The sequence below is a fragment of the Vitis riparia genome, chromosome 14 (genome assembly GCF_004353265.1).
Source record: "Vitis riparia cultivar Riparia Gloire de Montpellier isolate 1030 chromosome 14, EGFV_Vit.rip_1.0, whole genome shotgun sequence".
Lineage (NCBI taxonomy): Eukaryota > Viridiplantae > Streptophyta > Magnoliopsida > Vitales > Vitaceae > Vitis > Vitis riparia.
Window position 1 is genome coordinate 29,569,356 of NC_048444.1, and position 69,637 is coordinate 29,638,992.

General features: G+C 36.5%; 7 protein-coding genes and 1 pseudogene across 13 annotated transcripts; 5 read left to right on the forward strand and 3 right to left on the reverse strand.

Moving 5' to 3' along the window:
- Nucleotides 1–2,082: 2,082 nt before the first annotated feature.
- Nucleotides 2,083–4,146, forward strand: LOC117929759 (transcription factor MYB61-like). The gene is made up of 3 exons (XM_034850155.1): nt 2,083–2,354; nt 2,470–2,599; nt 2,694–4,146. The coding sequence occupies exons 1-3, from the start codon at nt 2,222–2,224 to the stop codon at nt 3,748–3,750; spliced, it is 1,320 nt and encodes a 439-aa protein (XP_034706046.1). The 5' UTR covers nt 2,083–2,221; the 3' UTR covers nt 3,751–4,146.
- Nucleotides 4,147–6,393: 2,247 nt separating this feature from the next.
- On the reverse strand, nt 6,394–13,688 carry LOC117930729 (pectin acetylesterase 12-like). Its single transcript, XM_034851391.1, has 12 exons — nt 13,138–13,688; nt 12,291–12,373; nt 11,422–11,551; nt 11,236–11,309; nt 9,882–9,968; nt 9,668–9,792; nt 9,488–9,548; nt 8,636–8,689; nt 8,428–8,505; nt 8,172–8,277; nt 7,622–7,767; nt 6,394–6,886 (listed from the first exon to the last, which is right to left on the reverse strand). The coding sequence occupies exons 1-12, from the start codon at nt 13,355–13,357 to the stop codon at nt 6,779–6,781; spliced, it is 1,272 nt and encodes a 423-aa protein (XP_034707282.1). The 5' UTR covers nt 13,358–13,688; the 3' UTR covers nt 6,394–6,778.
- Nucleotides 13,689–16,798: 3,110 nt separating this feature from the next.
- Nucleotides 16,799–19,177, reverse strand: LOC117929544 (protein NRT1/ PTR FAMILY 4.5-like). The gene is made up of 5 exons (XM_034849856.1): nt 19,096–19,177; nt 18,775–18,992; nt 18,250–18,672; nt 18,014–18,138; nt 16,799–17,909 (listed from the first exon to the last, which is right to left on the reverse strand). Exons 1-5 carry the CDS (start codon nt 19,142–19,144, stop codon nt 16,916–16,918), a joined length of 1,809 nt encoding a protein of 602 aa, XP_034705747.1. The 5' UTR covers nt 19,145–19,177; the 3' UTR covers nt 16,799–16,915.
- Nucleotides 19,178–40,293: 21,116 nt separating this feature from the next.
- LOC117930367 (flap endonuclease 1) lies at nt 40,294–47,519 on the forward strand. 3 transcript variants are annotated; one of them, XM_034850987.1, is made up of 19 exons: nt 40,294–40,308; nt 40,557–40,719; nt 40,814–40,930; nt 41,013–41,071; nt 41,165–41,224; nt 41,338–41,391; nt 41,500–41,548; nt 41,618–41,665; nt 41,986–42,051; nt 42,143–42,193; nt 42,577–42,696; nt 42,769–42,853; nt 43,969–44,050; nt 44,476–44,590; nt 44,681–44,737; nt 44,851–44,897; nt 44,993–45,047; nt 46,045–46,232; nt 47,163–47,250. In XM_034850987.1, the coding sequence occupies exons 2-18, from the start codon at nt 40,708–40,710 to the stop codon at nt 46,216–46,218; spliced, it is 1,251 nt and encodes a 416-aa protein (XP_034706878.1). In that variant the 5' UTR covers nt 40,294–40,308; nt 40,557–40,707; the 3' UTR covers nt 46,219–46,232; nt 47,163–47,250. The 3 variants fall into 3 exon arrangements, with proteins under 3 accessions (XP_034706878.1, XP_034706877.1, XP_034706879.1); XM_034850986.1 differs by lacking the exon at nt 40,294–40,308 and having other exon boundaries at nt 40,538–40,719; XM_034850988.1 differs by lacking the exons at nt 40,294–40,308; nt 46,045–46,232 and having other exon boundaries at nt 40,540–40,719; nt 47,163–47,519.
- Nucleotides 47,520–47,636: 117 nt separating this feature from the next.
- LOC117930366 (pentatricopeptide repeat-containing protein At3g56550-like) lies at nt 47,637–49,751 on the forward strand. The gene has a single exon (XM_034850985.1). It carries the CDS (start codon nt 47,813–47,815, stop codon nt 49,610–49,612), a length of 1,800 nt encoding a protein of 599 aa, XP_034706876.1. The 5' UTR covers nt 47,637–47,812; the 3' UTR covers nt 49,613–49,751.
- Nucleotides 49,752–49,848: 97 nt separating this feature from the next.
- Nucleotides 49,849–54,430, forward strand: LOC117930369 (nuclear pore complex protein NUP98A-like). Of its 4 annotated transcripts, none has more exons than XR_004653912.1 (8): nt 49,849–50,195; nt 50,356–50,469; nt 52,126–52,356; nt 52,456–52,704; nt 52,833–53,060; nt 53,160–53,384; nt 53,539–53,766; nt 53,861–54,430. XR_004653912.1 is itself a non-coding variant. In XM_034850989.1 (7 exons), the coding sequence occupies exons 4-7, from the start codon at nt 52,542–52,544 to the stop codon at nt 53,544–53,546; spliced, it is 624 nt and encodes a 207-aa protein (XP_034706880.1). In that variant the 5' UTR covers nt 49,849–50,195; nt 50,356–50,469; nt 52,126–52,356; nt 52,456–52,541; the 3' UTR covers nt 53,547–54,430. The 4 variants fall into 4 exon arrangements, 1 of the variants encoding a protein (XP_034706880.1); XR_004653914.1 differs by having other exon boundaries at nt 53,199–53,384; XM_034850989.1 differs by having other exon boundaries at nt 53,539–54,430.
- An 80-nt stretch (nt 54,431–54,510) lies between these two features.
- Nucleotides 54,511–57,396, forward strand: LOC117930650 (annotated as a pseudogene).
- Nucleotides 57,397–57,536: 140 nt separating this feature from the next.
- LOC117930370 (heavy metal-associated isoprenylated plant protein 2-like) lies at nt 57,537–58,604 on the reverse strand. 2 transcript variants are annotated; one of them, XM_034850992.1, is made up of 3 exons: nt 58,232–58,604; nt 58,051–58,126; nt 57,537–57,893 (listed from the first exon to the last, which is right to left on the reverse strand). In XM_034850992.1, exons 1-3 carry the CDS (start codon nt 58,235–58,237, stop codon nt 57,646–57,648), a joined length of 330 nt encoding a protein of 109 aa, XP_034706883.1. In that variant the 5' UTR covers nt 58,238–58,604; the 3' UTR covers nt 57,537–57,645. The 2 variants fall into 2 exon arrangements, with proteins under 2 accessions (XP_034706883.1, XP_034706882.1); XM_034850991.1 differs by having other exon boundaries at nt 58,051–58,604.
- Between the last annotated feature and the right edge of the window lie 11,033 nt (nt 58,605–69,637).

The window sequence follows — 69,637 nt, forward strand, 5'->3', positions numbered from 1 at the left end:
ACATTGCTAAGGTCAAGGAAGCTTCATATGTTAGAACAAGTGGACATGCTAAAACACAAGGAAAATATATTATTAATCGTTACTATTATTTATTGTGGTGGAGGAGGAGGTGGTGGTGAAGGCGGTGAAGGTTCTCTGATTCAAAAGCTCCAAAACAAGTTTAAGGAAAGTAATAAAAATAAAAAATTTGGAGAAACTCATTAGTTTGGATGTTTGTATGCCCATGCACAGCTTTTGGAATATTTTGTCATCCAGTGACAGAAACAATACTACTTTGATGAAAATTAATATTCCTTTTAACTGCTACTCTGTTTTAATAACAGAAGTCAGCAGACTCAGCACACTGTTCCTTCAGTCATAATTTTCATCAGATATTTCTTCTATCATACACTCATTTCCTAGTTGTGACCTTTGGCTTCCCATGTTTGTATTACAATGTCTAACATGATTATATTCCAAAAACATCAATTATCCCATATAACCAATATGCTACCCCACACAGTTCTATCACTAGCTTGGCCTATGATGTGTAATTGAAGGCAACCCGGGTCATCAAGGATTATCAAGAAGTCCTCAGCACTGGTTTTATGGAAGCTTCACCCAGCTAACATCTTTATAATGTAGAGTGTACATGTTTGTAAAGAAATAAAACATATGCTTGAATCATCAAATACTAATGTCACATAATTGTAACAATGCATGCCTCATCAACAGAGTTTTACATACTTGTTGCACACGTTAATTTCCATCTAAACAAATAGAAAATGATGAAGAGAAATTAAAGGCATTCTGCAATTAATATATTAGTCATATTGAGTATGTCAGTAATCTGTAATAATGTATCAGAATTTGTCTGCATTCAAGTTTCAGGAATACATAGGGCTGCAATCCATTAGAGGACAACCGCATTATTGTGGTTCTCCTATTTAATTATAGGATTATACCAGTTTACTTCTTTTGATATATTGGTTCAAGTCTTGCAGACAAGCATACACTTGCATGATCAAATCAGAAAAATAAAATGATGAAGAGATAAACAAAAGAAATGATGGGTAATTTTTAAATTGGAAAACATGAATGATTTGAGGAGTTGGTGGAGTTTTGAGTAGTTTTCTAAGGGGAAAAGGAAGATACCATTTATTTTTTAAAAAGAGGTTCAAAACATTTTGTTCTTTCCACCCAATTATGAAACTTTTCAAAGTGATCATGATTTTGGAAAATAAGTTGGAAAGCCAAAAGGAGAGAGAGGGTCAGTTTTATTGGAAAGGCATCTGGCACAAAAGTTAGTCAAGAAAAAGAGAGGAGTACTCAGAATTTCACACAAATTCTTGATAGAAAAAGAAAAATGGAAAACAAAGGAAAACCAAGATAAGAAACAAAGCTTCTGTTATCATCCATTTATTGCAGTATTCTATGTTTGCCAACCTTAACTAATCATGGGTATTTCTTGTCTGCAAGAAAATTTATCCTTTTTCAAATCTTTTGGCTGATTTTGTAATAGGAATCTTGTGATAGACTTGGTTGAAATGGGGGATTACTTGAAACCAGATACAAACTACAAATCTCCCATATCTCAATTCAAAAGTCCACCAAATTTTGCTTGTTTTATTTGTGAGGACCTGGTTGATTCCCACACCATCTAAATCTACATTTTTACTGACATGGACTTGTCTGAGCATGGATTCTACCAAAATCCAGTTCTACACTGGTTAATTATCTGTCAAAATGACCCACCACTGCTGTCCAAGTCATTAAATCTCATACCTTGATGAGACATATGCTAGTTAGGTTATTGGAAGCCCCATCCCTCTCACAGCCTCCTCCTCCATATGCTGTACACACTGGGTTTGAATCTGGACCATCCACTTCAGCATCTGGCTCCACCCTCCAGTGGGTCCTATAGGATGTAGACGGTCCAGATCAAACTGGGATGGAAAGGACTGAGGAACCCAATTTTAAAATCAAACAAAATATACATACATTTTAAAAAAAAAAAAAAAAAAAACCACCATCTCCAATCACCCTCTTGGATGTGACTTCTGTCTTCAAGGCTCTTCCTATTAATTCCATTCCCTACCAGGCTGCCACTTCATTTTCTCAACCTCCAAGTCCACCCCCACCTCCTATATCCATTTCAAAGCTTCTCCTGTTGCTGACAACTCAAAGTTTTCTATACAAACTTTGAGCTTTTCCCCAGTATTGTAAGTGGCCTGCGCTCCACATGGGGAGGCACTCTTGCTGCTACAAGCAGAAGCTGAGGAAAGGCCTGTGGTCTCCCGAGGAAGATGAGAAACTTCTGATGCATATTACCAAGTATGGACATGGGTGTTGGAGCTCCGTCCCTAAACTGGCAGGTACCCATGTATGTTCATCTTTTGGTGTGTCACTGTAAATGCAGAACAGCAACCGTTATTGAGACCAAGTCTCCTGTGTTTTTTTTCCTTTTTCTCTTTCTATCATAATTGGCAGGTTTGCAGAGGTGTGGGAAGAGCTGCAGGCTAAGATGGATTAACTACCTGAGGCCTGATTTGAAGAGGGGAGCATTCTCACAACAGGAAGAGAGCCTGATAATTGAACTCCATGCAGTTCTAGGCAACAGGTACTTTAAATCCTGTCAGCAACCTCCTACAAGAACCCACTTTTAATATAGTAGTTTTCCTGTTGGATTCTGAAGTTTTCTGCTGTTTCATCAGATGGTCGCAGATTGCAGCTCAATTACCGGGAAGAACGGATAATGAAATAAAAAATTTGTGGAACTCCTGCATTAAGAAGAAGCTTAGACAAAAAGGCATCGACCCCAACACTCACAAACCGCTTGTGGAGGCTGAGAACGGACAAGACAAGCTGCCTAATTCCGATAAAAGCAATGAAAAAGCCAATGAACTGAACCTTGTTGAGGCCGAGAATTTAAAGCCACTTTCAACTGCTGCGGAGCAGTATCCAGTTGAAGTTTCTCCCAGTTCCAAGATCAACAGCAGCAGCAATGGAAACAATTTGACACCACCCCAACCCACCCAGGAATTCTTCCTAGATAGATTCGTTACCTCCCATGAAAGCTCCACCACCAGCTGCAGGCCTTCTGGCTTGGTGGGGCATTTCTCTTTTCAGCAGTTGAATTATGGGCCCAATATTGGGCTCTCAGTGAACCCTAATGCCACTCTCTCCTTCAATCCAAACTCCAGGTCTCCTGAGATCATTTCTGAATTCAGTTCTAGTATGACACCCACCATTCTCCCATCCATGTTGAGCACAATTCTCCCCACCCCAACAAGAATTAAGCCTTCCATTAGTCTTCCCTCCAGTAATCCTTCAATAGGCTCTTTTGATGTGAACGGAGTCCAGAACTGGGAAGTCGGCACCTTCAGTAATAATGCCAGCAGCAGCAATGGGAGCAGGAACAGTATTGAACTGCAAAGTAATAGTGCTTTCTTTGAGAACAACTTCTTCTCATTGGGACTGGCAGATTGCGGAAAATCTGATAAAGAAAACCAAATCCATATGTTGGAAGGTGATCCTGAAGACATCAAATGGTCTGAGTATCTCCATACCCCATTTCTATTGGGAACCACACTACAGAACCAAAGCCCTCAACCTATCTATAGTGAGACTAAGCCAGGAATACATTTCACAACAGATGGGTCAAGTACTGGCTGGCATCAGAACCAGCAGGAACAACCCATACAAGCTTCAGCTGACATATATACCAAGGATCTCCAGAGACTTGGTGTGGCTTTTGGACAGATTTGTTAACTTGTATTTAACATGTGGAGCCTCTAATTCAAGGGACGAGAGAATCACGGGGGGTTTTCAGTCCAAGAAGGATTTGGAAAAAACATCTTCTGGTCAGGTGTGTGCTATAGAATTTTCTTATGATTTTGTAAATAGGTCTGATACAAAAGGGCTGAGCTATTTCTTAATGAATATTTGTAATGGAAACAAGCTTCTGTTCATCTTTTTTCATGGGAGTATGGTATGGAATAAGGTTTCTTTTGATGTCTATTCCTCTTCTATGCTTCATTTGTTTCGGATTCATAGGTTGTGATTCTGTCCCTGTAAGCAATCAAAAGGCTTTTGTCTAGAGCTTCTGAGTTTTTTTGCCAGTATCATGGCTTTTGCCTACACAGTAAGAAATTCAAAATCCATGGAGACTGTGACTCTCTGTTGACATATCCAAATCTCTTGGTTTTCTGGAATTCTATTATTTCTTTATCCCTATCTATCTCTTTCTGTATGGATCCTTTTCATAATGAAAAATACATGAAAAATTCCATAAATGCTTTTCTAATGAAAGATTCAAGGAACCATTTTTTCTTAAATGGGTGTCTATCACTGTCTCCTAGGGATGAGATGTTTTTCACTTTTGACAGTCTTTAAGTCACTTCCCCTCCATCCTTAAGACAATAAACTAAAGTTGTCATCAACTCCTGTTTACCTCATCCAAGGGGCCTTGGAATAATGTAGCTTAGCTTATGGGTCCTTCCTCTACGCCCAAACAAGAAAAGTTCTCTCTGAAAAAGAAGAAAAGATCGCAGAGGGCAACAACCCCACAACAAATTGAAGAGAAATTCGCCTGCTAGTCAAGAAGGAATGAAAATGACCCTCTAGCTGAAGGCCATAAATTCCCCCTCGTCTTATAGTTTTCTTGAGGCACTAACATTATCTTAGGTAGGACATGGTAAAGCAAGAAACTTCCAATTCAGTTCATGGAAATTATTAATTAGGAGGTGACAAAAATCATCCATGGATACCCTGTGCCACGTCTCTAGTATTTCTACCACTTCTATGCAGAATGAGGGGGGGTCCTAGCCATGGCGGGCGCTCCATCATAAAGAGAAATGCCTTGGATAAAAGTCACATAAGGGGTGGTCCCCTAACTCATTAAGGTAGTTCATTTCAAAGAAGCGTCACGCCCATTAGTCACCAGTGAGTCTCCTGAGCTGGCGTATTAACAATTTAACATTATCATCAGCTTGGTTACTCTCTCCCTGATTCAACCCTTCAGTCTGATCAGCTGCAGGCTTTCTTCTGCAGATTTCACCAAGTGGGTCTCTCTTATTACCCATACAAAAACCCCATGACATGAAGGTTAGGAATCAATTAGGAAAGAAAACATAAATTTTTTCATACTAGGATGGAGCGGCCGCTGAGGCACACATGGTGGGTCATAACTCACAAAGGGGTCTCTCTCACACGCAGCGGCGGGCATATTCGTGTGAATCCATGTGCACACATATTAAAGAAACAGGAAAAAAGTAATATCCTGCCTCCATGGAATATGTACAAGTGTCTTCTTTCCTCGCCGGCATGGGGTGTGCATATTAAATACACATATAGCCATGAACACATGTGAAGCAAATAATTGGGTCTTTTTTTGTTCAGGCCCTACAATCTTTAGTGAAGAAGAAAACAAAAGACAATTGAATTGCAATGACACATTCAGGATGGATGATGAGATGTCAACAATTAATGTTAGATTCAAAATTTCGATGGCAGGGGGGGAAGAGAAATTATTGAAGATTCATTGATGGTTATCTGATGGGATCCATGATCATGAAGGTGGGAACACAGGCGGAGGAGCAAGGGTTGATTTGAGCTTGAGGTGTCAAAAACAATATGCCTTCCCATCAAAACACTGTAGGAGACAAATGGGAAAAAGTGGGGCTTGCCAAAATTTTAAGTTCTGGTCACAACTCACAAGCATGAATTGATAGGATTTAAGTAATGGGAAAGAGTAACATGACTTTAAAAGTATGGCGGTTAATGAAAATTATAAGATTCCGCCATGCCTCCTACCTAACCTACGCCAATAATTTAACATAGTTTTCTCAACTTCATGTACAGCTACTAATATAGTCTTCAAATCTCATAATTAATGTGATTTTCAGACAAAGAAATCAAAAGGAGAAGCGGATGAGATCTTATGAAATGGATAGAAAAATGATGGTCTCAACTTTCATCACCCTTGCAACTCAACTCAAAATCAACTTTTCTTGGCCTCTCCCAGCCAAATACAGGCTTTTAGATGATGGTGCCAGGAACATGCAGGGCTTCAGACCACCATGTATTACTGCTCTACATGTCCACTGTCATGGTGGAGAATGAAACTAGCCAAGAATCCATGGTCTAAGTTAAAACGTGCATAATCTTGAGAATAAATCAAATGAATTAGTTTGTAACGATGTTTGCCAGAACAAAGGGAAAGGAGAGTATTTTCCATTCATACTCTACGTCCTCGTCTAGAATAACATCTGTGAACATTTTGACTGCCAGGCTCTGAAGCATTCTCATGGTCATCTGAGCATGTTGAAATGATTCATGATTCAACTAGAGATGAGCATGGCATGCCAAATGAGTTTTCTTTATGTAGTAACTGTCAAAATGATACACTGCATCTTCATCTAATTCAGAACTTAGTCTAATCAAATAAGGTTATAGTATATAATCCACAAGATGTTACAACTCAGTGAAGGGCCTTGACAGCAGTCCAAGTATGGGTAGGAGAATTTGCATAGGGCCATCGACAACTCAACTCAATGGCCAGCTACAACAAGAGAACAATGAAGATAAAATAAAATTGAAAACATGTTGCAGGTTCAAGAGATTGGAACAACAATACATAAGGCTTGCTGACTGTAAAATTGCACATCTCAGCAACCTTCATTTTTATTGTCTTCTATAAATTTTCTTTGAATTGCATTGTTTCTTTCAATAGCAATTGAGAAGATATGAATTACTCGATAGGATGACCATGTAAAATGATGAAATTGATCAAAATGGCTCATCGGAATACTAGATTGTGGCAAGTCTTGTCACAAGGGTAGGGGCAGTCGATGGCTTTAATGCCAGATCGGTCAAAGTACCAGTCTCCAACAGCTAAAGCAATCCCCTGCATATCATCAATTGAACAAATTCAGTATTTAAAACCTTTTTTTACAAAAACAATACACCTATCAAATAACAACACAAATCACAAGTCCTGCAATCTAACCAAGTAACAGCAAACATAGCCGCACTAGGATGACCTTGATTCATGGTAAAGACTAGTCAAATTAAAAAAGCACTTGGTTGAGACCTATAACATAGTGATCAGGTTTTTACTTATCTGACTTTCTTTAAAATCAAGATATAATATGGAAAATAACTAGATCAATGACAAAGAAAATAAACATCCAAGATATCATTATGTAAAGTAATAATTATCAGTTGTTGACCTCTTATTGAAACCATATTGCATTTCCCTTTTGCTTCTCGAGGCTTCTAACTTCATCTCTGGGTCATCTTCAATCTTCATTTTGTTACTTCTTGTTTTTTTAAGTGTGTTGATTTCCTCTTAATAAATGATCACATAGTCATAAAGTAATTAAGTTCTAGAATAGAAGAAAGCCAGACATTTTCCTCAAATTTTCTTCATAGCAAATCTCCAATCATAAATTCAGACAGCCTTGTGTTTCATTCAACTCATAATGTAGATTGCGTGGAATGGTCTCATGGGATGTCTAGAATGGACTTTCAGTCATAGGGGTCTCTATAAGCATATGCAAAGGCTCAACAAATATAAAGAAATCTGTAAGAAGATTTGGATAATAATCCAATCCATTTTGTTTAGTCAAATAAGGCATACCTTGTTTTTAATAATGGGAGAATTATCAGCAAACCACGTATCCTGCCTCTCTGTCTGGCAGTGAGCAAAACATGAATTTATGAATAACCCGTTTTGTTTAGACATTGAGAAGCCTTTTATTGCATTCAGCATTTGATTCCTGAATCCTGTTCCAAAGAATTAGGAAATACTTCAATAAAGAGATTAAATTATAATGTCATTATGTGGCCAATATGAACATAGAGCTTCAATAAAGAGATTATATTATCTTGTCATAATGTGGCCAATATGAACATAGAGCTTTATAGATAATTTGTCATAAATCACTTGATGCTATTTAACTCAACTGGCCTTCAGTTTGTGATTCAAAAGTTTGAGATAGTTGGAAGATGCCTTTGTGTATAGTTTTTGTATAGTGGGGTGTCTAGTCTTACTTTGATCAGAATCTGTATTTTTGAGGAAAGGACCTCTCATCCTTCTCTTATACCTTTATTATTATTAATATATATATATTTTGTTTCTGATCAAAAAATAAATAAAAAATAAAAAATTTTGTCATAAATGAAATCACCTTGCAGGAATTGAATTTGTGATGGAGAACACTGGGCATGGTTCTTTTTGCATTCATTCCAATAGCCATGGGGATCAGCTGATGGTGGAGCTAAACTGGCCTGGACCTGATTTTGATTGGGGAAAAGATCTTAATTCAGATGGGTTGTCATCCAAGTGCTTCAAATGCCATTCACAGTGCAAGTCACTGCCACTGTTGTATCTTGATGCACTGAAGGTGGATAAGAATTTAGCACTGATGGAATGAAAATCCTTACCTGCCATGAATCATAGGCTGCATTGAGAAGAAATAGCGGGGTTTTGATATTGGATATCACATTCTGTGGGAAGAAGCACTGAAAAGGAGAAAAATATTGAGAAAGGAACAAGGTCAGTTTGACAGCTAATGCCATGACATAATTTCCTATTACTCCAATCCATTAAAATCATGTATTTGCCTGAGAGAAATTGAGGAAAAAGGATTACCGAGGTTGGATCAAGACGATTCAAACAAAAAGATGGCAGGTTCCTTTGCACCCCCTGCAATTATTAAACAAACATGAGTTCCGTGATGCATAACTTGGTCAAATAGCATATTAAGTATTGAATGTCTCAAAGGCTTACACTACTATATTGCTTGACAGACGGATCTAAATTTTTTGTCTAAAGCACTGCCTTAGCTTTTATTTATTTATTTGTTGCAATTCATCATTTTTTTTAGTTAATATGTTGGAGTTGAACCATCAGCTATCCCTCATCCTTTATTGATCTCAGTTGGTTGTTTTTCTAGCCAATTCAAGTATTAGGTGGATTCAGATCCATTAAAATTTAAAGGATGAAAGGATTTCTTGCCCAAATGTTATTCATCAATGCGTCTTATAGACCAAGGAAATTCTAAATCAGCCATTCCAGTAACTGTAGAAAAAATCTGGCTCTGGAATTCTTAATGAGGTACTGCAACCGATTTTGATAATTGAAAATATTGTGATAATGAAAATGAAAACAATTTCTCCCACAATTCTTCATAGAGCTTGAGCCTCACTTGCACTTTGGGTTTCAAATCTCTTCCAGATTTCTTAATTAAGTGTGATATATACATGGCTTTAAACTGAGGTGAACTCAATGAACTTCCACAAATTAAACTCACCTCTACTATCAAGTTTTTTTTATTAAATTTCAAGAATTGATCTTTTGGTTTCAAAGTTTGACAAATGACTTCTTCCATGGATGACTCACCCAAAGGTTAACCCAGCTGAAGATTAGAAACATTCTATATAAGCAAGAGATAATGGATTTCCATAATGGAAGGGCTCCAAAAATTTAAGATCATTACACTACCTGCAAGTTAACTACACCACTGAAGAGATTCCTAAGGGTACGCCCACCGGATACATCAATCCTACAATTCCAAAGAGAGGCATCATTAAATATTAAGTAGTAGCAACAAAGCTGAGGAACAAGTACATGTACAATTAGAACAGAGGATAGTAAGATCATCCAATACTATTTGGCACTCACGAATCAAGGAATAATCCAGCATCACTCAGGCACTTCACTTTAGTATTTCTTGGAAAAAAGCCTCGAAACTCATCACAGTGTAAAATAGCTGCCAGACCTCCAGCAGAGCACCCAGAAAGAAGAGCCTGAAACACAAAAAATTCACATGATGTAATAAGAAGAATTACTACGGGGAAAAGAAGAGAAAGAACAAAAAACATTACAGACATCAAACCTGGTTGGCATAGCGCATTCCCTTGGACATTAAATCTTCTATAGCAGCTGACCATATACGCTGTCCTCTGAAATTCAGTTGTGCAGCCTAAAATCACATAAATATATCAGCAGAAATCAAGTTATATAGATGAGCATTTGACCTAATCCCTGGAATGGAGTAGCTATTGATATTTTGTTTGACAATTAACACCATTCTTCTTCTCCTCCCTGTCTTCCACTCTTTTATCGCATAACATGCATTACTTCTGGTGACATCACCATCACTAGGAGAGATGGAAATCATGGACAAAGGTTAAGAAGGTTATTGGATTTTGTTCTGTCCAAGGTGAGCACCCAGACTTCTGAACAATTTTGCTTGACTTAGGCAGTAGCATGCCTGCACAAGCCTTGATTAGGCACTCACCTGGTTACAATTAGCCAAGTAAGCATACTGTACATGGGAAAGCTTTTAAGCATGATATATTATACAACTGTGGCTGGCAAATAGCAACAAAATTAGGAGCCTTAGATAGATCCTAAAAGAGCAACCCAACTCAACTCAACTCAGCTCAACCAAGCCTTAGCTACCATGGGGTTCCACCTAAAGAGAAGGATCAGGAATGATGGAGATGATCAGACAATTTAAGATATCTAATTTAAATCAGTTGCTTGAGCAATTGGATCTTTCTTTTCTATTTCTATTTTTTGGGAGAAATATGCAGAAAAAATCTTAGAAAAATGAGGTTCAAACAGTTTTTAAGTGTCTTTGAGCCCCTTCACCACATGCCTGAAACCAGAAAAGTAAACACTTGAGCAGTATAAGTTGGCACATGACACATGGACAGAGGTACATGACCATACACCTAAATTTGCATTTTGCAAGCTCAGTTCAGCTAAGTGAGCAACCTGATGTATTGTTTAGGCTACCCTATGTATTTCAACCACAAGAAAATAACCACCACTTAGCTAGAAGAGCATTCTCATTTCAGCTTCAAAGTATTTTGACAACACTAAGGAATTAACTTAGCACAACCTTGTCTAGTCATCTAAAAATACCTCAAAACAATCCATTTCACATTGCACAAGACCCTAAAATTTGTAATTTTATCAATGTGTCAGCCTCAGAACTGCACTTTTTTGCTTCCATAATAATCTTGATTATGACACATAAAAGAAAATTAACAATTTCTATTACGTGATGTTTCGTAGTCAAGAATTTTGTACAAACTAGGTACACTTATTTTCCCAGGAAGACCGGGATAAATGGAAGATGTGGGATCTCAGAAGTAACAACTATTTTGGTTGGAATGTCAGTTGTAAGATAATATTAATCTGTTATGGGAAACAGTACATGGAAAACTTTTACCACCAACCTGATTTTGGCTGTCACCGGTAAAAGAGGCACCATCACAATAACGAAGCTTTACTCTATTCCAGTTGAAAAAATCTGCACATGGAATTAGAAACTTTTCATGACAGAAAAATCTGGAGAAACTAAAAATGGAGAATATCATCAGTTGATTTGTCTTGACAAGTCAACATAAAGTTTGAGAAGAAACCAGGATTTTCTTCAGGATTATTGCTCAGAATTCCGGTAAATGGGATCTGCTTTTCCATATATATTGATGATCCTCTCCTAGTTTTCTTGCGGTAAACACAAGTTCTAATGCTATTACACCATCCTCCCCCCTGCCAAAGAATGTTTGCCAAGGTAAATGCAATATCAGTATTGTTGAAAAGATCTTTGATAAAGAAACAGCCAACCTGTTATCCAGGACTTGCCAAAAAAAAGCAATAATGAAAAGGAAATGGAACATTCTTATAATTTTGGAGATTGTAGAAAAGGCTCAATGAAGCATTCCTAGCTATACTTCTAAGGCGACAAAAACAGCTGACCCAAAGGTGATAATAATGGTACAATATAGTCCTCGTAACCCTGGTAGCATAGTGTTTAAACCTGTTGTACCAATAAATTTTTTCAACAAATTCCTAGAGATTTTTGTTTCATTTGATATCAACTTATCATATATTAGATGCTTGGCCAGAAGATATGCTATTATATTTGCATGCATACATAATATGTCATGAATAAGGGGTATATGGTCAGTTTACTTTTGGGAGATTTCTCAACAAAAACAGGTTCCTTCACATTGGAGATGTCAGAATTTATTTTCAATGAAGTAGGGATTATTTGGAACCATTTTCTGGGATTAAAGATTTGAACACAAATGTTATGAAACTGGGAAAGTTTAGTTTGATAGCTGCTCTTATATTAGCTAAATGATATTTTACATATCTGGAGACCCAGAAAGAGAGGCACAGGGAGGCGTATAAAATTTTGAACTTTTGCAAGAAAACATAAAGTGTAAAGCAGCATTTATATATTGAAAATTATAAAGTTCCATTGTTCTAACTCTGCTTCACAAACCTCCAATTGAATGAGCCAACTGTTTGCCCCTGACCCATATCCACGATGCAAATGATACCCCGGTAATGTTCCATCTAAACAAACTGCAACGATTTACGATACAAGGAGATGTATTAATGCCAAAAGGAATCCAGATTTCATGATTCTGAGTACTAAGCATCTCAGGTCACTGCTATTAAAATTGAGGAAAAGATAAACAAGTACAAGTTTAGAAATGAAAGATTGCGAATACAAGGGATTAGCCTTTAAAGAACTAAATTGATATGAAAGAGGGGATTGCGATTCGCTGGAGGAGCAAACAGATGAGAAAGATGAGAGAATGTGTGACTACTGTCAATATTCCTCAAATAAACAAAAGGAGAGGTGGGAAAATGTAGACTAACATAATCTACCATCACTATAATAGAAGCAAAACTACTAGCAGCATAGTGATAGTTGATAAATAACACAGACAAGAGAAGAGACGAAAAAGGAAAAGAAAATCTCAGCCAGACCAGTGTACTCATTGGAAAAGATCATTGCAAGAGAGGGAGTTGAATCAAAAGAGGAAGTAATAGATCAAAATGTTAGCAGAAAAAATCACAGGAAAAGAATGGAAAAAAAAAAAAAAAGAGCTGCTTTTGGTAAAATGAAAAATTAGTTAAAATAAATAAAAAATTTGAAAAAAAAATTCTGAATCAAGATCCCACCAACCTGAAGCAATCTCATTGGAGGAATGGTAGGGCAATGATGGAATAATCTAATATTTTCACACGGCAATTTTTTTTTTCCTTTAAAAAAAAAAAAAATACAAGCTACAGCTACATCAAGCAGCAAAGATATGAGAAGAAGAGTTTGAAAAAAGTACCTGCCCCTTTCGCAGCAGCCGCGTGAATAAGGGTTAAGCCTACCATCATAGGCCTGCTAGCAGCAGAGACTCCATAAGAGTCTGAGAATGAGAGCTCTGTGACATTCAAATCATCAAGACCATGTACCCAACTCCCATTTTCTTCAAACTCAAAACCATAAACCCATTTGCTAAAAACAAGTCCAACAATGGCCACGACCACACCCACTACCTTCACCATTGCTCTGCTCCTCCCTCTTTCCCTCTCTCAATCACCCAAATCTTGAAAAGAACAAGGCCGTTTAGAAGGCCCAAGTTTTGGATTTAACTATATAATTTCCACGGACTGCTGCATTGAATGATTTTTCATCCTAAACAAGTATAAATGAGACTAAAAAGAAGAAAGATTTACTATAAAATCTCCCTCTTTTATTCCACTTGCTTTACTTAGAGCAGAAATCACGAGGCAGGCAAGCAACTATGATACTGTGTAAATAAATGTAGAGAGAGAGAGAGCGAGAGAGAGAGAGTGTGTGAGAGACACCACACTGCAAAAGCAAATAGTATTGTAATATAGTAATAGTGTTCCCGGGTTGAGGCAGGCAAGCAACTATGATACTGTGTAAATAAATGTAGAGAGAGAGAGAGCGAGAGAGAGAGAGAGCGAGAGAGAGAGTGTGTGAGAGACACCACACTGCAAAAGCAAATAGTATTGTAATATAGTAATAGTGTTCCCGGGTTCTCCTGCTAGATTGTTATTACTTACTAGCTCAGCGGTGGCATCAGCCATTGCACGTTAGGAATCTTTTTGGACCCACACCCACACCCGTACCTCAACGCACCGTGTGATTTTTTGAAGTCCAAGACAGATGGCTCTATCAAGTGTGAATTGGGTATGTTGATTTTGGCTAGATTTTCTTTGTGGGGGAGCAACGCATGGTTTTGGAGGTTTACAGCTGTGATGAATCGGTGCCCATAGGATAGTGAGATACTCTGATACATCATCAGATCTCTTTCTCTCCATTCACTTCAACAAAATGTGACGCGTGTAATGGTCTATACTGTGGTCCTGCTTAGTCTATTTCCACTTCCACGTCCCAGTCTCCGTTTCTGCTTTCCCTTTTCGGTAATTGAATATCTTACATTTGGAGTTAAACACCTCTCTAATTGAATAATGGAGCTGTCAAGTTTGAAGGCAGCCCCTCAATCACACGTAAAATGGAAACCATTTAAGGCAAAAGGGTTGGGCATTTTGGGATTCCACCATGGTCCCTGCCGACACATTTGCGAAAGCAAAGGGCCAAGTATCTTTGGCTTGAGGGGGGTTCGGTTTACTTTATTACTTTCCCAACTCTCACAAGCAAGGTTTGGAATGTTCGAAATGAACAAACCCCTTGCCCACCATTTGGGCTTTCAACTTTGACGCCCACCCCTTGAACCACTTCCTTTTCCTTCACTCCAACCCCCATACTCAAATGTATTTAAGTACAGACGATTCAGTCGTAGATGGATGGATAAACGACAACCCATGATTGTACATACTTGTTTTGGAATTGCATGCATGGGATGGGAGGTTGGGGCAAGTGGGACATAAATTAAACAAGATCATAGCTGATCATCACCCACCTTTCTTTTTTCTTTTTTCTTTGTTCTTTGTACTTTTTCTGTGGTAAATCACTCATATTAATTTGATCCATCTTTTCGGTGAGGAAAGCACTTGATGTTCCTCATGTGAAGAGGTTGATGTAGGACAGCCAAATGATGAAGGCGGTGCATCTATGTTATGAATAGGTTTCTCCTCCCCATTTTCAAACTGGGTTGAGTCTTGTGACCTCTGAGCTAAAGAGTAACTAATTGGATATGATTATAGTTTTTGAAAATTTATGAAATCAACAACGTCAAAAGGCTACTTGAGTCAAATTAATAATTCATGATTCCATGTTATTACGGGACCGGAGACAACATTTAATGGTGAACCCAAAATTTAATCATGACAATTAATGAAAAGGAGAGCTTGCACATGAGAGGTTGGTCCCATAATCACATGCAACTTTTTGGGGCTTGTTGGCACAGCCCACCAACCGCTGTCAAGCACAAGAAGCAAGCCCCGGTATTTATTTAACACATTAATTTGTTATTAAACATCTAATGATGGGTTAAAAAAATATGCTGATATTTTTTTTCTTTCTTTTGAGGTTAATCTAGAACTGTCGGTGCGTCCTCATGTCGGATTCCTCTCTTAATTGCAACTATGTTTTGTTGGGTTATGGGGAAAACATGCAGTAACTAAAACAAATTAAGAGGTGAGTTGGAGCATTTAAATACTTGGGTTTGAATGGTAGTTGATGATTCCATAGTTTTTTTTTAGTCGTTTTCCTACACATTTTTAATGGCCACCAATAAGAGCATTGAAGAAGAAGGGAAGAAGTAGAAAACAAAGAGAAATTAAATAGAAAGAAAAAGAGATACGGAAAGAGCACCCACCTTGATATTTTCCTTCCATATTGATAACAAAATAAAAGCATGGGAAATGCAAATTAGAGCAGGACAATTGATACAATCCAACATTTCTCTTTCAATCTCCACCAATTGCTCCTCTCCGTTTTACCACAATTATCACATCATGGAAAGGGAATGATTAGTGTTGCTTCGTTTTGTTCTTGTTGCTGATATGTGGTTGATATGAAGGCTGGGAACCATATCCATCCTTTCTGGATTGATTGAATCCTGGAATTATCCTAATGAGGCTAGACATATGACACCATCAATTAAATTAGTTTATGAAGCCTGATGATCAATACTCAAAAATATAGTTTTAATCAATTTGTTTGTAGCTATATTTACAAATTTTGAGAATCTCAAAATTTAATTTTAATTTGTCATGGTTTATTTGTTTCCACTTGTATAGGGAATCATATATTGGTTAAGAAACTTCTATAATTAAGGAGTTCATATATATATGTATAGAGCTATGGGCTTTTTTGGGATATATCAATTAACCCTTAGCGGATGAATGGATATCTTAATGTGAGAGTTTGTTTGATTTTGATATTATTTGTAACTGTCCGCTCTCAACTATATGAAATTAAGAGGAGTTCATGTATGTATAATAAAATGAATCACAACTTTTATAATTAGAAAATTTTCTTAATTGAGTTGTATTGAACATAAGAAATGATCAGTTGTAGGATTTTGGTTGCTCGGGAAGACATAGCTCTTTACACAACTTCTGTCCATTTGACCAGCATCCTTTGAGTTAATTTTGAGGGAGATTTTCATCCTGGGGTTTAAAGTTGGGCTGGCCTGAACACTGCCTCGTATCAGGTAACCATAATGATCACTTGAGTGCATGCTAGCCCGTGGCAGACTCAAACTGAGGTTGGGCTAGTGTGAGATATACCGTTAATTAGGTTGTGGCTCAGAATGGGCTGGAACTCATCAGCTTGGGCTCATCCAACCTAGCCCTCTCTAGCCACGGTCTCAAAACCTCCTGAAAGTAGAATATCAAAATGGCACTGGGTCTTCCAAATGAAAGCAAACAGAAAAATCTTCACGCTAGAAAACATAACAAATCTATTGCAAGGCTGTAGCTGCTTACTTCATACTTAAGCTTTTAAAATTTTATTACATCTATGGGAATTGAAATAGTAGACGTCCAAATGTTGTGAAATGTGGCTTTTTAATTCTAGGCATCATAACACATTCCCTTCTCACTGATAATGCTTCTCAAAGAGCTAACAAACAAAAACACCAATATGTATATATGGAGAGAGAACGATCCATGCATACAATTAAGTACTTAGCAGCCAGTGTGAGCATCTGACTTTTTTGATTCAGAGGCTGGGTTTAACAATTTGCCACCATCTTCTTTAGCATCCTCTGTGTGTTCAGCAGAAGCTGCCCCGTTTGTTATAGCTCCAATATTATCTTGAGTGCTTTCTTTCCTGAACACAGGAGGAGCACTCAAAGCCTTTAGCTTTAGCTCAGTATCGGGATGATCTTCTGCTTTGTACTTGTACCACGAAGCCCAGTATAGATAGTTTACAAAGTTGATGCAGCTCAGGATGGCTAAGAAATAGTAGAAGAGATTCAGGTTGTTCTTATTGATAAACGATCCATGTAACCATCCCTGCTTGCTTGGAGCTATTCTCTTGGTTACAGAGTTAATGATATCAACAAAGATAGTACTCAGGAAGTAGCCAAAAGACAGTGACACCCATGTAAAGGAAGTAGACAGTGATCGCATGCCTTTGGGTGCTTCCTTATAGAAAAACTCCAACAGTCCCACAAGAGTAAACATGTCTGCAATCCCAAAAATTCCATACTGAAAGGAGAGCCAAAACAGACTTATATTCCTGGGTGGGATTTCAAGGGCCTTGTTCCTTCTCTTCACTTCCACAAGGCCTGCTACAGCCATGGAAATGGCTGAGAGAACTAGCCCAATTCCAACTCTTTGAAGTTGTGTGATCCCTGCTGGATGGCCAGTGATCTTACGCGCAAAAGGAACAAAAACGAACTCATAGATTGGAATGAGAATGGACATGAAAACTAGAGGGATTATAGGGATTGATGATGCAGGAACCTCAAAAGAGCCAAGAAAGCGATCCATTTCATTTCCTTGACGTACTGAAAATGTTTGGAGTTGTGCTAAACATGTGTTCATTATGATCGTGCTGAATAAAATAGGCAACATTCTTGTTAGGATCTTGACTTCTTCTACTTGGGTCACTGTGCAAACTTCCCATGGCCTTGGCTCTGAGTCTTTGCCAAGAATAGCAGCTTTGTCTAGACACCTGCTTCAACAAATTGGAACAATACATTCATGTCTTTTATCTTACTCTTCAAAAAAAAAAAAAAAAAAAAATCCATTATGTACTATGGATATGAAGAATATCACCTAAATTGGTCAGTGTGTGCAAGTTTTGGGTCAGTAAAATCTGTTACTTGATCATTGATCTCATAAAGTTCACCAGGACACTCTGGTGGTGACAAACTTCGATTTTTAATTGCCACAACTATAACCTGCGTCAAAAACCAACAAAATGAACTCTTTTAAATGCTACAAGGCATAACGCTGAGTGTGGACATGTTATTTTCCGGGTGTAAGAGAGAGAGAGAGAGAGAGAGAACGACCTGCACAGTCCTTATGATGGGGCTCTGTCCATGGGGTTGGATGCGGTAGAAACGCCTCCCAAGGGCAAGAACAATAAAACCAATGAAGGCAGTTACCAGTGATATGAAAAAACCCCAGTACCATGCCACTGTTGAGCTAACCCACACGATCACTGTTACTCCCACTGACGCTCCAACAGTGGCGCTGAGTATGACCCAGTTGAAAAAGCTGGCGAGAGCTTCCGCTTCATTTGGATCCTTCTGGTTGAATTGGTCAGCACCCAGTGCAGGAAGAGCTCCTCTAACTCCACCAGAACCCAACGCATACAAACACAGCGAAACGTAAAGCATGACTGCTGTACCTCCTTCAACACAACTTGGCTTGCCACAATCAGCCGGATGCAGCTTGTTCGAGTAAGCTTGGATCGTCATCAGCATCAAACCCTGCAAACGCAACATGACTCCACTATGACCTAGATTATTTAAATGAAAGGAACACTTGTGTGTGAGCCCATGTGGTAGGGATTGGAAGTAAGTAATCTTTACCAGTAATTCAATTGTTCCAAAAATAAGACAAGTATTAAGTCTGCTCAAGAGCGTGTCTGAAACGAAGCCCCCGACCAGGGACAGCAGGAAAGTTGCACCCATGAAGTTTGTAAGAGTGTTAGCAGCACCACTCAAATCAAAATGCATCAACCCATAGAAGTACGAGAACAAGCTAACCATGTTTGCTACGAAACCCATGTTCTCTAGTGAATTCAAGACTGTACAACAAATTATAGAGAAATAAAATATACATTTGAACTCAATATCAAGAACAGCATATTAAAAAAGGATCAACTTATTGGATTAATGTAGTTAGCATACTGTAAATGAACATGGAAGCTCTGAATCCGCCTTTTCCGTTATTAGCCATTTCGGAAAGGGACTTGTAGCCTGCCTTGGTAGCTTCCTGACCTCCCTGTGTGAAGAAAGTATATATGCATATGAGAGAACCAGATGATGAATATGATGATGAAGTCCACAATGAAAATGGCTTGAGAGAACTTACCATGGTGGAGAGTTGAGAGCTGGTTTAGGTGAGGGCACTTAGGAGAGACGCTTACGCAGACGTGAGACTTCAACATATATCACGTAGAACCCTAGTTTATAACGGTGAATGGCATAATATCCATCGCCCCATCTCATTATCCATTTTGTTGTCTCTCGCGTGAAAATTCAGCTGGCATCTATACATGTAGACATTTTACTCTGTGTTTGATTATGGCCCATGAGCTCAAGCCATGAGGTTTGTTTGATGGGGACTCAAGGCATCTTACTTATCGTTGTTAGTGACTATTTTACAAGTGTTTGGCTGCCTATTAATCCTGTCTACGGTCCTACAAGGCACCAGCTAGAACTAACTAATTAGTTGCTCTCTTTGAAGAATGAAAAGTGAAATTTCTTGGTTTATATATATACACACAAGTAAAAATAAAGAAAGATGAAAAATATTTTAACTTTGTTCCATGATTAATGTGCTCTCTACATCCACCGAGCATACCAATATCAAAAATCTATTAATCAAATGAAGATAAAACATTATAATGATAAATATTCTCTTTTTCTTCATAATTGCACCTATGTAAACGAAGAAGGATAAGAGTTTTTAATACAGTTTGATGATCAATGTAATTCCTACATATATATATATATATATATATATATATATATATATATATCCACGAATGCACCATCATCAAGAATCTATGTACTAATTGAATGAAAGTGGAAAAATTATCGTTCTTCTCATAATTGCTACTGCACTTACAATCTTTTTTCCTCACTATTGCAATTGCACATACATTTCTCTATTGGAACCCTATATATATATATATAAGAATTTTAGTATTAAAAGGTTTTTGCTTCGAATTTTGTAACATGTGGGTGTATCATCCTTTTGCGCCCATCCTAGGGCACTAATTTTGTGTCCCATATGAAAGCAACCGTGTTTATATAGATTGACTGATTGAGTTGCTAGGACAAGGCCAAATGAATGTCAACCTCCTCTTTCTCAGGAAAAGGAGTTCCATGATTTCTATTTCAGAGGGAGAACTGCACCAGATCATGACCCTTGTTGTCAAATATGATGGCCCAATAATCCAATTACCTTTTTTTTTAGGTTTTAAAAACACAACTGAGGATCTTTCAGGTCTTTGGAGACCCAGTGATGAATTAGATGAAAGGACATGCATGCATGGTTGTCACAAAAAGAATCTGTAGGAGTCCAGTCCAAGTTTCGTTCCTCTCAACCCTAACAGTTGTATGACAAAAACCATGTCTTGTTATTAACCCAAGTCATATCTAGTGGATGGTGACAATCTTTGGCATATTTGATCATCTTAAACAACTTAGTAGGATAGGGAATCCATTGGGAATCTGAATGCTTTATCTTGTTCGATAGGCGGATTAAGCTAGGCTTACGTAATTGGTTTCGATATTTAATTTTAAATGATTTGCCTTGATGCCTTTGCTGTCAAACAATGCCGGCTATGCTCTTGTCCTCTCCTGTTGCGAGTTGTTATCAAAAGCTAAGTTTGTCACTGGAGGAAAAAGAAGAAAATTTTCTTCCCAAACGTGGATCAAAGAATTACTTCTTCTTGTGATCCTCACACAGTTAAAGTTAAACAATGAAATCATACTCTGGCCAATGGAAGTCTTTTTTTCACATAATTAATTTGTTCATATCTAGTAATGATCATAAGACGGCATGCATAAGAAAATTAACCCTGATTCTGAGCTATAAGCTTAAGATGATGACATTATTAGCAAAGGCTCACAGGGAGCTGTAGACATAAAAAATATAAAATAAAAATAAAAATTAGTGGATTAAATTACCATTAATTTGGTCTTCAAAATGACTAAATTAAAAAAAAAATCTTCTTATGAATAAGTTTCCCTAATCTCCAACTATAAAAAGGATAATAATAATAATAAGAAAATTATTATTAATATTATTATTATCTTGTTGGTAAAACCTCCCAGAAGAAAATTTGCTAAAATCAAGGAACTAAATCCCTTGAATTAAGCAACTAAAATTTGAGAATTTGAAATTCAAATTTCCTATATTCACCTATAAATAAAAGTCGAAGGGAGAAATTGGAGAAATCATAAAAATCCATAAAAGAAAATCTTAAGGAGAAAATTCAAAGGCGACTTTGTAAGGGAAAAGAGGTTTCACAACAAAAGAAAAAGTTTAAAATAGCAAAAGACCTGCTACATGCGTTCTAGTCATTCAACGAGTTCATTCAGGTATAAGCCACTTGAGGCCCTTGATTGATATTTGAAATCAAGAAAATGTCATCGTCGTCTTCCAAAGTGTGATAAAGGTAAAAGAATCAGAGGGAAAATATTCTTTTGGAAATAATATTATTTTTGAAATTGTACCCACAATATTTTTAATTTAATAAATATTTTGTTCACATTATTTTCCTATTTGTTTTGCTAATTTTGCATGACAAAATTTTTTATGAAATTTGTGCTTACAAATTTCTGGCACGCCCAGTGAGACATCTCTACCTCTCATCTCTTTTGTTAGAAGATTTAGCATTACTACGTCGACCCAAAAGAACTCAAGTTGTGCATGTCAATAAAGGCAATGACAAGATCGTCATTGCACAATCGACACACGACGCCGCTACGGGCCCCATGACTCGTAGCAAAGCAAAATCAACATCTCCACTCTCAACAAAACAAATAAGTGAGTCTGCATGTTTGCTAAAACTGGTAAGAATGTGTGATGAGTACCAACCACTCATCACTTTGGTTTCTCTGAGGGCAAAAAGCCATAGTCCTCGTAGTAGGGGAAAACTCCCTTCAACACTATAGGACTTCGGGGATAAATCTCATTGCTTTGTTACCAATGCCAACTCTAGCACTGGTTCATACTCCAAATCGCCAACTGGAATGTTAAATGAGGAAAACTACTCTAATCGTTCCGATTCTTTTACTTCTTCCTTCTCGATGACTATGCTGGTAATGGCAATTGACATTACATCTATAGAGGAACAATTAGCAGAGATGGCTCACGCCATCACCAAACTCACCAAGACAGTCGAGGAGAAGGATATGCAAATAGTCTCCCTCATAAACAAGGTTGAGGCACAAGTACAAAATACAGGTAAGTCAAGTCAAGGACTCAACCACCTTCTGAATGTTGCATCTCCTCTCGATGATGCACCACATACGTATAGGATAATGCAAGTTGAGAGACAAATGACGGAATTTGCCTTAGTAGCATCATTATATATCCAACAACTTCAGGACATGATAACCAACACCATTAAAACACAGTATGGTGGACCCTTACAGAGTACGCTCATGTACTCTAAATCTTACACTAAGAGGATTAATAACCTATGTATGTATATGGGTTATCAACCTCCCAAATTTCAATCATTTGACTTGAAAGGAAATCCAAAACAACATGTTGCCCATTTCGTTGAAACTTGTAACACTGTAGGTATAGATGGTGACTTATTAGTTAAACAATTCGTTCATTCTCTTCGAGTGATTGCTTTCGATTGGTACATAGACCTTGCACCTAAGTATATCGATAGTTGTGACCAAATAGAACGTGAATTCCTCAACCGTTTCTATAGCACCCAACGAACTGTAAGCATGATGGAGCTTACTAACACTAAGTAATGGAAAGACAAGCCAATTGTAGACTATATCAACTGTTGGCGTTCTTTAAGCCTTGATTGCAAAGATAGATTATATGAGGTATCAGTTGTGGAGATGTGCATACAAGGAATGCATTGGGGTCTCCTATACATCCTCCAAGGGATACAACCCCATACCTTTGAAGAATTAGCTACTCGAGCACATGATATGGAGCTCAGTATAGCCAACCATGGTGTTAAAAATGACCTTCTCGTTGACCAGCAAAGAGAAAGACACAATGGGAAAGAAAGTGATAAGAATTCAATAAAACCCATCCAGGAGTCAATGACGGTAAATATGACTCCTATCAAAATCTTAGCACGAGATAAAAAGAAAAAAGTAAAAGAGGCTAGACCAACCCAGGAAAATGAGAGGTGTCGATTCACCTTGAAGGAATTAGAGGAGAAGAAGTATCATTTTCCTAACTCTAATGTGCCTAGCATGTTGGAAGACCTGCTCCAAAAAAAGGTTATTGAGCTACTTGAGTGCAAACGTCCAAAAGAAATGGGTTGTGTTAATGATCCGAACTATTGTCATTACCATTGAATTATCAGTCACCTGATGGAGAAATGTTTCATTTTAAAAGATCTCATAATGAAACTTGTAAACCAAGGAAGAATTCATCTAGATCTTAATGAAGTAGTAAAGTCAAATCATATTATAGTCACATTTGGGTCCCTTGATCTTGTTTCATTACATGTTCCACCTAAGACACTAGAGGCATGCACCGGTACTATCCAATGCAAGTCACATAAACCAAAGCAAACACAAGTGTCATGTCAAGACACCTTTTTTCACTTTTATTAGTCCAAGGGTTCTCCTAATCAGGTTTTGATGATAACAAACCATGGTAAAGTTACTAATTGGTTTGAATTGTAAAGAATCTCAGGTATTAATTTGGAAATTCATCAAAGGACCTAATGGATACAAAATCAAGACTTTTGGAAGACCATTAATCATAGGAAACAAATTTAAGATGAATGCATGGGTGCACTTAGGTTTTACATATCATTTCATGCATCTTTGGAAAACTCGGTTTATTATTTAAAGTTACAATTTCATTAAAACCCGAATTTTATCAAATGTACCTTAGGCAAAAAGTTTCAACATTGACATATTAATTTACCTAAAGACCTTGCCTAAGTGTTAGAAAAGAAAAGAATAGAAAAAGATAGGTTTTCGGGGCCAAAAGGTTGAACCGGTCAAGGCACTGGGCCAATTGGCTCAACCGGCCAGGGTACCGGTCGATCGGTTCCCTTTGCCCGATCAGGTCCGGTCGAGGAGTGCTAAAAACACTCTCTCTCATCCAATAGCCTTCCTTTCCTAGTCGAGGTATCCTCCTTCCCAGTCGTCCTCTAATCGAGGTCCGGTTAAAGCAACGATAACCTACCAAATTATTAAATGCTCTAACAACTAGTGAACCGGTCGACCCCCAGCTCGACCGGTTGAGGATGTTTTTTGTTTTTCTTGGCTCCCAAGGTTAGAAACCTATAAATTGAGAGTTCCACTTCATTTATGATATAAAGAACACTTGCATTTAATTGTCTACCCACTTGTTCTTGCCTTAAAAGCTCTCATTTCTTTCTTGGTGCGTTAAATCTTCACTTGCTTTTAGTGCATCTTTGTGTTTCATCCTAGCTTTGATTTGTATTTAAGCTAGGTTGAGGGATTCATTCTTGTAAAATTGAGTGTTAAAGTCTTCAAATGAGTTGAATCTTGAAGAGATTGTGTAAGAGCCCATTAGAGCCGAAATCCAAGTGCAAAGGAGATTAGAAGTTTGGTTGAAGCTTCAAATTAGTGGAACCCTTACTCGGTTAGGAGCTTGAGGATAGTGGACATAGGCAAGAAAATGTCGAACCGCTATAAAATTTGAGTTTGAATTCTCTAACTCTATCTCATTATATTTGCTTCTATTGTGCTTGAATTTGTTGTGTTGAAAAAGTTTTTGAAAAACCCAATTCACCTTCTTCTTGAGTGTTTTTCACATTTAAGATTAGTCTTTATTTTCTCAATTGGTACAGAGTAAGGCCTTTTGTTTAAGACTTAATCGTCTAAGAGGAAATGCTTATTTCATCAAGCTCATCTCACACTGAAAGTTTTGCAAAAAATAGAGCTCAATTTTTTACGGGAACAGACTATCCTTATTGGAAAACTTAAATGACTTAGTATTTACAATCAACCGATTTAGACGTATGAGACGTCATTGAAGATGGACCAACTTTTCCTACAAAACTAGTTAGTGGAGTCATGGTTCCAAAACCTAAGCAAGAATGGAATGAGCTTGATAGAAGAAATTTTCAATTAAATGCTAAGGTCGTTTTCACTTTGCAATGTGTTGTAGATAGAAATGAATATAATAGAATATGTCAATGCAAATCAGCTAAAGAAATTTGGAGATTGCTTGAAATAACTCATGAAAAAACAAATCAACTGAAAGAATCAAAAATCAATTTACTTGTTCATAGTTATGAATTGTTTTTTATGAAAAAAAATGAGACTATTGTTGAGATGACCACTAGGTTCACCGACATTGTCAATGGTCTTGAAGCATTGGGAAAGACCTACAAGGAATTTGAAAAGGTGATGAAGATCTTAAGGTCACTCCCATCAAAGTGGCATACAAAGGTCACCACAATTCAAGAAGCAAAAGACTTAACCAAGCTACCTATGAAGGAACTCATAGGGTCATTAATGACATATGAGATCAATTTGGAAAAAAAACTACAAGAAGGTGAAGGCAAAAAGAAGAAAAGCATAGCTCTCAAAGCTACAACTAAGGAAGAAGAAGATGTTGAATAAGAAAAACAAAGTGAAGAAGATGATGATTTAGCCCTCATCACAAGAAAACTCAACAAATACATGAGGAGTGAAAGGTTTAGAGGAAGAAGGTTCACCTCTAGAAGAGACCTTTCTAAAAAAGAATCTTCATTTCATGGTGACAAAGAAAAATGAGAAGAGAAAAGAGATTTGGTGTGTTTCAAATGCAAGAAACTGGGACACATTAAATATGATTGTTATTTCTACAAAAGTGAAGCCAAAAAGAGAATGAAGAAGACAATGATGACCACTTGGAGTGAAAGTGAAGAATCCTTCAAAGAAGAAAATGAGAAAAAAAAAAATGGCAAACATGTGATTCATAGCAATAGATGAACTTGATGAGGTAAACTTTAACTTTGGTGATGAAGATATGCATGATGTTTTTGAAGAATTGTATGAGGATTTTGAAAAACTTAGTTTGAAAAATATTTCTCTTAAGAAGAAAATTCAACAACTTGAAAAAGAACTTGAAGAAGTAAAAGAAAAATTTTTAATTGTTGAAATTTCTAAAACTCATCTTGAAAAAGAAAATGAGATTTTGAGAAAGAAAAATGAATGGTTGACCTCCTCTCTTTCAATATTTTCTTGTGGACAAAAATCTTTTGAATGATTCTAGCTAACCAAAAATGTGTTTTTGACAAACAAGGGCTATGATTCAAGTCTTCAAAAAATCAAAAGTATTTTAAAAAATATTTTGTAAAAGAATCCACAAGTGCAAGTCCTTCTACTACTTGCAACTTTTGTGGAAGATGAGGGCACATTAGTAGTACATGTCCTTTAAGAAATGGTTCTCAAAAGAATTCAAATGCAAAAGCTAAAAATGTTTGGATTGAAAAATCCAAGGTCACTAACCATCAAGGACCCAAAAGGATATGGGTACCTAGGATATGAGTACCTAAATCAACTTGAGTTTTATATTGTAGGGTTCAAAAAAAGATAAGTGATTCTTGGATGGTGGATGCTCAAGACACATGACCGGCGATGAATCCAAGTTTGCTTTCCTTACAAAGAAAATGTGAGGATATGTGTTACCTTTGGAGACAATGCAAAAGAAAGAATCATTGGTCAAGGCACTATTGGTAATGGTACATCCTCTCTTATTGAAAGTGTTTTATTAGTAGATGGTTTAAAACATAACCTTTTAAGCATTAGTCAACTTTGTGACAAAGGTTTTAAAGTGATTTTTGAAGCATCTCATTGCATCATCAAGGATATTCAAAATGATAAAACCATTTTCATAGGTCATAGATGTGATAATGTTTATGCTATAAATATTTCAAAATATAATGGTCGTGATATATGTTTTTCAAGTATGCATGATCAAAGTTGGTTGTGGCATAGGAGGTTGGGACATGCTAACATTGATCTCATTTCCCAACTCAACAAAGATGAACTTTTTAGAGGCCTTCCCAAAATAAATTTTCAAGAAGACAAAGTTTGTGAAACTTGTCAACTAGGAAAGCAAATAAAAAACTCTCTCAAAAACAAAAATTTCATTTCCACATTTAGGCATCTTGAGTTGTTGCATATGAATTTATTTGGTCCTTCTAGGACACCAAGTCTTTGAGGAAAATATTATGCATATGTTATTGTGGATGACTTCTCTAGATACACATGAGTCTTGTTTTTAAGTCAAAAGAATGAAGTCTTTTATGAGTTTTCAAAGTTTTGCAACAAGGTTCAAAATGAAAAAGATTCTACAATTACTTGTATAAAAAGTGATCATGGGAGAGAATTTGAAAATATTGATTTTGAAGAATATTGCAATGAGCATGGAATTAACCACAATTTGTTGGCTCCTAAAACTCCTCAACAAAATGGGGTAGTTGAAAGAAAAAATAGAACTCTTCAAGAAATGGCTAGAACCATGCTAAATGAAAACAATTTACCAAAATATTTTTGGGTTGAAGTGGTTAACACTTCTTGTTATGTTTTAAATAGAATATTATTGAAGCCCATTCTTAAGAAAAGTCCATATGAGCTTTGGAAAAACAAGAAACCCAACATTAGTTATTTCAAAGTCTTTGGGTGTAAATGTTTTATATTAAACACCAAAGACAATCTAGGAAAATTTGATGCAAAATTGGATGTTGGAATTTTCCTTGGTTACTCAACTTCAAGTAAAGCTTTTAGAGTTTTTAACAAAAGAACCATGGTTGTAGAGGAGTTCATCCATGTTATTTTTTATAAATCTAATAATTCTCTCCAAGAAATAGAGAGTTTTGATGATGATTTAGGTTTGGAGACCTCCATGAAAAAAAATTGCAAATTGAAGATAGAAGGCAACAAAAAGAAATTGGAGAAGATCCCAAGAAAGAAGAATCATCATTGGCACTACCCCCTCCTCAACAAGTGCAAGGTAAATCAAATCAATACCTTCCTAAAGATTGGAAGTTTGTCATCAACCACCCATAAGATCAAATTATAGATAATTCATCTAGTGAGGTAAGAACTAGATCATCTCTTACAAATATTTGCAATAATCTTGCTTTTATATCTCAAATTGAGCCTAAAAATATAAATGATACTTTAGTTGATAAAAATTGGATGATTGCTATGCAAGATAAGTTAAATCAATTTGAAAGAAGTGAAGTATGAGAATTAGTACCAAGGCCTTCAAATCAAAGTGTTATTAAAACTAGATGGGTCTTTAGAAATAAAATTGATGAAAATGACATAATTGTTAGAAATAAAGCAAGATTGGTAGCCCAAGGTTTTAATCAAGAAGAAAGGATAGATTATGAAGAAACCTTTGCCCCTGTAGCTGGGTTGGAAGCCATTAGGATGCTACTTGCCTTTGCATGTTTTAAAGACTTTGTTTTATATCAAATGGATGTGAAAAATGTTTTTTTAAATGGTTTTATAAATGAAGAAGTATATGTTGAACAACCACCCGGTTTTCAAAGTTTTAACTTTCCTAACCATGTTTTTAAACTTAAAAGGACACTTTATGGTTTGAAACAAGCACCTAGAGCATGGTATGAAAGATTGAGTAAATTTATTTTGAAAAAGGGTTTTTAAATGGGAAAAATTGACACAATTCTTTTCATAAAGACCAAAGAAAATGATATGCTCTTAGTTCAAATATATGTTGATGATATCATTTTTGGTGCTACTAATGTTTCTCTTTGTGAAGATTTTTCTAAGTGCATGCATAGTGAGTTTGAAATGAGCATGATGGGAGAACTCAACTTCTTCCTTGGACTTCAAATCAAGCAACTAAAGGAATGAACCTTCATCAATCAAGTAAATTATATAAGAGATTTTCTCAAAAGGTTCAACATGGAATAATCCAAAACAATGAAGACTCCAATAAGCTCATCCATCAAGCTTGATAAGGATGAGAAGGTAAATCCATTGACTCAACTATGTATAGAGGCATGATAGGTTCTTTGCTATATTTGACCGCTAGTAGACCCGACATTATGTATAGTGTATGCTTGTGTGCTAGATTTCAATTTTGTCATAAAGAATCTCACTTAAGCGTTGTAAAACGAATTCTTAGATATTTGAAAAAGACAATGGACATGGGCTTATGGTATCCTAAGAGTGATAACTTTGAATTAATTGGATTTTCGGATGCCGATATTTTACTGGTTGTAGGGTTGAAAGAAAAAACACTAGTGACATTTGTTATTTCCTAGGACACTCACTTGTTTCATGGCATAATAAGAAGCAAAGTTTGGTAGCTTTGTTAATGACGGAAACCAAATACATAGCAATCGGTTTATGTTATGCACAAATTCTTTGGATGAAAGAAACACTTAGTGATTTTGATTTATCTTTTGACCATGTTCCTATTAAATGTGATAATACTAGTGTCATAAATATATCAAAAAATCTCGTGCAACACTCTAGGACTAAGCATATAGAGATTAGACATCATTTTCTTAAAGACCATGCACAAAAGGGTGACATAACACTTGAATTTGTAAGTACAAAATATCAATTTGCCAATATCTTTAGAAAACCTCTAAGTGAAGAACAATTTGTTGATATTAGAAGACAACTAGGGGTGATTTCTTTATGATCTAATGATTGCTTAATGAATTCTTGATGAATATACCTTATGATTGCATGAATTTCATGTCATATGCATCATATACACATATACTTAGATAAATGGTCAAATTTTGACCAAAAATCAAAATTCTTTTGACATTGGGCATAAAAAATTGGGGATTTCAATTAAAAAATGCAGGAGGAGGATCAGAAAATGAGAAAATGCACAAAAGGTGAAAAATCAAACCCATTGACTGTGTTGACCAGGCGGTCAACCGGACTAGGACTGGTCGACCGGTTTGTCGGGACTAGGAATTTAAAGAGACTCTAGCGCGTCGTTTTCTCTACTGTTCTCTTCCATTTCTTTAGGGTTTTTCACATTTCGGCTTCCAAAGATTAGTTTAAGCAAGGTTTGGACTGATTGAAGGCTTTGGATTAGATTTTTTAGAGTATTGGAGGCTAGGGTTTTCTTCTTTCCCGCACACCTAGGGTTTCGGTTGTGAGTGTTTCTCTCTCTACCAACCTTGTCTCCTTTGTTTCTGTTTTTCTCATGGCTCCTAGGAGATAGTCGACTGCCTCTAGGGCACAGGGCAAGCGCCCAACTAAGCCGTCTCAGTCCCCTCAGCCGGAGGCTCACTGAAAGGCGAGGTTTGACACCGCCCTATTCAGCTCCATGGAGAACTACCGGCGATACAAACAAAAGTTTGCTCAGAGGAAAGTAGTTCCAGGGAGAAGTATCAATTTTTCCCAACTCCAGCATTTTGGATTTGAGAGACTATTCAGTATGATGGTTGGCTACCCATGGTGACGGTTTCGGAGCCGATTTTTCCAACATTGGTGCCAACGTTCTATTTGAGGACAACATATGGCATTGGTGGCCCCATTATTTCCACTGTTAGAGGAGTCGTGATTCGGCTGGACCTAGAGAGCATCTACCGCATTTTCGATATTGCTCTAGTTGGACTCAAGGTGTACAAATCCAAGATTTGGCTCACTATGCCGGGTTTTGAGCCTAGAGAGGCCATTCAGAGGATGTGTGAACTTGTAGATGTCTAAAGGATGGACAAACTATCGCCCCATAGCTTGACCGTGATCAGTAGAGTACTACACCACATGATTTGCTTTATTCTACTACCACGAGGCGGACATCGAGATGAGGTCTCCTATTATGAGACATTCCTCGTGGACTCTATTATGACGGGGAGACAAATTCACTTGGGGCATTTGATGATGATGCACATATTCTCATGTTGCGAAAACACGACCCGCGTAATCCCCTATGGCCACTTCCTCACTAGAGTGTTCAAGAGTGTCGGGGTTGATTTAAGCAGAGAAAGATTTTGAGGCCCCCAACATTTATAATACGTATGATGAGCAATCTTTGGGGCGGATGAAATTTGAGAAGGCCCCCGATAGTTCCTAGATTAGAAGAGCAGAAAGACCACCAGCACAGGCCCAGGGATAAGGACAGGTGCATCCCGAAGTAGAGGATGAGGCCGATATATGAGAGATAAAGGGTGGAGTAAACCCTCAGAGAGGCTTTCAGCAGAGAGAGCCCGAGCTTAACATTCATCCACTCTAGTCAAAGGATGTTCAGTTTGAGGCCACATTTTCTGAGTCGATGATGTCTCAACCGACTTATATAGCGGGACCATCTTCTCAGCCATCATTCACTGAGTCTCCTCACATAGAGATATCACCTCGTCAAGCACCTCACGCTTCTGATCATGCGTCTTGGATGGATCTATCTGCTCAGATTAGCTCTCTCGGCACTCACATAGAGGAAGTTGCAATTGTCAGTGATACTTGATTATATTCCATGGAGGATTGCATAAATCAATAGCAGACTGGCTTCACCTCTCAGTTTGAGTATCTGCATAAGATATTTGAGCGTATAGAGACTCGCATGAATTAGCATTAGGTTGCTTTTGAGCATCTCCAGCAGATGATTGAGCGCATTGAGAGTCGCCAAAATAGTCAGCATGAGGAGATGATGGCTTACCTCCGCTCCGTGTTTCCACCTCCACCTCATCAGCCTTGATTTCATAGAGACCCCATTCGTTTCTTTTTTATGATGCCAAAAGGGGAAGAGATATTTAGGATCTAAGAGACTTGCATGCATATCATTGTCATATTTTTTGTTTGGATCATATATATGATAAGCTTATATGTTTCGTGTACATTTGACTTATACATGATATGCCATATGTTTCATGACTCACACTGTTTCCTATTGAAAATTCACATGTCTTAATTATCTTGGTTTTAACTTCATAAATTTTGATTAATTGATCCATGATTGATTTGAGGGGGGGATTTTTCTTCTCCTAGATAACCAAGGTTTGTCATCATAAAAAATGGGGAGATTGTTAGCTCAAGGGTTCTACTAATCAGGTTTTGATGATAACAAACCATGGTAAAGTTATTAATTGGTTTGAATTGTAAAGAATCTCATATATTAATTTGGAAATTCATCAAAGAACCTAATGGATACAAGATCAAGACGTTTGGAAGACCATTAATCATAGGAAACAAATGTAAGATGAATGCATAGGTGCACTTAGGTTTTATATATCATTTCATGCATCTTTGGAAAACTCGGTTTATTATTTAAAGTTACAATTTCATTAAAACCTGAGTTTTATCAAATGTACCTTAGGCAAAACATTTCAAAATTGTCATATTAATTTACTTAAAGACCTTGCCTAAGTTATAGAAAAGAAAAGAATAGAAAAAGATAGGTTTTAGGGGCTAAAATGTTGAACCAGTCAAGGCATTGGGCCAATTGGCTCAATCAACCAGGATACCAGTCGATCGATTCCCCTTGCCCAGTCGAGGTTTGGTTAAGGAGTGCTAAAAACACTCTCTCTCATCCAATAGCCTTCCTTTCCCAGTCAACGTATCCTCCTTCCCAGCCTCGTTGGAGCAAAGCATTAAATGCTCCAACGACTAGTGAACCGGTCGATCCCCAGCTCGACCGATTGAGGCTGTTTTTTGTTTTTCTTGGCTCCTAAGGTTAGAAACCTATAAATTGAGAGCTCCACTTCATTTATGATATAAAGAACACTTGCATTTAATTGTCTACCCATTTGTTCTTGCCTTAAAAGCTCTTATTTCTTTCTTAGTGCATTAAATCTTCACTTGCATATTTTTTAGTGCACCTTTGTGTTTCATCCTAGCTTTGATTTGTATTTGAGCTAGGTTGAGGGATTCATTCTTGTAAAATTGAGTGTTAAAGCCTTCAAGTGAGTTGAATCTTGAAGAGATTGTGTAAAAGCCCATTGGAACTAGAATCCAAGTGCAAAGGAGATTAGAAGCTTGGTTGAAGCTTTAAGTTAGTGGAACTCTCACTTAGTTAGGAGCTTGATGAGAGTGGACATAGGCAAAGAAGTGTCGAACCACTATAAAATCTGAGTTTGAATTCTCTAACTCTATCTCATTATATTTGCTTCATTGTGCTTGAATTTGTTGTGTAGAAAAAGTTTTTGAAAAACCCAATTCACCTTCCTCTTTGGTGTTTTCTCATTTATGATTAACATTTATTTTCTCAACTTCTATTTTGATAATGAATCAATGTCGTATAACGAAAGAAGCTGGATATCAGTGACATGAAGAAGACCTTGTAAGAAGCAAAAATCTCATCTATACCCAAATCTTCCCAGGAAAAAAGAACGTAAACAAAATATTCATTGACATGCAAAGAAGAAAAAAGAAAAGAAACCTAAAAGAAAACAAGTGATTGTACAAGTTGATGACTTCTTGGTACAAAAGTTCATTACCCCTATCACCTTAAGAGAATACTTCCCTCCAGAGTTCTTCAATAAAGGGATGGTGACATCAACTCATATGGTCTCTTGTCATGAGATTTCGGAAGAAGACGAGTCAGGTAAAGATGAATAAAATGTTTTTGGTGCAGAACCAAGGAAGATGATGAGATAGTAGCAAACCTACAATGCTTATCGATCATTCTCTTCAATATCCATGAAATGTTACAACTTCTTAAGGAAACACGAATTGCACTAATCCAGGTACTTAAGAATTCATCACTTTATGCCACAAAAATAAAGGGGGCAAAACAATCTAAGGACGAAGGCCACGATTGTGCAACATGTTGTGCAAACATCACCTACACTAGCGACGATGAAAAAAGCATGACATCCAATTTTACCACAAATATTTTCAAACCTCGGCATTCTAGTAATGTTCTTTAAAGCATGAGCCTAAACTGCATATTGCTCCCATCTTACAAGAGCTTAAACTGTAGTTAAAAAAAAAAAACAATCATTCTTGGTAAACTTCTTAAATTGAGGAACAAACTCTTTGTATTAAAGAAGTCAAATTGGGAGATTCCAAACTAAAATCTCCAACTTTTCTACATACAAGTGTTCTTTTCTTTCAGCATAACAAGTTTTCAAAAAGGGTGATGCAACCCAGAAGCTAAATCCAAAAATGAAGCTTCAAAAATCAAAATCAAACTCCAAACATTCTTCAACGAGCTCGTGGAAAAATATCAAACACAAACAAAAGTGTCATTCATCCACCTTCAAAGATAAAGAAGACAAAGTTAGGTTTTTTAGAACTCTTGAGGAAATTGTTGATAAGTTTACTTGAGATCAAGTCATCATTGATCCTCAATTAAATTTTGCTCCAAGAACACGTGTTTACCATCATTGGATTAAAATCAAGTCCAAGATTGACACATTCTTCAACAAGCTCGTGGAAAAATATTAAACATAATACAAAAGTGTCATTCATCCACTTTTAAGGCTGAGGAAAATCAAGACAAATTCAAAGGACTTCTTTTGTTCTCCAAAATGTTTAAGAAATGTCTTCACAAGTTTGGTTGAGAATAAGTCATCTTTGATCCTCAATTAAAATTTATTCAATGACGTATCTTCCTTCGATCAAACTCAAGACAAGTGACGCTCCTGGCCTGCATGAGCATAAACTGCGTACAACACACCAAAAAAAAAAAAGTCTGCTAAGTTGAAAACTTGAAAAGGTGATTTAGGCAAAAGTTAGGACATATGCTCGCAAAATTAAATCTTTTTTTTAGTCTTGGCAAAAGTTAGAGCATAAAAAAATAAAAAAATAATTAAAAAAAAAATGAAACTACGTTTAATTTGATCTCATCTCTTTGAAGGATACATAGGCAACTTGGGAAAACCACTTGAGTTCAGTCACTACCAAAAAAAAAAAAAAGGTCTCATTTTTATTAATAAATAAACCTGGCTAACAAATGTTAGACTTTATTACATCTTAATAAAAATAAAAATAAAAATAATGAATGAAGGAAAAGAATGAGAGCTAAAACTAAGTAAAAAAGTACAACGATCACATCCACACTAAGCATGCAAGCTCGTCACGTTGAGTCGTTAAGGCTTCTTGAAGTGTCTCTAAAGTCTTGACATCAACATCAGTAAGCACGGGGGTTTGGGCGATAATGATGTGTTATTTCCTCAAGTGAGAAACATCATTCTATTTATTGGCTATAATTTCATTGATCTCTAAGATTGAGTTGTGAAGACGTTCTTTTTGTAGACCTAATTACTCCAATTCTTTCTTAATTGCTTCCTGTTTAGCATCAAGAGTAGCTAAGTCAACCTTTAATGATTGACAATGGTTTTCCTGTGCATCCTCAGAGTTTAGATCATCCACAATTTGAGACGCAACAATAGCTAAACGTTCGCTTTGTATTTCCAAAGATATCTTCATAGAATGGGTACGTTGCACTGCATCGAGCTGATCTACATTTTCCATGTACTTCTCAATCTAAAACTTCAATGGTGAAGGGTCCACTCCAATCTTTATGATAGCATTGAAAAGCTCATCAATTTTTCCTCTCAATAATGGGAGACATTCATTGGAAGTTTTGATAATCATCTTCTTAATGTCTTCTCCTATCATAAGTGCTACTTGGCGTTGGGCATTAAGGATGATTTGTTCGACGTCGAATGTGTGAATGGAAGTAGAAGGAGCAACCATAGTAGGACATGGAGATTGTTGTTCAACAATTAAACCTGCAACTGCTAAAAGTGTCAATTCATCATATGTTGTATCTCTAATTGTGGTTTTTTTACCTTGAGATTCAATCAAAATATCACTTAAGATGTTAGTAATACCTTCATCACCCAAACAAGAATGAGACAAAGGTAATAAGATGATAGAGTGATTATCTCGTTACATAGTCAAGGTAAAGAGTGTTGACTCCCGAGTAGCAACAACATTTTCGAATCGATCCTTAGGAAATGACTCATCTCATTTATCGACAAATTGGTTGTCACTCCCCACCTAAGGCAAATATTTATTTTTGTTAGTATCAATGCAAAAAAGAAAAATAATAAAATAAAATACATCGAGAGGTTTCAAGAAGAGGCAACGATGGGGACGTCGACGACATAAGTGGGGGAGAGTGTCACAAGATGCTTCAAATGAGCCTTATCATGGGTTTATATAGAGCCCATGAAGCTTTTGGAGACTCCTGGAGCCATCTACACTTAACCATTAGTGAGAAGAGTGTGGAAGGTTCTAGAGATGCCTAGAGAAGTCCACACATCTTTACACTATGGTGGAAGGCATGAGAGGAGTTCAAGGCTTTCTAGAGAATTCTAGGAATCTCTTGTATATTCTTGTACATAGGTTTGTACATAGAATTGTGTAGGAAATTTTAGATTATTCTTGAGTTGTAAGGAACCCTCCAAGGTTCCAAAGAGTTTCATTGGTGCCTATAAATAGGTGAGACCCTCATTTGGCCAAGGCACCACCCAAATCACTTCCTAACCAAGCAAGTGAGTTCCCAAAGCACTTGTAAAGGTTTCCTTGAGTAATAAAAGCTCCCATTATTTAATAGTTGTCTACTACGCCTTCTAAAGCTTCAGAGTCATGAGCATCTTAGCCTAGCGAGCTAAGCATTGGGAGTCAGGCTGACTTAGCAAGATCAAGTGTCTTGACTTGTCTAAGTGCAGCACGAGCTTAGGAAGAGACTAAGTTCGTGACAACACACTCCTTATAACGCAATGCCAAGTAGTCCAACTTTACGCCTTTGCAAGACATTATCAAAGCTTGAGCTTGCAAATCATCAAAACACTTAGCAGAAAACTTGTCGGCGTAATAAGTCATCCTTGGGGGATGGTTCCAAGAATGAGAAATGAAATGGGTATCGAAATATTCACCTAACCATCCGTATAAATAATGAATAGGGAAAATAGATGCATTAGTCCCAAGCTTCGAAGAACAAGCAATTTCATTTAAGCTGTTGGAAATGCTTGCTAACACGAACAACAAGGCTAAATGTCTCATCTTGAGCCATTTTACTAGCTACCTTGAAGACTCTAGGACGAATCAAGTTAACACCTCCCCAAGGAAGAACGAACTTACATAATCAACATGCCAAGAAAGCGGCCAAGTAAGTCTTTTTAACATCTGCCTCGGCTACGCCAAGGTTGTTAAAAACTTCCATCTCCGACTGAGTACAAGATTTAATAGGATCAATTTCCTCGGAGGGGTTATGAGTCTCCTTAGGCCTCTGCACCTTATTCCTTGTACTTTTGCATATTTCATGAAGCCTTTGTTCCAAAATGACACCCAAGAGGCTAACTTGACTGAAGACTTCTCTTTCATCTCAGAGCAAATTCGATAATATGCAAGGAATAAAGTTTGACAGCTTGGTGGGAGTGATGACTTTGTTGCATCATTAGATAACTCTTCCCAATGATGAGTAGTCCAACAATACAATACAAGTTCCAAAGGGAGATGAAAACCTCTTTAATGGAAGTATGCAAGGTGTTAGTGGTAGGACACCAATGTTTGCAAAAGGCCCTAATCACAGAGACATGACAATCATAGCTAAATAAGGATGTAAAAATAGCTTCATAAAGCTTACATCCTTTAAGAAATGGTCCATGTCGACCCAATACCTCATCAACCCATTCCCAATATCCTTCGGTAAAGAAGGATTCCCTAAGTACTTTGAATGAACTTCCCCATTTGGCTTCTCCGTCACCAACACGGGAACCCAACAATCCAAATTCATCATGAACTTCAGTAGTAGTTGGGTGAGAGGAATTCAGCAGCAGAATATCAGAAACAAGTTTCACCTTATTAAATTTTGAATTGCTGATATTTGTAAGCTTGCAAGATGCAACTCAGGACCAGAAAGAAATGTGTAATGGGTCCTTTGTCACTGACACTAACAAAGATTGAAGCTCAGTAAGTGACTTATGCACTGATAAGGTAGTCCATTCCTCAAAATCTTCACTATCATCCTCAAGAATGGTTACGATCTTCTTCTTGAAACATTTGAAGAACGTCATTCTACACAAAAAAAGAAGGTAGAAAGAGAGATGAATAAAATATGGGTCTAAGTTTTTAGATGCTACTATGCATTTAAGTCAGACCAATTCGCATGAGTGAAGACCTTAACACTCAAGTTGTATTAAGTGCTGAAAGTACAACACCGTGCAGCATCAAGGTCATAAATTGTTTGCATAGATACCAAATATTATTATGGTTTTAATTAAATGTTAAAACTTGAAACACCACTATGCATTCAACTCAAGCTAATTTGCATAAGTGAAGACTTTAGCACATAAGTGCCGAAAATATAACACCACGTAGTATCAGGGTTATAACTTGTTTGCATAAATACCAAGTATTATTCCGGTTTTAATTAAATATTAAAACTTGAACACCACTATGCATTCAAGTCAAGCCAATTTGCATGGGTGAAGACTTTAACACATCAGTGCCGAAAATACGACACCGCTTCGCTTTAGGGCTACAACTTGATTACACGAGGGTCAAATTTTAAATATTCATATTTTTTATGGATATTTAATTTTATTAAAAATTCCCCTCAAATATTAAGGTAATTAATTAATTAATTAATTTAATTACTTGAAATCAAATTCGTCTCTACGAATAATGAAGGCTGACATGTGTTCGAAAAAGATAGATCTTTTCCTTCCTAAAAAAAAAAAAGTTAGAAAAACAGGTTAGTTATATATATATATATTAAAAATCTCCATTAACTTTTGAGGAGATCACGTAAATGGATATATACTAAATCTTCATCCATACACCAATTGAAGCTCCAATATATATATATATATATTAAAAATCTCCATTAACTTCTGAGGAGATCACGTAAATGGATATTCATCCATACACCAATTGAAGCTCCAATATATATATATATATATATATGGATGAAGATTTAGTATATATCCTTATATATAAATGTATGTATATGTAGGTGCTCACGTCACCACTTCAATTCAAGTCGTGTTTCTCAAGTTAGGTTGAAGAACACCCAAAGATAAAAAAAACTCTTTAAAAAGTTCAAGTTAAGTTTCTCAACTATTATCCCATTTATATAATATATATATATATATATATATATATATATATATATATATATATATATATATATGACAAATTGGAAGATGATTCAAAGTGTAAAACAAGAAGGAAAATGAAGTGGAGTTTGGAAAAGAAATATTTTTGGAAAAAATAGGAAACTTTCTATTAAAATATTTCTTTGAAAAAAAAAGTTACTTCAAGACTCACCCTATCCACATGACAATGCATGTATGTGATACGTCTTGAAGTAGGGGCATTTGTAGACATAAAAAAAAATTAGTGGATTAAATTACCACTAATTTGGTCTTCAAAATGACTAAATTAAAAAAAAAAATCATCTTATGGATAAGTTTCCATAATCTCCAATTATAAAAAGGATTATTATTATTATTATCTTGTTGGTAAAACCTACGGAAGAAAATTTGCTAAAATTAAGGAACTAAATCCCTTGAATTAAGCAACTAAAATTTGGGAATTTGAATAAAGGTCGAAGGGAGAAATCAAAAAATTCAAAAAAAGAAAATCTTAAGGAGAAAATCTAAAGGTGACTTCGTAAGGGAAAATAGACTTCACAACAAAAGAAAAAGTTTCATCAAATCTCCCCACAAGTTTAGTAAACGACAAAAAAAATGTTTCATGCATTCTTTGTCATTCAACGAGTTCATTCGGGAATAAACCACTTATAACCTTCGATTGATATTTGAAATCAAGAAAACGTCATCGTCGTCTTCCAAAGTGTGATCAAGACAAAAGAATCAGAGAGAAAATATTTTTTTGAAAATAATATTATTTTTGAGACTGTACCCATAATATTTTTAATTTCAATAAATATTTTATTCGTATTATTTTTTTATTTGTTTTGCTAATTTTGCAGGACCAAAAGTTTTACAAAATTTGTGTGTACCGGAGCAATTGCCAAATGGCTTCCTGTTGTATCATAATTCGTACTTTAATGCTCCCGTTTAAAACTCCGTTGCAGTCTGATCTAGAGAGGCCCCTCCACCATTGGGATGGCTCGGATGTAGGCAGGCTGACTTGTGGCCCAAAACTTTTAGGTTGGGTTGGGTCGGGCTTAAGATGGGCCCAATGTACGTATATATAATTGAGGCATTGTGCTGGGGGAGCTTGCTAATAAAGTTTCGGTGTAGGCTTTTGAAAGTAGAAGAGTTAAAATTTGATATGGGTTTCACGTTAAAGGTAGTATGTATTCAAGTTAAAAAAGACAGTATTAATTAAGGGATGTGATATCATGTATGCATTTTGATCCATTTTTGCTTCATTATTATTATTTTTATTTCTTTTTGTATTTTAATTTCCTTCTTTGATTGATGATTAAGCCCATTCAACGATTTTGATTTTATTATATATATATATATATATATGTTTGTGTGCAACAGTTGGAAATAAATTTAGCATTAAAGTGACTTTCAATTTTGATTTTTGAGGTTTGACAAAGTGTGGAGTGGAAGCTGAGGAAGAGGAGGCGGGAAACACAGCAGTGTTTTCTCTGAGACGGCGAACTTTCCATCCCCCCCTCTTTGTTTTTTTTTTTCCTCGATTAATCTCTGATTGGGAACCCAAACTCCTTCTGGTGTCATGGGTATTAAGGTACACTCTTGCATTCCAACATCAATGTCTGAGATTTTATTCTAGGTTTCATTAAAAGTCTTCTTTCTTTTTGTTCCCCTTGTGCTACTGCTAGGGTTTAACGAAGCTTCTGGCTGACAATGCCCCAAAGGCCATGAAAGAGCAGAAATTCGAGAGCTTCTTCGGCCGCAAAATCGCCATAGATGCCAGCATGAGCATCTACCAGTTCCTCGTCTGCACATTCTTTACTCTCTCTCTATATGTCTTTTTGTATATATTTATGATTTTTAATTTAAATGCTCGTGCCTTTGCAGATTGTTGTTGGAAGAAGTGGGACTGAAATGCTCACAAATGAGGCTGGCGAAGTTACTAGGTGCTTTCGCCACTCCCTCACTTCACAATTTTCCTCTTTTTTCATGATATTCATTCATAATCCATTTGGGTTTTGTTGTAATTCTTTTTTCAGTCATTTGCAAGGAATGTTTTCTCGGACAATTAGGCTTCTGGAGGCTGGATTGAAGCCTGTGTAATTTGTTTCATTACCTCACTCTTTTCTATCTATTCATTTCATTTCCATACACGCTCTTTCTTCTAGTTATTTATTTATTTACTTGTCATTTTCTTTGCCTTTTGTATCAGTTATGTTTTTGATGGGAAGCCTCCAGATTTGAAAAAGCAAGAGCTTGCAAAACGGTATCTTTCCTATCACAGTGCCCCCATTTATTCTGCATTTTTTTTTAACATGATTATGAATCTATAAGGGCTCGTTTGACATGCTTTTGTACCACACCCTTGGTGCAGTTTCTCAAGGAGGGCAGATGCCACTGAGGATTTGACAGAAGCCTTAGAGGTCAGTGCACAGCTTAAGCTCTTTTCCTCTCTTTCTCTCTGTCTCTAACTATCTTTAGTGTTCTTGCAGACTGGCAATAAAGAAGAGATTGAAAAATTCAGTAAAAGAACAGTGAAGGTAAGTTTTTTCCTATTCTTTTTCTTCCTTTTATCAATTGATCAAGGCCCGGGATAGATGATTGGGTGACCCAATTCTTGTTAACTACATTCTGCTGAAAGCAGAGGCATTAAAAACTACAGTGAATCTGAATGCATTTGAGAAGCAAGTTTATAACCTGTAATCATTGGTAACTTTATATACCCATTGAATCTGTTTCCTTTGAAGTAGTTTTCTTGAAACAGCATATTGTTTTTCACCTTTCTTTATACCCAGTGGAGATTGTCATGAAGGTTAGAACTGTTTACTTCAGTACTTCCATTTTCTGCTCCTTGTTTCAGGTGACAAAGCAACACAACGAAGATTGCAAAAAGCTTTTAAGATTGATGGGAGTGCCTGTAATTGAGGTGACATTTTATGATTTGAAGTAACTCATTTGTAGTGTGAATTTATCTGTATATACAATAAAAGTTTTGATTTCTTTTTTCGGTTCCATAGGCTCCTTCTGAAGCAGAGGCACAGTGTGCTGCACTTTGCAAATCAGGGAAGGTATGCATCTTTCTGGTTATGATAAGTTCATTATTTTGGGCTTTATGTACATCTTATAGAAGAAATTGCTGAAACATTTTGTTTTTCACATCGCTGGATCAAACAAAATTTTCACATCAGAATTAGTTTATTCTTGTTGCAGTTAAGGATAATTTTTTAAGGATTCCGTAATGTGATCTCTAATTTTTCTTCTACACATTTGCACTGATAATCCCTTTCTCTTTATTGGATTAATTCCATGAAAGGACTTGTGCCTTCAAATTCTATTGGAACCTAAATATGATATCACAATGAAATACAAACATTCTTTTTCCATGGGATGTCCAAACATGTGCTTAGTGAATGAATTTTAAGAGTTTATAGTTAATTTATGCATGTTTCAGGTCTATGCTGTGGCTTCTGAAGACATGGATTCCCTAACTTTTGGAGCTCCTAAATTTCTTCGTCACTTAATGGACCCTAGCTCAAGAAAAATCCCAGTGATGGAATTTGATATTACAAAGGTGCTTAAAAATTTTGAATATGGAATCTGATTGCTGATTTTTCACTCTTTCCAATAATGAATTATGTTTCAGATTTTGGAGGAGCTGAATCTTACCATGGATCAATTCATTGACCTGTGCATTCTTTCAGGGTGTGATTATTGTGACAGCATTCGAGGTATTAATATCAAAGATTCTTGGTCTATCAAATGCATATATGTTTTTTTCCATCTGTAGATATTCAGAAAATGATAAGACTATCCATGTATCTTGTAGTAATCTTTCCTTTTTATTTTTAATTGTTCTTAAAAGAAGCAACACTGAAAAGAAAAGAAACTGAAATGTTAGTCCCTGTAATGGGAGAAGCTTGCTTCCATTTTGTTCTTTTGATGGTGTAGTGGGCTCTTTTATTGAGTAGTATTTCTCTTTCCACAACTGCTTCTTGCACTTTTTCTTGGGTGGTATTTCTATCTGTAAAGTGTATGTGTGTTTAAAAATCAAATATGGGGATATTGATTGGCTCATATGGATTCTGCACTTCTGCTTATTAAATCCAGAACATGTTGTTCAGCTCAACTGTTAGCTACTCTTGCTTATGTCTATACATGCATATACACTTATTAGGAATGTCTCAATTTCCTAATCTTGTCAAGTTTTCTTTTTGTAAAGACTAACTGTTAATTTCCATTGTTTCAACAATGCTTCACAGATACCTGTGGAGAAAGATATGCCAATCTTTAACCTTTACATTTGTGTGAAGTTCACGATAACTTTTTTCATTTTTTGGTTTCCATCAAATCAAAGCAACTAAACTACTAAAGCCTCGCTGTATTTTTAGTTAATACACTTTTCAAACTATATCAATATAACATAACAAGCATGCAATATTAATAAACATTAATTTCAACCAAATTTTGTGTTGATAAAGCTGAAGGAAAATGTGTTCTTCAGTCAAGAAACTCGCCTTCCACCAGCTTGCATAAAACACCCAATTCCCTCTAGTCTGTCCTGCATTTGTCTGCCCGTAAGATATTTTTACTTGTTTTTTCTCTCTTTGTATTCACTTTTTTTTTTCCTTTTTTTTTTTTCACAAGTTTAAACATCTTTTTCATTTTTTTTCCTCTTTTTTAAGTTTGTTATATAAATATACTATTAAATTGTATTTATCCACTTCATTTGAAATTGAGTGCTTAATTAATATCTATAATTGCTATATTTATACTGAAATTCATTTTTCTGCTTCAATTTTCAATTAAAGCTCATTTAGTATTTTGTACCATCTTAATGCATCAGGTATTGGGGGGCAGACTGCATTGAAGCTCATCCGCCAACATGGCTCCATCGAGAATATATTGGAGAACATAAACAGAGAAAGGTGCTTTTCATTTTCCATTGTGGAACTTATAATTTAAAATGGTTGAACTTGTATTTCATGCAATTATGACGTTGTGACATGATTTGAAAAGACATTATCTTGGAACAAATTTGTGGAAAGTCCTCAACATTTTTGAAAGTTTTCTTTATGATCTCATGAATAAAGTTGTCATGTGTTCTATGTGTGAACTATCAATATCATCTTTGTTAACTCATTAGATCAATTTATGTCATTCTTATTAATCAATCAACAAATTTAATTATAGTGTTGTACATATAACAATGGAAGCATTGTAGGTAATGCAGAAAGAATTTATTGTTTACTGTGATTTGTTTCATTGATGATTGACCTTGATAAGTAACCATCTTTATGCATTTATCAACCATTCCTATTTCTGTATGACTTACATCTCTTTCTGTATGCAGGTACCAGATACCTGATGATTGGCCATATCAAGAGGCTCGGCGCCTTTTTAAAGAACCCCAAGTCTTTTCTGATGATGAGCAACTTGACATCAAGTGGAGTGCTCCAGATGAAGAAGTAAATGATTTTAGTTGGAAAATTTGTATTGTCTTTTGTTTTTTTTTTTGGGCATGTTATAAGTGTTTTTGTTGTCTCTCACATTTTTAGGGGTTGATAACCTTTCTGGTGAATGAAAATGGATTCAACAGTGACAGAGTAACAAAGGCATGACCTCTAAACATTAATATAGATGTCTCATATTTTCTTTCCATGAGGTCACATTACTTTAAAACAAAAGATGTGTAATTTATCTGTTGTGGTTTGTCTATTTACATCAGGCAATAGAAAAAATCAAAACAGCCAAGAATAAATCATCACAGGGCCGGTAAGTAATGCTCGAATAATTAGAAATGAGTTCACAAACACTTCTTTTCTGTGGTCTAATGTTGTCCTTTGTTTGATGTTCCTTGATTTTTACAGATTAGAATCATTCTTTAAACCAGTCGTTAGCTCATCAATACCCATCAAGCGTAAGGTAGGTATCCAGTAAGCAAGTTAAGCGTCCACAGTTGATTTTTCTCCCTTCCATGTGTACTTTTTGTTGGTTCTAAGAATGCAAGATAAAACATTTAATGTATTTGCCATTGAAGCATACAAATAAAAAAGTTCAATGTCAGTGTTCCATTCTGCTGAAAACCTTGTGGATCCACTATTATTTATGATGTAAGAATTCCTATCAATCATTAGTATAACCAACATAGGCCTATATTATTTGTTTATCTTGCCTGCACAATCACAGAACGTCTAACTGGAGGATGCACATGTTGTGCGATACACTGCTTGAAACCTTAGCCAAGCTACATTAATCATGGATGTAATTTCCCACAAAATTCAATCTGTTTTGAATTTAAATTGTATTATTATTTTGTTCTAGTTGAAGCAGGATAAGGAATAATTATTTTCCTTTAATATGCATATTATCGCATCTCATTGAGATTTAATATGCCATGCATAATTTTGTCAGTCCTAGCCTCATTCCTTTGACTTGGAATTCTTACTATATCACTATAAAATTGCATTGGCTAAAAGGTGTCAATGTAAATTAAATGTGATGATATTTAGACATCTTAACATACTGGTTTATTTGTGTTCATTTAACATTTCATATGGCTAATTTGAAGATTAAACATATGTGAAACCTTTTAGTGCTCATCCTAGGACTTTTCTTATTTGCTATATTGTCCGTTTTCCATGTCAATGGTTTTTATTTGCTTTTAGATCAATTAAGCCTTTACTAAGTGCTGCAAGCAATAAAAACAATTTCCAAAGGCTGGTCCTACTGGTTGATGATACTGAAGGATTAATTCTTCCATTATTGCTTACGTATTCATACCAGAACACCTTTCCTCCAAAATTTTGAAAGAAAGTTTGACAAAGAAGTGTACAAAAACCTTCAGCCAGTGCTTGTTCATATCTGTTGGGAAGCTTAGACCTGATTGGATATCATGATTTTTTGGTGCACTGGCTGACAGGAAAGCAAATGCATGCTTGGATCTCCAAAACCAATAATCAAGCATAAAATTTTCACTCAGCAAGTTTGTATTCAGTCCCGGCGATATATCATTGGCAGCTCAAGCATGCCAACTTTAGGTCTGGGTTCCAAGCACTCCACGCCATTATTCAGAGGTGTCTGCTTTGGAGCATGAAGTTGGAAACTCTGGTGAACATTCAAAGTGCATCTGTGCTTATTCTCTACTCAATTCATGTGGCAACACATTGGTCATTATTGCAGTAACTTCATGAAAGAATTTGTGGTGTTATTCCTGTTATTGTGTCAGTGCACAATGCTGGCCATCTATGAAACAATATTCCTCTTTTGGACTCAGTATTGATTGGCTAATATAAGATATAAAACATTTTAACTAAGCATGACAAAGGTGGAGCTACTACAGCCATAACAAATCCAAATACCAAAAAGGTTGCCTAGTGAACGTTTTGTCTGTAAAACCTCTTTACCTTTCTTTTGCTTCAGGAGATTAGTTGATAGTTGATACTGGAACTTGTGTGGCCATTTTTGTTGTGGAGATTGTTAATTTACTCAGTTCTGTCAGCACTGTAATTCAAAAATTATTTCAAACTATAGTTTTGGAAATTTTAATGCAGGTTTCTAAGTTGGATATACAGTTCTAAAGAGGATCTGTGTCTATGTTGGACACTTTGTCATACAAGAACCTCCTCTTCTATGTTTTGATGCATTTTTTAGACACAAATCTCTTTGTCAGATGATTATTTTTATTTTTATTTTTTTTAAATCTAATGAAGGCAAACTTGCAGTTGATTCTGGTCAAATGCAGTGGACAAGTTGGTACATGGCTCAGCTGTTCTAATATAGAGAAAGAATGAAATTATAAAGAAAAATGAGGAGGGGGGAGAAGAATGAATTAATGTTTCACCCATAATTCTACATGAGATATAAATTTATAGATTTTAATGATTCATTCATTCATTTAATTGCTGATGGTTCTTTCTGTCCCATGCCTTTTTTTTCTTTTAAATAAAGATTAGTTCTCTGGGTTGGCTTGTATGTCTATCGGTGTTTCTGGATATGATTTCTCTCCTGAATATTCTTGTCTGTGCACCTATCTGACAGGAAACAGAGGACAAGGCTGCAAAGGAAACTACTAACAAAAAGTCGAAGGCTGGTGGTGGAAGCAAGAGGAAGAAGTAGCTGTGTTGCCATTATAGCACCTGAAGTTGGATTAATGGAACCGAGCCATTTGACAAGTTTGTACTACTTATTCCTCCGGAGGTTGTATGGAAACTGCAAATGCTGTAATTGAGCCTATCTGTTTTGTCATGTTATGAGTTGCGAGTTTCAACAAATGGTTTCATGGGATCTATGTAATCTGCAGACTCCTGCTTTTCTTCTACAACTTTCTGCATTACCTATAAACCGGCCATGATGCTTTCTGTTTATTGAAAATCTGAGTTGGGTCATTTTATATAATGCTCTGCCTGTTAAAAGGCCTTGCCATAATATCACTCCAATTTTAGCGTGATGATGTTTTCAGTCTTGATTGTTCACGCCTTCTTCGTTGGTGGTTCAGTTTCGAACTCACCTTATCAGAAATATTGCTCCGGCCGAATTCTTGATGGCCTTTGGGATGAATTTTGGTTATGGCAATTGGATACTTAGAAGGGAATATCTAGATTTGGGGATAAATGGTATCAGGATGTGGCATTTGTGGAAACAAAGACTTGGTCCGGTAAGTCCATCAAAATGAATATGAATCATATGATATGATGCAATCCCTTCATTCCAATTCCAAATTCACACCTTTGATGATGGCGAACGCCAGGGCCATTCTTTCCCTCTTACAAGGATGTAACAGCATGAGAAAACTTCACAAAATTCATGCACACATCCTCATCAATGGCTACCAGCACAACCCCTCCATTTCTGAGAAACTCCTCAACTTCTGTGCCGTTTCTGTCTCTGGTTCCTTGGCCTACGCTCAACTTGTCTTCCATCGTATTCACAACCCACAAACCCCTGCTTGGAACTCCATGATCAGGGGGTTTTCTCAGAGCCCATCTCCTCTCCAATTACAAGCCATTGTTTTCTACAACCACATGCTTTCAGCTTCCCATGCTAGGCCCGACACTTACACTTTCTCATTCCTTCTTAAGGCATGTGAAGAGGCTAAAGAAGAGGGAAAATGCAGAGAGGTTCATGGATTCATAATTCGATTTGGGTACGACCAAGACGTGGTTTTGTGCACAAACCTCATCAGATCCTATGCTGGAAATGGATTGATTGAGACTGCACATAAGGTTTTCGAGGAAATGCCTGCAAGAGATTTGGTTTCTTGGAATTCGATGATTTCATGCTACTGTCAGACAGGTTTGCACGAGGAGGCATTAAAAATGTATGATCAGATGAGAATTTCTAATGTGGGGTTTGATGGGTTCACACTTGTTAGCTTGCTTTCGTCCTGTGCCCATGTGGGGGCCCTGCATATGGGAGTCCAAATGCATAGGTTTGCTGGTGAAAGGAGACTAGTAGAAAATATTTTTGTGGGCAATGCTCTGATAGATATGTATGCCAAATGCGGCAGCTTGGCTAGTGCTCTTTCCATCTTTAATTCGATGCCTAAGCGCGATGTGTTCACTTGGAATTCGATGATTGTAGGGTATGGAGTGCATGGACGTGGGGATGAAGCAATCACTTTCTTTGGAAGCATGTTGATGGCAGGAGTCCGGCCAAACTCCATCACATTCCTTGGTTTGTTGTGTGGTTGTAGTCACCAAGGCCTGGTTAAGGAGGGTGTTCAATATTTTCACATGATGAGCTCTGAGTTCAATCTCAAGCCTGGAATCAAGCATTATGGGTGCATGGTGGATTTATTTGGACGTGCTGGAAAGTTAAAGGAGGCGCTTGAAGTCATCAGGAGCTCTCCTTCTCAACATGATCCAGTTCTGTGGCGAACCCTGCTAGGTTCATGCAAGATTCATAGAAATGTGGAAATAGGAGAAATGGCCATGAGGAATCTGGTTCAATTGGGATCTCTAGGCGCAGGTGATTGTGTACTTCTCTCTGGAATATATGCTGAAGCCAAAGACTTGCAAGGTGTTGCAAGGATGAGAAAATTGATTCAAAGCCGAGGAATAAAGACGACCCCAGGTTGGAGCTGGATTGAAGTTGGCGATCAAGTTCATAGATTCGTAGTGGACGACAAGTCTCATCCTGATTCCAGAGAGATTTATCGCAAATTGGAGGAAGTAATCCATAGAGCCTCCTTGGTGGGTTATGCAATGGAGGAGTCATCTCTAGTGGCAGCGCCTGAGTCCAACACCCAAGAGTACTGTTGGGAGACTTCCACTTCATACCACAGCGAGAAGCTGGCAATTGCGTATGGGCTGGCAAGAACTCCAGAAGGAACGAGTCTTCTGATCGTCAAGAATCTAAGAGTTTGTAGAGATTGCCACAACTTCACAAAGTTTGTCTCTAAGGCATTTGATCGAGAAATAATTGTCAGGGACCGAGTTCGGTTCCATCACTTCAGGGGTGGACATTGTTCCTGCAAAGAGTTCTGGTGATAGACAGCTTCATCCCTTTCCAAGGAAAATACACAAAAATCAGAAGGCAAGCTTGAAGATGGTACTCAGAACAACAATGGGTAAAAAACAGGATTTCTACTTGATGGTTGCTGTCCAGTTGGGAAGTTCATGTCCAAAATCTAATGAAAACACATTCTCCAATCAACGTATGCAGCTTAGTACCTATTTATTAGTCCACAGTATGTGAAGAAAGCAGCAATGCAGCATAGATTTAATCAAAACACATCCATGCATGTATTAAGCCACAACAAACACTAATCAATCTGCACACTCTGAGCCCGGCGGCCCGTTGTGGGCTTAGCCCTGCAGCCCATGGGCCACAGGGGCCAGAGGTCGTCTGAAGAGCTTACCTTATTTTAGGTTAATAATGTGTCTTGTGAGAACGTGATTGGTGGATACGTAATCACAGCTTCGAAATTCAGCTACACGCCACGCTCTTTGAACTTTGAAGATAGATAGCGTATCACTTAAGCACGTTGTGCTTATATGTATATATGTTTGCATGGTCATGGAGCACCTTATATACTACCATCCACTTATATGTGGGGTTCCTCCACCAATGGTAAGATTCTCATCATGTTGCAACTTTTGTGATTCTTGATGGGTTTTAGCCTTTTTGCTTTATTCATAATCATGTTTAGTTTCTTCTTGACATCAGTTCCTGTACGGGAGGTGGGAATTGGGATTCACTGGTTATTTTTTTCTTGATTTTCTTGAAACAGGTTCTGGGCTGACCGGTTGTGCAACTCAGTCGTCTTCGCCTTTAGGCTCCACATCCACAACTGCTGCAGCAGGATCTCCTTCCTTTGGCGTTGGAAGCTCTTCGTTTTCCCATGGTTGGTACATTAATTTTGTCATTATTATTTCTAATACTGTGAGCATCTCTTTTATCATTCATGGTAATATGTTTTCTCATCTGAATTATGAGAGTTGGTCGGTTTCGTCATCCGCAAACTGCTTATAATCCACGAAGGGTAACCCTTACGATCAACAAAGGTAAAGGCTTCATGGCAACCCCTTTCTTCCGACTAGTTGGCGTAAGGCATTCCTGCTAATTTTAACGGCCACTGCGGCTCAATTTCATCCTTCCACTGTCTTTGTGTCTGGGTTACTTTCTGCTATTGTTCTCCTCTTTTGGATTCAAATTTTCACAGAATGTGTGTTAGGGTTACTTGATGCTATTTTTTTCCCTCTCTGGATTCATATTTTCAAAGAATCTGTACTCATAATTGAGTAAGGGCTGTTGGCCTTTTAGTTTATTTTTGTGGCTTTAATTTGAGAACAAATTTGACGTAATGTACCAGCAGGAGCGTTCTTCTCTTTCCCTGCATTCTTCTTTGTTTGAAAGCACTCATTCACATATGCATTTGGTATTTTATTTTGTGCCTTTTTTGCTTCTTTGAAGTAACTTTTGTCCCCAACTATTGACTAGATGGACTTTTGGGGTTGATTGAGGTTAAAGTTTGACTTTATGTTCTTGAGGCAAATTTCACCCCGCTTAGGTGCTTACAGTAGAGGTAATTGACTCCTAGGATGCAATGATCACTTCTTGTGATAGTAGCACTCCAAATCACCAAATGATATTTTGTGATTTGTACTTGAAAGTAGAAAGAGTGGAGAGAATGGATAAATGAGTGAGTGAATAAGAAAAGACAAGGGGAAAGGGCACACTTATTTATAAATTTTGTTGGTGACTATTAGAAGAGACGTGTCTTTAAGATACTAGACACATCCATTAAAGAGTTGTCTTAAAACACCAAACACATCATTTGAAACAAGTTGTGTCTATTAAGAAACAATGTGTCTTCCAAGAGGAAAAGGAGTCCTAATTTTCATTCACCTATATATAAATTCATTTGGTTTGTCTCCTCCTTTTTGCACATCAGGTCAACCGGCATTTAGTGCTAATAGCTTCCCAGCCTCTAGTGCTAAAACTACCTGGCATTTTATTCCACTTCTGTATCAACACTAAGTAACACAGGCACAACATTTGGCATATCCAGCATCCCAAATTTTAGTTCAGGAGGGCCATATGGGGCTTCTACTGTGTCTGCTTTTGGATTTTCAAGCATGCCTGGACTGGGATATTCAAGCATGCCTGGATTGGGATCTTCAAGCATACCTACTTTTGTGGCTTCAAGTACCCTAGCATTTAAATTTGGTTCAGCGCCATCCTTTGGCCAATCAACTTCTGCATTTGGCAGCACTGTCAGTTGGAACTAGTCTATCTTCTTCTGGGGCACAGTTCCCATTTTGGTTGCATTTTTATTGTTTATGCAGTTTGGGATATTGAGATTTCTTTTTCAGAGGCATCCAATTTCTGAATTAGCAGTTTGTGCCACACGCATTTGTCCCACACACGTTTGTCTTTGTTATAAATAAGGAGCATGGTTTCTCTCCTGAACTGTCATGCAGCACCTCACATTACATCATCAACATTTGGAATTTTTTATAGATAAGAAGAATGATTTCTCTCCTGAACTGTCATGCAGGACCTCACATTACATCATCAACATTTGGAAGCACAGTTTTTGGGAGGCCAGCTATTAGTGATGAACGCAGAGGAAGTAGAATAGCACCTTATGCTACAAAAGCTGAGGTAGATGGGGCCAGTTTTGAACAACCTGCTGGAAGCTGATGTTGGTATCTGCCATACCCATCTACAGAGACAAAAACCACAAAGAACTAAGATGGGAGGGAGGACTATCAATTGGGAGATACAGGTATGCTTTACTTGCAACTACATAACCTTCACATACATTGATTGTATGGTTCTTTTCAAACATGAATTTACTGATTTATTTTTATAATTACAAATTTAGGTGGGTCTAATCCATACAACACACCAAACTTTGGCTCAGGAGGGCCATGTGGGGCTTCAAGCGTGTCTGCTTTTGGAACTTCAAGCATGCCTGGATTTGGATCTTCAAGCAGGCCTCCTTTTGAGGCTTCTAGCACCCTAGCATTTGGCTTTTGTTCCACTCCATTATTTGGCCAACCCACTTCGACATTTGATGTCAATGCAGTTGGAGCTAATCCATTTCCCTATGGGACACAGAGTTCCCATTTTGGTGAGTATTTTCTGCATTTCTTTAATCTTTCAAGAAGCTTCAAATTTCTGAATTTAGCTGTTTTCTGTGCTTGCCTTTGTTTTTTCTACTGATATGAAGTGTTGTTTTTCATCTGTATTGTCATGCAGGACCTCAGATTACAGCATCAACATTTGGAAGCATGGGTTTTGGAAAGCTAGCTTCTAGTGATCCATCTGGAGGAAGTAGAATAGCAGCTTATGCTGCAACAGCTGAAGTAGATGGAACTAATTTTGAACAACCTGCTGGAAAGCTGAAGTCAATATCTGCTGTACCTGTCTACAGAAACAAAAGCCATGAAGAATTGAGGTGGGAGGACTATCAATTGGGAGATAAAGGTATGCTTTACTTCCAACTACATAACATTCACTTATGTAGACTGTATTCTTCTTTGCAAAAATGTATTTTCTGATATATTTTTATGATTACGAATTTAGGTGGGTCTAATCAATTCTGCACGCCAAACCTTGGTTCAGGAGGGCCATATGGGGCTTCAACTGTGTCTGCTTTTGGATCTTCAAGCATGCTTGCTTTTGGGCTTTCTAGCACCCCAGCATTGAGATTTGGTTCCACCCCATCCTTTGGCCAATCAAGCAATGCAATTGTTGGCAGCTCAGTTGGAACTAATCCATCTTCTTATGGAACACAGAGTTCCCATTTTGGTGACTATTTCCTGCATTCTTATTGTTTATGCAGTTACAGTTGTTAAATTTCTTTCAAGAAGCATCAAATTTCTGAATCTAGCAGTTTGTATCACATGCTTTTGTTTTTTCCTATAAATAAGAAGCATTTTTTATCCCTTAAACTTTAATGCAGGACCTTAGACTACAGAATCAACATTTGGAAGCACAGGGTTTGTAAAGCCAGCTTTTATTGATCAACATGGAGGAAGTAGAATAGCACCTTATGCTGCAACAGCTGAAGTAGATGGACCTAGTTGTAACCAACCTGCTGGAAGGTTGCAATCAATATCCGCCTTACCCACCTACAGAGACAAAAGCCATGAAGAATTGAGGTGGGTGGACTATCAGTTGGGAGATAGAGGTATGCTTGGAACTACAAAACATGCACACATATAGATTGTATGGTTCTTCTCAAAAATGAATTTGCTGATTTATTTTTATAATTGCACATTTAGGTTCAGTCTTGCTAGTCAATCTGTGGGTAGGATTGGCTTTGGAGGTTCCATGACAAAGTCAAGCCTCTTGGGTCCTTCACCTACATTCAGTCTGTCAGCTATAAATCCTTTCTCCAGCTCAACATTTTCCAATCCCCCAAAGACACCTGCTTTTGCTGCTTCAGGGTTTGGACCATCATTAATTCTGCCATTCAGTTCATCACCTTTTAATGCATCATACACCACAAACCCTTTTTGGACAGTATTATCCTCATCAGCCATACCTTATGTATTTGAAGCTATATCAACCCCTACATTTGAAACCAGTACTTCTCCACCACTTGTTGGTGCATTGAGTTCATCAGCATTCAGGCCATCATCTTGTATCTTTAGTCATGCTTCAGCTCCAGGAGCGACTCCAACATTTACCTCTGGCTTGAGTTATTCTAGCACCCAACCATCCTCATTGTTTCTGTCTGCACCATTGCTTGGGCAGACAAATGCTACCTTAGGACAAACTGCTTCCACACTTAGGCAGGGAACTGCCCCTTGGGTCAATCAAATATATTGGGCATAAGATCAACTGTATTGGGGCAGAACATGTTTTTGAGCACACCACCACTGCATCCTACAAGCAATGAAGTTGGTTTTGGTCAGAAAACCGTAAGTATCAGAAAGTTCATTTATTTTTTGTATGTGAAGCGAAATAATGGAAGTATGGAAGTAATCTATATCAATTTATTATTATTATTGTTGATGTCAATATCATCATTATCATTTTCAATCTGCTATCTACACATACAGTCCTCTCTCACTACTCCTCAGCCAGTACAAGCTGCTCAAACCGATGGTACTTCTAATACCAACTTTGGTCAGACATCAGCAGGTAACTTAAAGTTGATTTTATTCTGCTTATGTTCTTTCCTGGGATGCAATTTTCATTTGAATTCCACATATCTGATGTGTAAATCTGAGGCATGTTGGCAGGTGTCACAAATGTTCTTGGTCAGGGTACCTCTGGTCAACCGTAAGCTTCATCTGTTTTATGCTCTATATTTTGGATTAATTTGTTACTTTGATATTTTAAAAGTGTTAACATAAACTAGACTTTTAGGATCATCATCAGCTCCATCTTTTGTCCTACTAGAATTACTGTTATGTGGCTGGTTCTGCCATTGGTAGGTACAAGCACTGCTATGTTCTTTTGTTTATTTGGGTTCTGTGACTAGCATTTATGCGTGTTTTTTAATGTTGCATCTATTTTTTGGGGAAACAAAAAGGTTTTATTATAATGAAGAAGTTGAACCAAAGAGCAGAAACTCATCCATGAACACATAACATGCTGAAAAAAAACCACTAGAAGGGATAATACTCCCAATATGACATTGTAAACTCAAGCTCATCTTTTGCTTGGGAATCAACTTCTTAGTGTAGTATGCAGAATTTGTTTGTTTTTGTGATATTTGTTCATTGGTATCTTCTCTTTTGTTCAATATGAAACCTATCAATGTGCTAAATGCTGTGTTGACTTTTTCTACCTTATTTTCTGATTTCATGTTTATTTACATGTTTTCAGTTCTACCACCCAGGATGCTGTGGTTGTACAGTCATCACCTGTTGTGAACCCTTTTGGAACTCTAGCTGCAATGCCTCAGACATCAATTGTTCGCCATGGGTCCACGGTTATCCAATATGGAATTTCTAGCATGCCTGTAAGTCTTACTTTTGTTCCTAGAAATGTGGTCTATGATTAAATTTAGTAGAATGACTCCACAAGAAAGTGTTTTTGCTTATTTATTGTAAATTGTGAACACAAAAATGTCTCATAATTTGTGAATGTGCTCTAGTATGTGCACTTGTGGAATGCCAAGTGATTATACTAGCATTTCTCCAGACCAATGATGCTTAGGAACAGAGAGATATATGCATGGTGTCTGAGATGTTGATCATTGAACTAGGAAGCAACCTATATTAGGGGATTAGCTGACAGTTGTGAAGAAATAAGTGATGAGTTTGTTTTTGTGCTTGTCAAAAACAGGTGGCTGACAACCCTGTGCCAGCCATAGTTTCATCCTTACTGACTTCTCGGCACTTGTCAAAGAGGCAGTTCAAGTTGCAAGCAAGGAAATATCATCCTAGGCAGTTCAAGTTGCAAGCAAGGAAACACCATCCTAAAGGTGATGACCAAAAGGTGAGAATCATTAAGATAACTCGGGGATTCATATAGACATGGAGAATCCAAGAGAATTGATCGTTGGCCCCACCAAACAGTGGCCTACAAGGAGTGAAGAGAGAGTGTCTCTTTTGAAGGATGCATCTACTTTTGTGCATGATAACGGTAAGTACTTTGTCTAGGAAATTAGACATGGTTATCATTTTTTGCTAGCTTGGATTAAAATATCTGAACATACTAATGAGTCTAGTACATTATATGTTGGCAATTTTGTTTCAATATAAAGTAGATCGATAATTTTTCTATGAACTAAAAAGCCTTGAATTAATGTTTTGGAAAAACAGGAAACACTCGAGTGATGGAAACAACGCTCGAGTGGTGGAAACAATGCTCAAGCGTTAGAACCACTTAAGCGCTTATCCAACGCTCAAGTGCCCAAGGTGCTCAAGTGGTCGTCTCAAACCTGCCAAAATATGGCAGATTTATTTCACGAGTATTAGCTCTATATAAACCCTCCTTTAACCCATTTAGGGTTGGACACTTGCCCTATCATTCCCAATCTCTCAAGAAAGATTCAATGCTTGAATCTTGGGTTGTTAGAAGACTTGCATCCTTTCAAGTAATGTGTCCTGCTTTGATTATCCCTATTATCTCAATCCAGTTCTAAATACTAGTAACCATGTGTGCATTTGGAGCAGAAAAGGAAATGGAGGGGAGAGTTCATTAGTCATAAGATAAGGCTAATGAGGCTATGACCATGCATGATCATTCAGCTGATGTGGAGTGGCTGATCCAAAACTCCTTCACACTGACTACTACACTGAGCCTACAATCCAGGAATTGGCAGCAAAAGAAAGGGCAGAACCAGGGTTCTGCCACCGTGTAAAGGACTTTTGGTTGGACGCCGTGGCTATGGATGCATCTAGTTTTCTGGAGAGACAGACATTCAGGGGCTTGATCTTGAACCCCTTGTCTAGTTTAACAATCGAGAAGTGACTGTGTACATGGATGAGAGCAATAAACCCCCCGCTGGGCAAGGCCTGAACAAGGTGGCAGAGGTTACTCTTCTTAATATCAAATGTATTGACAAAAGGACAAGGGATCAGTACATGGATGGGCCAAGGGTCAACAAATACAGAGATATGCTAATGAAGGCAGCTAAAAACCAAGGTGCTGAGCGTGTCCTATGATCCAGTCAGAGGGGAGTGGAAATTTAGAGTTCCAGCACTTGCTATGGGATGGTTTTAGCAAATTGGTATTTTTCAGTTGTAGCCCTTTTGGGCATGTGTCTGACTCTGACCCCCCATCTTTTATTTCCTACAGTTCCCTTTGTGTATGGTTTTTATTTTCTAGGAAACAGGTCTCTCATTGTTTGTTTTGTCTATGGTTTTTGTTCTCTAGCAAGTATATTCAGAGGCGTCTATCATTTGGAGGTCCAGTCAGATCACCGATGTGATGATGTCTCTCTCATTTGCTCCATGCAATTCGCCCAAATGATTACATGTATTACGAAGACATGATCTCTCTTTCACACAAAACATAAATTGACCTGTTTATATTTAATAAAATAACCGATTATTCATGGAAGCGGGAAACTGATGGTAACCATGGCAGAGGACTGAGGAACACCCACTTAAAGAATGGAGCAGAAAATGTTCTCATTCGAAATGAAGGCCGCGCCCACAGCAACTTGGCAATTATTACAACAAGCAGGGAGTGGCTTGTCGTCAGTCTTCTTTTCAGGAGCCTTGGGAGGTCCAACACTGATAATTTCTGCCATCTTTCCACTTTTCCTGATTTTCTTAGTGAGACACGCCGGGTCGACAGTCCCCACAACCGTTAATGTCCCTTTCTCAATATCCACAGCTATCTGGTCTATACCTGTTCAACCACAATTACACTCTGGTTTACAAGTAACAACCTGCCATTGCTACTATGCATAAGCTATTAATCAATTAATCTAGCTAGTTAATTGGCTGTTTGCCTGAAAATATTATTTAGCAGTTAGCACAAAATAAGCTTTGAGTTTTCTGTTTACCAGTAAGCTTGGTGACAACTCCCAGCAAATCTCTCTTGCACTTCTGGCAGTTGATACATACTTTCAACACAATTTTCTGTGGTATACATATGGCATGTGGCATGCAAACACAAAAAAATGACATTAAATGCATTCATGTTAGTATAACATAGAGGCAGCATATATAGGGCTGGGACATTACCTTCATAGCAGCTAGCGAAAAGAAACAAAAGAAAGGGGAGGAAACACGAGGCGAATTCAACTAGCTCCCCTTTATGCAGCTAGTGATACAAACTAAGGAACCTATTTAATATTTATAGGACTTAAACACAAAAGAATACGGAATAAATAAAAGACTTTTGACCATGTTTTAGTCTCTTCCTGACCTCTATCCAGCTTACTAGCCTAATTATGAGAGAGTTTCCCAGTAGGATTCTTATAAATTATGTCACAATAATATTTAGAAACACTGGAAACTATCTCATGCAGCCATGCCACTCACAGTGATTTTTGGGTGGTGCAAGTCTTCCAGGATTCTTACATTATTTTAGTGAGGTAATGGACCAAGTCCTCGTAATTTTTATGATAATGGAAAATTACAATTGTCAATAATTGAAAAGAGAGGAGCATCTGGAACAGTGGAATATGAAAGGTGAGTATCATCTACCCTATGAAGCTAAGCAATTTAACCATCAGCATCTGGAACAATTGCCAATAAAGTATTCAACTAGGCACAATGCTTCAAGTTGACGGTGTAATATATTAATTCATGAAGCTGTTCATTTTTGGAGCTTAGGAGGTCCAACTTGACGATAGGGGTCTAATAAGGACTGGTCTCTCAAAACAATTAACCAGGGAGCAGTATGCACATACCAACTACATATATTAAGGCAAATGGGGCGGTGTCGTTTTTCACCTACCTTGTTTTGTTCTCTTTGACAAGAAGATTCTGAGTCTTGCTATGTTTCCGTACGGTCAGATGATCTTGGATGATAATGCACAATTAAACTCTTTTCCTTAATGCCAGGCATGTACGTTTTTGACTCTTGTCTTTTTTTAATAATTTTCAGTAACTTCTCACTTTAAGCAAATCATTTTCTTTGAATCAGTTCACAGTACTGTTTTACAAGATTTGGTGATTGGGTTTGAAGTTCTTGAAAACTTTGATTTGTTTAATTATTTGTATAAAAGCAAATATCAGTAATAAAACAACTAGCAAGAAAAAGAATTTTGGTTCTTTTGAGCTTCATAACCATCTATAGTTGCTTCAAAGTGGCCGGTTTGGAAATACTTGCTTGTCCTAGTGCAGAATGGTTGGCCATTGGTCATTATTTGTTATCAGCAGTTGTCACCTGGCGTAGCTGTTGAAGCAATAACAATCATTTCCTCCTTTGCTGAGGGTTTTATATAAGGAAAAAAAAATTATAGATATGCAGTTCCGATAAGATTAACAAAGAAGAACTCTCTCTATATACATATTGATTCACATACTTGAATTCAATTCAGAGAAACATTGAAGATTAAATCAATATTTTGTAATTGGGATTGTCTGTTTTGGACATGATTCTCTAGAGATACCATAGTGGTAGGGCCACCCATTACCAAACCATTGAAACATGTAATCCCATTTGTCCTATCTAGGGTTCATGATTCATCACTCAGAGCCATGGAATGTGTTACAAGTCCCCAAGTATGTTCCTGTGTGTGTATGTGACTATGTGAGCTCAGGGATCAGTGTCATAGTATAGATTTTCAATGTTTGATAACCTGTGGAATAGAAAGTTGGAGAACAAACAGAGAAGTGGAAAGGGATAGAATTTCAAATGACATACATTCACGGTATTTAGGGAGGAGGAAAAATATGTAAATCAGCATGTAGTGAAAAAGGCATTCTTTGTTCATATTTCTGTCAAGCACTTCCTTTAGGGGAAGGTAAAAGTAAAAGATTAGAAGACAGAAAATGCACTGCTCAGATTTCCTTGCTGTTGTTTGGTCCATTGTCAATATCAAAGAACTGCTTAGAACAACTTTTTGTTAAGTAAACATTTCTGTGGTACCGATCAAATCTCAAACCTATTCTTCAAGTGATCACTTATCGAGCCTATTCATCATTGATCCATTGTGTTATTCTGCTCTATGGGTTAATCATGAGCAACATGAAAAACAGGGTAAGAAAATAATCTTCAATGCTTTCATAGATTTGGTTGATATTCATTCCCAAAGGTGAAATTGGGATTTACTAATTAGACAACTGGAAAATTTTCAAAGAGATTGATGACTTTCTTAAGGGAAAAATAAGCTTGGGCTGGGATTCAAGTTTGGGGCAATGAGGGTGGTGAATTTTTCTATTACCACAGGCATTGAAGCTAAGGGAAGGTGGATTTCTTGTAACTATTTGATTTAGCTGGAAAGTAAATTAATCGCTTCTCCTCTCTTCTCTATTTTCAATTCTGAAACTAATTTCCAATATCTCCAATCTTCATCCTCAATCAAACCCTCAAATCCCTAGTCTTCTATTCCTGAAGCATTTCCCTTTATTATGGATTACAATGGTCCTGGTTTCTCTCCAGAACAGGACTGTGCTACATCCCATTGAAGCATCATGTAAGAAAAATGACTAGCATTTCTTCTTTTTCATTTAAAAAAGATGTCATAATTTGCAAGAATTTTTAATAAGAGACACAAAATAAACCTTGGCTAAACCCAAAAGTGAACAATTATAAAGGTACAGCTGATGAGGCAGAACAATTATCTGTACCTCTTTTGTCAACTCCATGCCCATCGGTTTGGGAAAAATGGTCACATGCATTCTCGAGAAAGTGGGAGGATTGGGCCATAGGTCCTCCTTGGATTACTCTGCAACTTCAAACAAAAAGAAAGTTTCAATCCTCAATTTCTAACAGTGGCATAGATGATAGATCCCTTTGTATAATCTGGGGAAAATAGAAACACACCTCATCAAAATCAATGATAGATTTGTCCTTTCTTCTGTATATTGTAGAAGATTGCAATGTGATTTCAGTGTATATAATAATAACAAATTTAAAGAGAGGAGCTAAAACATTGCCTTTCCATATGCCGGCTATAATGAGAGATCACATTCTGCATCCATCCATGTGTAAGCTAAAAATCAAAATATCATACAAAATACGAAAGAACAACCACAAAAATCAAACAGGCTCAGAAGTAAATCAAGGTGCCAAGGTATAAGGGAGAAATGCCAATTGTAAATTTATAAAAAAGAATAATGTATATTAAAGAATTAAACAACTATAAAAAGATGTAAGCAACATATTAGGAATTTTTAGTAAATAAATGATCTATTTTTTCTTTTATATATATTAAAGAATAAATAAATATGAAAACAGAACATTGAGAGAAATATGAAAGTAGAAGGCTTAAGAAGTAAATAAAATGTTTTTTCTTTTTTATTTTATAAAAAGTTATAAAGGCATCTCAATAACAAAGAAATATGGAAAATAAAGTTTAGCAAATCTTAATCCAATAGTTCTTTTAATCGAGTTTTAATGATCACAAGATAAGATTAAAATTACTAACGGTTCAAATTAACCAATTTTTTTCAAGATTACTTAAAAAAATTTAAAGAAAGTTCATGTAACCATGGAAGAAGATCAATCCCATGACAATTGGTATTCACCGGTGCAATTAAGTCAATTTTTTTTCCTTACACCTAAAACTTTTAAAATCATCTTTGAACATAAAAAAATAAAATCTCATGAAAAGTGGATGGTTTCTCATTTTAAATCAAAATTTGGATCCAATTTTTTTCTAAACTAATCCTATAAAGGGTTTTAAGAAGGTGAACATAGGTTGCTAGAGGTTTTAAGCCTCAAAACCAAGTTGTTTAAGCATTTTATAGTGCAACTTGTCAATGTCGATTGGGATCAACCAATTGAGGTGTGCTTCGGACATTCTCTTTCATCCAGTAGCACATGTTGAACTGATTGAGGTAGAGCCTTAATTGGTCGAGAATTGATCAAACTAATTGTTCAATCTGAACCCCAATAGTCACCAGTAAATGCATTATATGTATGACAGTTAGCAAATAGGTTAGAGCGATTGTTTGATAGATTGAGCTTCGTTTATTGCTTTTAGGGTCCCCAAGCTAGAAAACTATATATTAAAGAGTTTAAGAGTATTTATTGATAAAAAAATAATAATTGTATTCAATTAGAAAACTTTCTCTCTTCTCATTTAAAGTTCTTCCAAAGTACATTCACTTCTTAACTTGTAAATCCTTTTGTATACCTTCAAGTCCATCCCAATTCTTTCTTATATTGAGAGCCTAATTTGCTTCTAGGTTTGTATACCTTTAATTCTTCCCTATCCATTATGAAAGAAATTATTCAAATAGATTGATTACTTAAAGAGGTTGTAAAAAGTCCATTGAAACTTTGGAAGCAAGTGTAGACATTGAAAATTTGTGGTTCAAGTTTTAAAAATAGTGAAACCGGTACTCAGTTAAGAATTTGAGGAGAGTGAGAGTATACGAGAACAAATATAAAAGAGTTTGTAATCTTCTTTCCCCAATTTCCTGTTATTGTTTTTTATTTATTCATTATCGTTTCCATATGTTGTTTAAAAAATAAGTTCTTTAATTTTTTATAAAAATGGATAAAGAAGTATGAAAAAATCATTAAGAATTTTTAGTAGTTAAATTATTTGATTTTCATAATAAATATGAAAAAAAAATTATTAAATAAATTATGTAAAATTATTATAAAAAAGAATGATATATATTATAGAAATTCAAAAGGAAAAGACTTATTGGCATAGCTTGGTGGTAGTCTTATACTTGATCCATTTCAATTAAGGACGCACACACACACACCCCATACGAAGTCTCAAAGTAACTGAAGCCAATGCCAAAATGTATAAGACTTAAGAACCACTATGAATATTATATTTAAGCACACATGTCTAGATATCCACCGTCCACTCCATGACAAGAGTTATGGTTCAAAATGCCCCCCCAAAACAAACAAAAGTGTCCATTTGACCCAAAATTCAGAAATCTCCCTATAGTGTCTTTGGAGTCGGTGCACCAAAAGACAAATTTAAGGAGGGTGCATGGCTCGTACCGAATGGGTGACTGCTGACTGCTCTTGTAAAGTCATCTAAGTAGAACCTTTGTATAACACCTTGGAGAACCACAAAATTATACAAATCAATCGCATCCAAGAACTAACTGCAAACATTGCAGCATTGCAAGAAATCATAACCGTTAACAATAAGAGATATTATGGAGAAGAAACCAACTAGCATTCACAGAGAGGATAAATAAGCAAAGCAATGAACTTGGAAAGAAAAATCAGCAGGAAGGGCTATAAGCCCCACTTAGAAACCGTAGCCTTTGGTTGAAATTTCTTTCTTGAGACTTTGACTTTGGAAACATCCTACCAAGGTCCAAACTCCATCAAGCAGCGACCTCATCCCTTGCATTCAAGGTGATTTGGTAAGTGGAAACATCCTACCAAGGCCCAACTCCACCAAACAGCGACATCATCCCTTGCATTCAAGGTGATTTGATAAGTACTCTCCATATTCAAGGTCCAAACTCCATCAAACAACAACCTCATCCCTTGCATTCAAGGTGATTTGATAAGTACTCTCCATATTCAAGGTCCAAACTCCATCAAAAACGACCTCATCCCTTGCATTGGTAAGTGGAAACATGCTACCAAGGCCCAAACTGTTAGGAAGTGTCCCAAATTCCTAATTAGTATAGATTCAACGAAAGCTTTGATGCCAATAATGTTAGTTTAAGAACACAAAGATAAAACCATCACACATACGGTACACAAGGTTTTAACGTGGTTCGACCAACCATGCCTACGTCTACGAATGAGAGAGAATGATTCCACTATACAATAGAGAATATTATAGAAGACAGAACTAAATATAACTATTGGGTTCCCGAAACATCACATGTTTCCCCACTCCTTGTATCCATACCTTACTACGAGCCCTCTCGCTCCACCGGGTACCTCTCGTTCTTCCTCACATCTCTATCCACCTCGTATAGTCTCTACAGACTCATCTCTATCTCATGACTTTTTCCCTTCATGACCTAGAATATTTATAGAGATATTTCCAACAACCTTCCTTATTTTATAAGGAAGTCTAATATTACAATAATATATCAACTTAAAAATATTCTATACAATATTCTTTACAAAAAAGGAATCTATATTAATTAAGAATTTGGGACACTTCCTAACATAAACTCCACCAATCAACAACCTCATCCCTTGCATTCGAGGTGATTTGATAAGTGCTCTCCATATTCAACTACACCCATTATCTTCCAATAGAAAGACAAAAATGCAGAGCTCATCCACAAGCCATTTAGTTTACATATAAGCGAATTTAGAATTCCAAGTTTGAATTAAAGGCAAATTTATGGCATTTGAAATACTTAAGGTACCAAAATACTAATGGTTAAAATTCACCTAAAGCTCATAATTTGACATTGAAACAACCAGATAAACCTTTCTCTTCCCTCTTCCAAGAAAGATGGAAGACAAAAAAAATGCATAGTCCTCTCTACAAATATAAAGCAATTTAATAACAAACATAAGAAGATTTGAAGCTCAAAATTTTCAGTAAAAGGACATTAAAAAGGAAATTCAAAATATCATGCACCAACGTATGATAATACATGGAATTTTTATGGATGAGGATGGCATACTCCTACAGAAGTAGCAGCATCCTAAAAGAATGAACTAAAATGCTAATACAACTCACGATTTGACTTTGAAGTAACCAGATAATCCTGTTTAATTAATTTTTAGAATGAAAAAAAAAAACACCCCCAGCATAATTGAGAGCCCACTTACAGCTTAGATAACTAATAGCATGACATATTTCAGGAAACAAAGGAAGGCCATAGGCCCAAGGCCCCCAACACGAAATTTAACTTGGCACACGTGTAAATTACATTACTAAAACAATGAATGAACTTGTACATATGAATTTTAGACGAGTATTAATCGATAAAATAATAATAATAATAATATTATGAGCAAAGGTTAAAGCTTTCGGTGGTTGAAAGGGCAGTGCAACGCTGTTTCTTGGAGTACACACGGCCAAATGGGTCAGATCCCGTGGACGGCACGATGAGAAATGGGGAGTTAAATGGGCAGAATAAAGGCCAAGGAAGTTTCGGTGGAAGAAGGCATGTTTCGTGCTTTTAGATGCGCAGTCTCCACCAAATCAACGTCACCTCTCGCCTCTCACAACACTCAAATAAATATGGGATAACATCAAAAGGGACATAATTACAAAACAATTAATATCCCACTTTTAATAGCCTTGAAAATGACCCATTTGGGAAAAAAATACCCTTACCCTCCTTTTGGTCACTTTAACTATTCTGGAAAATATGTTAAAAAACGTATTTGAGTTGAATGGTTCAACTACTTAGATTGGCATGAGCCAGTGCTCTTTACTTTGGGGTGCTTGGATTCGGACCTATCCCTTCGCATTGATGAACCTTCACAACCTAGTGATACAAGTACACCAACAGAACAAGCTCTTTATGAGAATTGGGAACGTTCCAACCACTTAAGTCTTATGATTATTAAAAATAAAATAGCAAAGAACATTCATAAGTCAATTCTTGATTCAACCAAGGCGTGTGAATATTTGAACTTCGTTGGGCAACAATTTAAGGCTATTGACAAGGCCCTAGCAGGTAGGCTTATGACAACTTTGACTACTAAATAGTATAATGGAACTAGTGGGGTGTGAGAGCACATTATGAAAATGCATAATTTGGTTGAATAATTGAATTCTTTGGATATGACCATCTCAGAGTCTTTCTTGGTGCAATTCATTCTCAACTCTCTTCCTCAACAATTTAGTCCATTTTAAATTTCTTATAACACACAAAAGGATAAGTGGACCATCAATGAACTCAGATATATGTGTGTACAAGAGGAAAATAGATTAAAGAGAGAAGGATTGCAATTGGTTCACATAGTATCACAAGGCCATAATGGAAAAGGACCTAAGATTATAGGTTATGGAATAAAATCACCAAATGAAGGAAAGCATGAAGAAACATATGCCAAATACTAAAAAGAAGAAAGATGTTTTTTTTTGCAAGATGAAGGGACATAAAAAAGCAAGATTGCCTAAAACGAAAGGCATGGTTTGAGAAAAAAGGTAATTTCCTTTCATTAGTATGTTATGAAACTAATTTAACTGAAGTACCTTCCAATACTTGGTGGTTAGATTCTATTGCAACTATTCATGTTTCAAATACCATGTAGGGATTCCTTACACCCGCAAACCAGGGATACATGAAAGGACAATAATAATGAGAAATAAAGTAAAATCACCAGTAAAGGCAATTGGAACCTACCTACTCTTTTCTATTGGGTTTTCACTAGACCTGCACAACACATTTTATGTTCTTGATTTTATAAGAAATTTAGTTTCCATACACCAACTTGATTTGAAAGAATATTCTTTTGAAATTGGAAATTCGTCATTTAGAATTTATAAAAACAACAATTTTATTGGAAATGGAATATTATTTAATGGGTTGTATAGAGTTAACCTTGATTCTTCTTTTTCCAAATCTCTCCTTGCTCTATATGTTGATGTAAAAGTTGGAAGCAAACATAGTTGTGATAATGAGACTTCATCAATGTTATGACATAAATGCTTAAGTCATATTTCAAAAAAAAAGACTTGAGCAATTAGTAAAGGATGGAGTTTTACCAACTCTAAACGTTATAGATTTTGGTACTTATATTGATTGTATTAAAGGAAAACAAGTGAAAAGTATCAAGGTGCCACCAGAAGTTTAAGACTACTTGAAATAATACATATTGATATTTGTGGACCATTTTCTCCTTCTAGTATAAGTGGAGAAAAATATTTTATCACATTTATTGATGATTTCTCATGTTATGGTTATATTTATTTAATTAAAGAAAATTCTGATGCTTTGAATGCCTTCAAGATTTTCAAAGTAGAGGTTGAAAATCAACTAGATGGAAAAATTAAAGTTCTAAGATTTGATATAGGTGGTGAGTATTATGGAAAATATGATGAAACTACTTGTAATTTAGGTCCATTCATTAAATTCCTTCAAGAAAATGGGATCATTAATTACACAATATACAATGTCAGGGATGCCTTAGCAGAATGGTGTAGCTGAAAGGCGTAATAGAACCTTATTAGATATGACAAGGTTTATGAATAGTAATTCAGTCCTTCTCCAATTCTTGTGGGGTGAAGCTGTGAAAAAAACTATGTATATATTAAATCGGGTTCTTACTAAAGTTGTTTCAAAGATCCTTTTTGAATTATGGGTTGGTAGGAAACCAAGTTTAAATCATATGCATATTTGGGGTTGTCCAGTTGAAGCAAGGCTTTACAATCCACATGAAAGAAAATTAGATCCAAGGGCTATTAGTTGTTTCTTTGTTGGATATCCTGAAAGGTCCAAATGATATAAATTTTATTCTTCTAATCATCACACTAGGATAATAGAAACAAACACTTATAATGTGAAGTGTTACCTTTTCATGAAGAAAAATTAAATAACCTTGAAATTTCACCTATTAAAGATCAAAAGGGTGATTGATCAAGAAATTAACAAAGAGGTGACGGTTCACAAAGAAAATAATGACACTACTAAATTCATACAAGAAAGTACACATGTACAAGATGATATGACAAATTTAAGGCAATCCCAAAAGGAAAGAAAATTTGTCATTTCAATTGACTATGTTGTGTACTTATAGGAACAAAATCTTGATATTGGCATTAATGATGATCCACAAAACATTTTCACAAGCCATTAAAAGTCGTGACTCTAATAAATGGATAAATGCAATGAAATATGAAATGACATCTATGAAAGTAAATCAAGTCTAGGAATTGGTTGAATTACCTAATGGATTTACCCCAATACAATGTAAATGGGTATTCAAAACTAAAAGAAACTCCAAAGGTAATATCAATCAATACAAGACTCGATTCGTTGCTAAAAGATTTACTCTAAGAGAAGATATTGACTATAATGAGACCTTGTTTCCGGTATTAAAGAAAGATTCATTTAGAATTTTCTTGGCATTTATAGTTCATTATGATTTAGAGTTATATCAAATGGATGTAAAAACAACCTTTCTAAATGGGAATCTAGATGAAAATATTTATATGAGACAACCAAAAGGATTTAAGGAACATTTAGTATGCAAGCTATGAAAATCCATATATGGACTTAAACAAGCCTCCCGCCAATGGTATATTAAGTTTCACAATACCATAACAACCTTTGGTTTTCAAGAAAATAAATTTGATGAATGCGCATACCTAAAGGTCAGGGCAAGCAAGTTTATTCTTTTGATGTTATATGTGGATGATATCTTACTTGCCACTAATAACTTAGCCTTGTTACATGAAACTAAAAGTTTTCTTTCAAAGAACTTTGAGATGAAAGATATGGGCAATGCATCATTTGTACTTGGAATTGAGATTTATCAAGATAGGTGTCAATGTCTCATTGGCTTATCTCAAATGGCTTACATAAACAAAGTTCTTGAAAGATTTCAAATGCAGAAACATTCACCAATTCTAGCTCCCATTGTCAAAGGAAATAAATTCACTACTGCAAAAAATAAAAACGGTGCTATTTTTCTTGGTGCTTTAGGAAAAACGTCATTATTTAGTTTCTTATGAATAAATGTTGGCGCTTGTTAGCCATAGTGCTTCTACAAGTGTCATTGAACAGGTAATAGTTTGAAAATCTTGGCGCTTAAAATTAAGCATCATCATGTGTATACATTTTTTGCATTATTGGCACTTTTAAAAAGCGTTGTTGTCTTGTATAGTATATATTTACCTAAAATTTTCATTCCCCTCCACATGATTTCCTACCCATATGAACCCAATTTCCCTCCACAACCTTGCAATCTCACAGTGGTAAGCAGTCAAAGCAACAAAAACTCTAAGCCTTCACTCACAATGAAATACTAGTGGTCAATAACTGCAACTATTTAGACTTTTCCTCCATGAAGTAACAAGCAAAAAAGCCAAGATTAATTAAGGGTTTTCATTTCAAAAGCTGAAAAATTCGATCAATGTAATCTATTTCAAAAGAGTGTGCAGAATATGTATGATTCCTATTTGTTGCCTGAACAATCATAAAGCTATTAGTCTGTGATTTACAATGCACTGCTGCTCAAGTGCATATATCATATACATATTTAAATTAGCCCTGATATTTGGGACAACTCCTTTGTGGATTTTCTACATATACAAAGAAACACATAGTATAACTACCTACATGTTTTCCTTGCAGGACATTCACAAATCACATTAATAACATCCATGTAGGTAGGGGATTTAACATTATCCACATTCGATAATCTATAGGTAATAAGCCTTTAAGTGGGTGCTCTTAGTCATAATGAATGAAAGAATAAAGAATAGAAGAGCAAGGTTTTAAAATGGTGAAATGAGTTTTTACTTTTTCCCCTTCTGTTTTTTGGGTAAGTGTCAAGATAAAGCATGGCTTATGCAGTTAGGCAATCATGAATTTATATCAATCTAAAAATTTGGCACTAGA

Bases quoted from the DNA above. Each gene is read 5' to 3' on its own strand.
- LOC117929544 (XM_034849856.1), bottom strand. From the start codon at position 19,144: ATGGCTAATAACGGAAAAGGCGGATTCAGAGCTTCCATGTTCATTTAC. The intron at 18,993-19,095 runs GTATGCTAACTA...TTTGTTGTACAG, and splicing joins AGCTTCCATGTTCATTTACA to TCTTGAATTCACTAGAGAAC. The intron at 18,673-18,774 runs GTAAAGATTACT...TTGCGTTTGCAG, and splicing joins TTGGAACAATTGAATTACTG to GGTTTGATGCTGATGACGAT.
- LOC117930729 (XM_034851391.1), bottom strand. From the start codon at position 13,357: ATGGTGAAGGTAGTGGGTGTGGTCGTGGCCATTGTTGGACTTGTTTTT. The intron at 9,969-11,235 runs GTTGGTGGTAAA...ATGTGATTTTAG, and splicing joins CCGGTGACAGCCAAAATCAG to GCTGCACAACTGAATTTCAG. The intron at 9,549-9,667 runs GTGAGTGCCAAA...TTGGAATTGTAG, and splicing joins GCTGGATTATTCCTTGATTC to GATTGATGTATCCGGTGGGC.
- LOC117930370 (XM_034850991.1), bottom strand. From the start codon at position 58,183: ATGCATTTAATGTCATTTTTTTGTGTTTGCATGCCACATGCCATATGT. The intron at 57,894-58,050 runs GTAAACAGAAAA...GTGGTTGAACAG, and splicing joins AGTTGTCACCAAGCTTACTG to GTATAGACCAGATAGCTGTG.
- LOC117930369 (XM_034850989.1), top strand. From the start codon at position 52,542: ATGCCTGGATTTGGATCTTCAAGCAGGCCTCCTTTTGAGGCTTCTAGC. The intron at 52,705-52,832 runs GTGAGTATTTTC...ATTGTCATGCAG, and splicing joins GACACAGAGTTCCCATTTTG to GACCTCAGATTACAGCATCA. The intron at 53,061-53,159 runs GTATGCTTTACT...TTACGAATTTAG, and splicing joins CTATCAATTGGGAGATAAAG to GTGGGTCTAATCAATTCTGC.
- LOC117930367 (XM_034850987.1), top strand. The intron at 41,392-41,499 runs GTATCTTTCCTA...CCCTTGGTGCAG, and splicing joins AAGCAAGAGCTTGCAAAACG to TTTCTCAAGGAGGGCAGATG. The intron at 44,738-44,850 runs GCATGACCTCTA...TATTTACATCAG, and splicing joins ACAGTGACAGAGTAACAAAG to GCAATAGAAAAAATCAAAAC.
- LOC117929759 (XM_034850155.1), top strand. From the start codon at position 2,222: ATGGGGAGGCACTCTTGCTGCTACAAGCAGAAGCTGAGGAAAGGCCTG. The intron at 2,355-2,469 runs GTACCCATGTAT...CATAATTGGCAG, and splicing joins CTCCGTCCCTAAACTGGCAG to GTTTGCAGAGGTGTGGGAAG. The intron at 2,600-2,693 runs GTACTTTAAATC...CTGTTTCATCAG, and splicing joins CATGCAGTTCTAGGCAACAG to ATGGTCGCAGATTGCAGCTC.
- LOC117930366 (XM_034850985.1), top strand. From the start codon at position 47,813: ATGATGCAATCCCTTCATTCCAATTCCAAATTCACACCTTTGATGATG.